Source organism: Lissotriton helveticus, chromosome 6 (genome assembly GCF_964261635.1).
Source record: "Lissotriton helveticus chromosome 6, aLisHel1.1, whole genome shotgun sequence".
Taxonomy (NCBI): domain Eukaryota; kingdom Metazoa; phylum Chordata; class Amphibia; order Caudata; family Salamandridae; genus Lissotriton; species Lissotriton helveticus.
In genome coordinates this window covers 1,796,315,112-1,796,387,200 of record NC_136067.1, presented here as the reverse complement: position 1 = coordinate 1,796,387,200, position 72,089 = coordinate 1,796,315,112, and positions in this window count along the sequence as shown.

Below are 72,089 nucleotides of genomic sequence, written 5' to 3'. Positions count from 1 at the left end.
TCCCTGGGGAGTAGGTGCTTCTTTGGCTTTCTCGGCGCCCTTGTCACCGATGGGTAAGGGTCGGTTGTCGTTCCCTTTTCCTCTGTCCGTTTTTCGTTCCTGTAGTCGGAAGTTCATTTTCACCACCATATCTATGAAAGGGCCTATGGCTTCGGGCGGATCGGGATACTGCGAGATGAGATCCTTCAGGTCGTCCCGTAACCCCCGATAGAACACGGATACCTTCTTGTCCTCTGGCCAGTGGGCTTCGATGACCAGCCGGTTGAACGTGGTGATGTAATGGAGCAAGTCCTGGTTGCCTTGCTTGATGCCGAGCAACTCGTTGTCTGCAGCCTGCACGAAGGTATGGCGAGCGAACATACGCCGCATAGATTCCTTAAACGTAGGCAGGTGGTTAAGCATGGGATCGTCGTTCTCTACCAAAGAGATGGACCACTGAGCCGCATCCCCGCCCATGTAAGATAGTATGTAGGCGACCTTGGAAGCATCATCGGGAAAGGCCGCAATTCTAGCCATGAAATGTAGTTGGCATTGATGGATGAATATCCCGTACTTAGTGCTATCTCCGTAGAACCGTTCAGGTGGAGCCAACTGCACCGGATGGGGAGTGACGACCTGGATGGCTGTGTCTTGGTTGGTGGTGGTGGAAGGCCCTCCAAAGGTGAACGTGGGTTGCCTCAACAGGCCGTCTTGTCTGGCTCTGGGGCTGGGAGTAGAACCCCAAGGACTAGAGACCCCGGCTGCCATTTGACCCTGTAGGGTCGTTATGTCCTGGCGGAGGGCGAGGTTCTCTGTTTGCATGGCAGCCAGCATGACTGCGATGTCTTGCAGGGTGACTTCCTTACTCATGTCGTCTGGGCGGAATGTATTACGTGGGCTTCGGATTCTGTCGGGTTTGCCCCACAAGACTCACCTTTGCTTGTGGCGCGATTCCGCAGAGACGACAAGAGCACCCGTCCCTGTACCCACCTAACCCTCTTGGACGACAACACCCAGCAGGGATGAGATGGACGCAGGGATGGGAGCCAGGGTGTAGGGTGAAGGATGGCGTGGAGCTGGTGGGGCGTCCCGGAGACACTGGAAACCAGAATAAGAAAGATCAGAAAGGGAAGCAGACCCGAAAGGAACCACCCCACGAACACACACAGGAACAGGTACCCCTTGAGGACTTACCAAGGCTTCCGAACGAAGAGCTCCCGATGACTGCAGCTCCGGTTGCGTAATAGCGAGGAAGGCGCTCCTGCGCGTTTTCGCCAAGTACAAACTAAAGAAAGCGCTCCTGCGCATTCACCCAAGCTAAAACAAAATGAAAGCGCTCCTGCGCGGGTTGCTGGAAACGGGAAACAACCACCCAGCTTGTGGTATCCCTGGAATGGTGAAAGGATCTGTAGACGGAGTTATTCCCTGATAGCGCTCCGGCGCGATGGGATAACAAAGTAAAACCCCAAAACACAATCTTAGATCCAATTAATACCCTTAGGGCGCTCCTGCGCACCAAGGGACTTGAAAACAAAATGACAAGGCTTTTCCTGGAACCCCCAGGTGAAGTAGGACACAAGCGTTCCTGTAAGGCGCTGTCTAGGACAAGGAGGCGCTTCAGCGCGGCTTGCTTCCTAGACGTTGAAACAATGTTGCAAAGCAGCGCGGCTCACTCCAGCGCGGCTTTCTGTCAATGCCGCTGATACAAAGTATCACTTCAGCGCGGCTCACTCCAGCGCGGCTTTCTGTGAAAGCCGCTGATACAAAGTATCACTTCAGCGCGGCTCCCGTGAAAGCCGCGGAAACAACGTAGCAATCCAGCCCGGCTTTTCTCCGGGCATGCAGGTCTCAGGAACGTGAGCTTTCAGCTGGAATCCGGAATCCGAAGCACTCAGCCGGCGGGAAACGCGCAGTTTATGCGTTTTCCCCCGGAAGTGCTTCTGTGCCTGATTTCCCCAGAGGCTAGACCGGGTACTCGACTTCCGCCGGAAGTGAGTATCCTGGCCTCCCGTGTGTGATGCGGGATGGCCGGCCGCGGCAACGCCGCGAGCCGTGACACCCAGCTGTGTTTTAAGACAGCTGGGTTAGACCAAGCCCAGGCCCACAATACCCTCAGGAGCGCCAAGAGAGTCCTCTCCCTCAAATCCTGGCGCTGGTCTCATGTTGATGAGAGCAGCACCAGATTGAATAGGGGAGTTGTTGAGGGTCCCGCGCTGGAGGCAGAGCCGGACAGAAGACAGGACTGGAGCAGGGAGGACCTTCGTTCAGGTAAGTGACTTTATATTTATTTTCTTTAACTGCCATCCACCCATTTGCACCCCCCCCCCCACTCTCCTGTGCTGCCAGCCCCTACTGAATCTTCAGGTACATGTGTTACCCTTTTCGGTCTTAGACTGAATGCACCTGAATTAGGATGTGAAAGAGTTGGATTAGTGACCAATAACTGGGCTATAGTCCTTATGAAGCTCTGAACTTTGCGAGCCATAGTGGGGCAGAAACAATCTGTATAGCTGCAATAGAGAGGCCTCATGGCAAACCAAATCATTTCTTTTAATATTGAAGAGACTGGGGACACAAAAAAAATCAACCCACCACTACACAATTCAATTGATAGATCATCTAGGAATACTTAAGCACAATAGGTACTTTTTAGCTTATCGAGGCAGGTCATCATGGCTTGAACAAGATTCATCCTGTACTAAGTGTAGAATGATAGCTGCCCAATAATAATTATCCAATCTTGTTTGTGAGAAGGCTTTGCATATTTTTTCAGCTGGCTGTTTAACAGCAAATTTGCAATAAAATAAGGCCCAGAATTATGAAAAATTAATGCAATGAAGTGGTAGCAACTAAAGTTGTTGTGCTGCGTTTCACCAAAGGGACAGTGCAGGAAAGTGTTGAATCTAAAAAAATATGATGCAGTTTTCCTCTCAGCATTTGCTGTCATTAGCCAACACACACATCGTTGTGCAATATCCAATCCAATCCAATTGTATTTCTAGAGCGCTCGGCTACCCCCAACGGTGGTGTCCCGGCAATAGGACAGCGGAAATACAGAGAGAGGAAACGGGGGGAACAGACTAAGGAAGATCAAACAGCCAGGTTTTCAGAGTCTTCCTGAAATTAAGTTCCGTCTCAGCTTTGCGAAGATAGTCTGGCATGGAATTCCAAAGGACAGCTGTTCTTTCAGAGAAAACTCGCCCGCCAATCCTGGCCTTGGAGAAGCGGGGAATCCAAAGCAGTTCCTGATGATTTGATTGCTAGGACCTAGACCTACAATATTTCTGGAGTCTCTTATTCAGATATCAAGGGACATTTTCTCTTGATGCTCTATAAGCCAGGGACAGTGTCTTAAACTCTATTCTCATTTTAACTGGAAGCCAGTGGAAGCTGCGCAGGTGAGGGAGATGTGGTGACGGAGTGGCACATTTCTAATGAGCCTGGCTGCCGCATTCTGGATAATCTGCAACTTCCAAAGCAGATATACTGGAAGACCCAAGTATAAGCTGTTGTCATAATCCAGCTGAGATGTGATAAGAGCATGGACCTACATTTCCCGGCAGTCCATCGGCAGGAGATGAAGAAATCTCTGCAAGGCTTCAGTTTCCAAAAACAGGAGGCAGAAACTTGACCAATCTGGGCCTTGCCCGAGAGTTTGGAATCAAATTTAACACGTAGATTTCTAGGTGAGGTGACAGGAACGGGTGCGGAGTTGTGCTCCACCAGCCACCAGAGATCGGATCGTGGAGGAGAAGGTTGATTAAAAAACAGTACCTCCGTTTTATCAGCATTTAGTTTTAGGCAACTGTCTGTCATCCAGGAAGAGATGTTGATCAGACATTGCCTAAAACTATCAAATGCAACCTCTGCGTGATCTTTAAAGGAGAACACCAATTGAGTATTGTCAGCATATGAGACTACTCTCACCCCACAATGCTCAACTACTGATGCTAGGGGGCACGGTAAACATTGACCAAAGTAGGGCTCAACACCGAACCCTGGGGGACTCCGCACACAAGAAGACTAGAAGAGGAAACACGAGGGCGGAGAAACACTTGCTTTCAAAGTAGGATCATTTGAAAAAATGAGCTCCAGCATATGACCAGCCAGATGTGTTGGAGCAGAAACCATTTGGGTCAGATTCAACCTCCGAGCGTGTCGGTTAGCTGTAAAGCCAAGGAGCAGTGGCCATTGTCCATGTGGACATTAAAGTCACCAAGGACTGTGAAGTTGGCATGCCTTAGTGCAAGATCAGCGATAATGTCGCAAAGCTCCAGAAGGTGGGCAGACACCAAGTCCAGAGGTCTATAGACCAAAATTCCCGCAATAAAAAACCTAGAGGACGCTCTAATAGAAAAGGAGACCGCCTAAATCAACCCTAAGTTCTCAATTCTCTTGCAGGAAATGTCCCAATCATCTTTCAAAATAATCGCAAGCCCTCCCCCTAACCGGTTATCAGCTCGGTTAACCGTGGAGCTCTTAAAACCTTCTGGTATGGCTAGCAAAATATCTGGGTTGGAAGTCTCTCTTAACCAGGTTTCGGTCAGGAACATAAGGTCCCACGAGTCAGACTCAAGAGTGGGCCAGATATCATCCGCGTGTTTAGGGAGACACCTGCAATTAACTAAACACGCCCTAATATATATATTTTTTTAGACCTTTATTATCAGTTCAACAAGAACACAGCCGATGGCCTACAACCCAAACCGGGCCAGCCGCAAATCGTTTCATACATATATCTCAATTGCACGAAGTTGTAAAAGACATTACCAAGTTACAATGTAATACCGATTCATGTGCCAATTTTCATACACATTGTGAGCAGTCTCATTTCAAAACACAAAACACCAAACAGCTCCCCCCCACCCAACATCCCCGGGTTCAGATCTTGGCAACAAAGAACTACAATAAAGTGTAGGAGTAGAAGGATCCATGGCGTAAACCTCGTATCGCCCCCCCCTGACTGGTATGCAATTCGGGTGTACTCGGCCAATATAAGTAGGCACCTGGAGGAGTCAGCAATAAGGCACAACTCGCGTAAATGGCTAGGTAAGCTAGTGGGCCTATTTATGTCACATTAGGTAGACACCTAGGTAGGAGATTCCCCCTCCTCACATCTATAGCTCAGACAATGTAACCTGCAGAGGAGAGCCAGTTAAGGACCCTCCTCATCCGTTAGTTTCGACAGCACATAGGCAGTATAGGGGCCCCATATATCTCGTGGTCTGGAAGCTTCCGGTAGGTCCTCATAATAACAGAGCAATTGATCCCTACAGTACGCCATATCGTTGAGCCATAGTTTAACAGCCGGCGCCCGCTTCCCTCCCCATGTCACAGCTACTCTTCTCTTGGCAATCTGCAGGGCAATCACCACCAGGCGTCTCATCCCAGCTGGCACTCCAGAAGCAATCCCTAATAGGCAAAGTCGCGGGTCAGTATGAATTTCAGTCGATGTCATTTCAGAAAGCGCTGCAGTCACATCCACCCAAAACGCATGCACTCTAGCACAGCCCCATGCTAAATGAATAAAGTCAGCCCCCTCCATTCCGCATCGCACACAACCGGACTGGTCCCGCAAGCCATATCTCGCCAACTGGGCAGGCGTATAGTACCATTGTTGTACAAATTTATAGTGGATGAGGCGAAAATTACCATTAGCTGCAAATCCCCCAGTCATGGAGCAGCATTCAGCCCATTCATCCTCAGTCAGCGGATCCTGCAAGCATGCATCCCATCTAGCTTTGGCAGACACAGCTCCCCCTCCCTCATCCTCCTGCGAGGCCTTATATAATCGTGAAATCAATTTGACTCTACTGGTCGATGTATATAAGAGCTGCAAGGCGCCCAAGGTTCGTCCGGGTATGAGGGATATAAGGCCCGTACCGCAGCCCGAAGTCTAACATACAAGAATGTAGCCATCGTGCAGTTATTTGTCTGATCCAGCAAAGTCTGCAGGGAAAGGAAAGTAGCAGTGGGGAATACGTCACCCATAGTCACCACACCGGCATTTTGGAATAACTGCAAAGCTCCTAGTTCACCTGAAACCGAAATCTCAGCATGATGCAACAACGGCATATTTGGCGCATACAGCGGTAGTCTATGTGATCTACGTCCCAGCTCCTGCCAAGCACTATATGTACTGTGTACCGTGTCCACTTCCCCCTTATCAAAGATGGAGCAAGAGTTCACTATCATTGCCCTGAGGGGCAACGGAAGAACTGCGCTGGCCTCCAGTGCCACATGGGGCGTGTACGGTGGAGCCGACAACCAGTAAGTGGCAAAGTGTGCACGCGCGCAAAGATAATATAGCTTCAGGTACAACAAACCCTCCCATCTCGTATGGTTTTGTTAAGACATCCCACCTCACTCTCGGCTTCTTACCAGCCCAGGCCAATGTAATTAATAAGGATTGTAACTGCGCAAAAAAATGGGACGTTAGGGTGATCGGCACATTAACAAAGTAATACAAAAATTTGGGCAGTACCACCATCTTAATGAGGGAAACCCTATCAGCAAACGATAACGGTAGTCTGACCCAGCGGGCAACTTGGTCCTCCAATTTTGAAATAGCCACCCCGTAATTGGCCCGGATCGTTTCCTTACTGTCCCTGTGGACCCATATTCCCAAATATCGCACCGGTTCCAGTGCCCACTCCAACGGAAGTTCAGATGGGAAAGGTAGAGTAGCGTCCGTCAGGGGTAATAATATGGACTTATCCCAATTGATGGATAGTCCAGAAAATCGCCCGAACCTGATAAATTCCCGAAGCACTTTGTCCAACTTCTGTACAGGGTCTCTTATATACAGGACCATGTCATCAGCATACATGGATACCGCCAGAGACCTGAGAGGGAATCGTAGCGCCGTATCCGCGTATCTCTGCCGCAAGATACAGGCCAAGGGCTCTAACACTATAGCAAAAAGTAAGGGCGATAAGGGACACCCCTGCCTCGTGCCCCTCTGTATAGGGAACGGAGCCGACAAATGTCCATTCACCCTCACTCGAGCCACCGGGTTGGTATATAGTAGCGTAACCAAGGAGGTGAAAAAAAACGGTACTCCCATGCGATGCAGTACTGCTATCATGTAGCGCCATGCCACGGAATCGAAGGCCTTTGCGGCGTCAAGCAAAACCGCCACCACCGCCAAGTCAGGTTTAAGGAGATGGAGGACCGCAAACAGATCTCTCAGATTATGAGTGGTAGAGCGGAGGGGTACAAATCCAGATTGATCTGGCAACACCATAACCGGCAATATCAATCGTAATCGCGTGGACAGCACTTTAGCAATGATCTTTACATTAGTATTCATTAGAGATAGAGGACGGTACGACTCGCAGCTGTTTAGCGGTTTGCCCGGCTTTGGCAGTGCAACCAGCAGTGCCTCCCTCATTGTCGCCGGCAGTTGCCCCTGTTCTAACGCCTCCTCCAGTACCATCGCCAATCGGGGCACCAAAAGATCTATATATTCTTTGTAAAATTCGGATGGCAAACCATCGGTACCACCCGCCTTGCCATTAGGCAGGGATGCTATTGCATCTCGAATCTCTCCTTCAGTTATATGGTGCATCAAGAAATCCTGCTGTCCCTTCGATAGCCAGACCAATGCTATATCATCTAAATACCGCGCCAACTCGTCCTCCTCCGCTGTCTCCCTGTACTCATACATCTTCCCATAATACCGTACAAAGCAATCCAGAATGTCAGTAGCATTAGTCACGGTAGTGTCCTCAGTAACTATTTCCTGTATACTGCAATGCCTGGCCCAGGGTTCTCTAATTCTATCCGCTAGCCCTCGTCCTGCTCGTCCCCCTTCACTATAATACCTCGCCCTAGCACGTTTGGATAAACATTTAACCTCCTGCTCTGCCAGATCATTGTATTCAGTAACTTTCGTCCGGATCTCCGCTAGCCTAGTTGCTTCCGGTTGCAGCTCCTGCATTCGTTCTAGTGTCAGCAGCTCTCCTTCTAGTTTGGACATGGAGGTCCGCAGTGATTTTAGCACACCCGACTGTAGACCCACACATTCTCCCCGTACGGTTACCTTAAATGCCTCCCACACTGTGCACATACTTTCAACAGACCCTACATTCGTGTAAAAAAACTCCTCTACAAACGTCCTCAGACTCTCGCGTATCACTAGATCCGTTAGTATGCCAGGGGATAAACGCCACGAAAAGGGGGCCGGAAAGTGTGTCGGTAACTCCACCTCCATCAGCACAGGAGCATGATCAGAAAGAGTCCTGGGCAAGTGTCTCATCCCCTTAACCCATCCACTAACATCTCTCGTCACCAGCCAATAGTCGAGTCTCGGCCACGTATCGTGTGCAGACGTATAGCAAGTACCTTCACGTGTACCCGGATTCCCTAACCTCCAAACATCCACCAGGCCTAGTCCATTCATACCATCACACACAGCATCAGTCGCCTTTCGATGCACATACGGCCTCACATCCTTTCTGTCTAGCCCACCGTCTAGAGTCACATTCCAGTCTCTTCCACATACAATCGCCAAAGGTGGTAGGGCATATACCCTATTCCAAAGCGCGATATAGAACTCTGGGTCATCAATATTTGGACCATAAACATTGACCATCGTTACAAGTGTGCCACACAGCTTCCCATGCAGTATGATGAATCTACCTCCTTTGTCAATTTCCTCATGCATAGTGACAAACTGCACATTTCGTTTGATTAAAATCAGGACTCCACGGGCATATGAAGAGTAAGTAGGCGCAACTCTAGTGCCCGCCCATTGCTTAGCCACGACCTCCACCACCTTACCCTGAAGATGTGTCTCCTGTAGAAAGACCACCTGCGCACCATGTTTGTTAAGGAAGGCCAACATTTGTCTAGTTTTCTGGGGACGGTTCAATCCCCGTACATTCCAAGTAATCCAGTTAATGTTCCCACCCTCAGCCATTACATCCGCTCACCCAACATCCTGAATCAGCGAAACAGTGTGTACCCCCCCAGAACTGAGCACTCAAGCGTGAATAAAGAATCATAGTACAAACCGTAGCAATCATCCAACAACAGATCAGAAAGACCATCCAGGTGATCTGAACCATCACGCCCACATCCCTCTTCCACCCACCCACGGTAGAAAATACTGAACCAGATCTGAAACCCCCGAAAGCAGCCATCCCCCCCCCACCCACTTCAGCTCCCAAAACCTGCCAAAGCCGTCCCCAACCCCCCAACCTCCCAACTAGGAACATTGCACCAAACATTTTGTGGGGAATTCCCATACGTGGGGGCGTAGAGGTGCCCAACTCCCGCTAGTGAGCTAAGCAGGAGAGGATCGGGTAAACGATCTCAACATCCGCCCCTACCGTCCCATTGCTGCGGCATATCTCAGACCACACCATCTATGCACAACCAACAAGGCAATATGGCAACCTTCCCCCTGCCCCTCAATGTACTTCGTCCAGCAGTCATGTATCATCATTTCCGTGAAAAGCATAGTCTGCGATCATCAAGACCCCGGTCTACATCCTCAGGTCAGTTCCATCGCGTTATAGCAGAGTATTCAAAAGATCCATACGCCATCCCTAGCCTATATGCAGCAAGGTCACAAGGGGAAAGGAACAGACACTCATCAGAAGGCACTCCGGCGGGTCCCACGGAGCGCTGGAAATGGCTTAGCGTTCGTAATATTCACAGTTCCAAAAAGCTATTTCATCCCAGTTAGTCTTGAACCAGAAATGAGGATTAATGAGGAATAGCACTCCAGCAGAGGCAGTGAAATGCAATGTCAGTATCGTCAAAGTGTACTCTCTCATGCAACGTCGTCCTGTAAGTCATCTTCTCTGTCCTGTGCTGCATTAGCGTCGCGTTTTCTTTTTTTCTGCTTCTTGGCAAAATCCATAGCTGCCTTAGGAGAGGTGAATATTTTATTCTCTGATTGGGCTCCAATCCGGAGGCGCGCCGGGTACAGCATAGCATACGGAATATCCTCGCCCCTGAGAAGTTGCTTTACCGCATTGAACTCTTTCCTTGCCGTTTGCACCACCACCGTAAAGTCAGGGTAAAATTCAAGCTTGTTGCCCTGGTAATCTATTACTTCCTTCTCTCGTGCTAGGCGCAGGATCACATCCCTGTCTTTATAATTTAGTATGCGGGCGATAATGGGGCGCGGAGGCGCTCCGGTCGCCGGCCGTTTAGCTAAGGATCGATGTGCTCGCTCCACAATAAACACCCTGGACAATTGTTCCGCCCCGAAGATATCAATGATCATGCGTTCCATAAAGTCCTCCATGCGGCCTACATTGGTAGTTTCGGGCAGCCCCGTGACGCGGATGTTATTGCGTCTCGACCTCCCTTCCAACTCCTCGTTCTTCGCCTGGATAACCGCCAAGACCCGTTCCATGTTGAAGACTTTTGTAGTCACGGTGGCCAAGCCGTCTTCAGTAGCAGATACCCGCTGTTCTACCTCTCCCATCCTTTCATTCTGCCTGTCAAACTGCGTAGCCATATGATCAAGTCTGTGATTTACAGCTTCCATGGTGCCCTCTATAGATTGCAAAGTTTTTTGCATAGCCACGAGCACGACCTCTAAATTCGGCGTCCCTCCGGACGCTCCAGCAGTCTCTGAGTCCGGCGGCGGTTGTGAGGCCGACATGGTGGACTTTTTTGCGTCGAATGTTAATTTGGGCTGGTTGCGCTCAGGTCTGCCCATATTACCAGAATCTCAGCTCGCCTTTTCGCCCCTATTGCAGCGCTCCAAAGACCCAGATGAAGCAGAAACAGCAGTGCAGTGAAGTATCCACAATTAGCAGTTTGAATAGTGTCAGCAGGCACGCAACTCTATCCCCCAGAGTCCACTTAGGCCTCACCACGAGCCTAGTTCGCAATCAGGAGAAATCCGGTACAAGCCCCCAAGGCGACACTGTCCTCCCAAGAGAATATAGGCTCATGCAGTATCGGGGCACACGGAGCCTCAAAAGTGTCGTTATGGAGAAGGTCCGGGTCGTGCAGTCAGCGCAGCCGCTCCTGTTTTCACTCTCAGACAACCTCGGGCGAGAAGCTGCAGGCGTCTCAGTCCCTGCGTGTAATAGCAAGCAGGCGGCGGGAAGGCCTCAACACAAGTAGCCCGGCAATCGTGACCCAAAGTACAGTCACCAGCTAGGCTCCAGCAGTGTCGGGTCGCCTCCCGTCAACCACCGCTCAGCCCTCTTCCGTCAGTCGCACCCGAGCGTTCCCCGCCCCCGCCAGCCGCAGCTCGTACGGAGCGGCCCAGTACGGCCCAGCACCACCTCCGCAGCCCCGGGCTTTCCTGCACCACAACCCCACTCACCGCCGCCGGCAGAGACCGGTTCCAGCCCAGGCGTTGCTCGCTGTCTTTCTCACGCCGCCCAGATCCCGTCGTTGGCTCCGCAGGCCCTTTCCGCCGCTCTAGCCGTCCCCTGCAGCCGCTCCGTTGCTCCTCCGTCAGGTCTCAGGCTCGGCAGCTCCTCCCAGGCACCGCGTCGTCAGACACCGGCGAGCAGGCCCCAGCGCTGTGCACGTCGTTGGAGGCGGTATAATCAGCCAAAAACGGCGCCTGTGCATGCAACCTCGTTAAGCTCACACAAGACCGCAGCTCTGGTCCAGCAATCAGGGCAGGACGTGCAGGATATTGGAAGGATTTTGTCCCGATCTGGCGGAGCCTCACATGCGTGCGGCCATCTTGCCCGGCGCCCTCTAGCGCCCCAACACGCCCTAATATTAGATTTGAAAACCTTGGTGCAGGCTGACACGGCTTTAGCCGGCGGCATCCCAGCACTGCATTTTCCCTCTAACCCCCTTGAGGCAAGGGAGCATGTGCTGCAATATGGCTCCTGGTCCTGACTCCCCAAACAAAAGTCAAAGCAGGTTCGATTTGGGCAACTCACAGTGTTCAGATCGCAAAGTTACTTCCTGGACAAAGTAATTCTAGCACGGGGTCTAGAGGGGGCAGCGTGGCTAGCACTGGGCGCGATCCGGATGTGGACAGGACAGACAGGCTTGCCTTTGGCGCGCCCGCTGCGTGCCTCCGCGTTGTGGTTAAGTAAGTAGGGAATTATTAGGTCAGACGGCCAACTAGACCGCAGACAAAAATGGCACCCATTTGAGTGCCAACACGGGGAGTATAAATGTCCTTCAAGCATGGAGGAGAAACAAGGAAGGGATAGGAGAGCACTGATTCCCCACCAGAGGCAAGTCCACAGCAAAATTCAATGTTAGCAGCAGTTAATTTTTAAAATCAAATAATTTGTAAAAGCAGATTTAAGAGCAGAATTAAAACAGTAAAACAAATCTTCAAAATTAGCACCCAAAAGTGAAAGGCAGGAGCAAGCGCAGAGAGCAAAGCGTGTGCCTCCGAACCTTTACCTTTACTATAGACCACCACCAATAGTGCAGGGGCATGTCAGTTCTTTAAGGGATAGTTTTTGTAGTGAACGGCACTCTTCCAGTACAAAAACTATAACAGATTTCCTGCTTTGTATGTGTGCTGTACAATGTAGCACACATGCAAAGTAGGAGAAAAATGAAGAGACATGGTTTAATGAGGAGAAATCAAACCATATTTCCTCATTATACCTGCCTCAAAGAGGCACACAATTTTTGAGCAAATCCCTCTCTACTAATGTTTCTAAATAGAGATTTGCGTCAAAACCCATGGGTGGTTGCATGGGAACACCCATGTACCACTCATGGAACGCCCACTTGATGCAAAGTCAAGCAAAACAGGGCATAGCTCAACTTTGCATTACTTTGGGAGTCTCAAAACTATCCCCCACAATCAGGATGAGTTGGATAGTAAATCTCAGCATAACACAATACATTCATAAACCTGGGCCTTGGAACCTAACGTTGATTCCTTTACAAATTTAAAACAACTGAAACACCAAGTGGTTTGTTTCTCTCAATAAAAAATCCTTAACCGCTATAAAAATATTTTTGCCTGTAATTCAACTTTTCAAACTGGTTTGAACAGCATATTGTTCAAACCATACTGTTTCATTTTATTCTTAAACTCAATTGTTTTATTGCTATATATTTCCATGGCGATCGGCATCAAGAAATTTAGGGACATACTTACAATGAAGTGACGGAGTGTGGTGTAAGCCTTCCTGGCTTAACGCTGCAGTCCGCCACTTCAGAAACGCAGGGCTACACCATATTTAGAACAATATGGTGCAGCCCTGAGTTTCCCCCTGCGCTGGCGCTAAACTTAGCAGCCTAGCGCCAACACAGGCACCCTTGCACTATAGTGCAAGGGTGTGTCTGTGTTGAGAGGAAGATTGTTTATGTGCAGGAAGGTCTTCCTGCACATAAACAATCTTTGAATGACGTTTTGGAACTTTTATGTGTACTGCTTAATGCAGCATACATAGAAGTTGCAAAATGTCATTACCTTTTTTAATTTTTGTGTGCAGGAACAGACACCTTCCTGCACATAAACAATCAATGGCAATTTGCTGTTTCTATGTGGCTGCACAACGCAGCACACATGGACACAGCAAAACTGAGGAGAAATAAAGCATTTCTCCTAGTTATGCCTGTTTAAGACCTGATTTTCCCTTGTCTTATTTTTGGCACTGCCTCTTATTTAAGCCACCCTTGTAAATAGGGGGACACCATCAAAATCAATGAGTGTTGGGGTGGAAAGCCCACCACAACAACCATTGCCCTTCCTTTTAACGTTATGTACAGTGTGAAAGGGTGCCTTATTACAACGCTGTCTTGTAAATAAGGCGAAGCCCCATTGCCACCACAATGTCACTGATAGGGGATGTAAGTGCACTAGATGTGGATGCACTGGAGCTGGGCAAAGAGAAGTTTAGACGTTCAGCTGCGACATTGTTAAAGCAAAGTTGCTAATCACCCGGACCTGATTGGCCTATTTGTGAGAATTTTGGATCCCTCTACAGCTCTCAGCATCAGCAAGTACTGGTGTATCCTTGTTTTTGCCATTTGTCGCCTTGATTGATTGTGAAAGTGAAAGAAAAATGTAACTCTTCTTCTCTAGACCTTGGGAAATCTGCAAGAACACCACTATCTTTTAATGTGATAGACACAACATTGGGTACTGTTTAACATATGTCAAGAATAAAGTTTTAAAGTTGTTGAGTCTGCAACCATCGTGAGTAAACACACCAACATATATATTTAGAACTGCACACAGTGCTTCCATAGGGCACACATCCTCCAGCACTTCTTTTACTGGAACACCAGACTGCTAACCTTCCATGTGGAAGGCGAGCAAGACACCATCCTGTTGCGTTTAACGACATGCAAAAAATGTGCTGCCATCTTGAGTGCATCGAATCGACTGTGGTCTGTGTCCTCAGGGACAACGCGGCACCTCTACAGTGCATCTGAAGATGCTGAGCTGTATAAAAGAAGAACTATCCTAAGCATATTGGCAGTGAGGTGACAAGCGGGATCTCTGGGACTTGTTAAGATCTTGCAGGCCAGTGCTGAAATAAAACATTGCTGTTCTTTGGTTAAGGTCTAAGACCAAAGGCTTGGAAGCTGAAAACAATAAGTAGAGAGGAGTAATGTTGAAAATACTTTATCAGTTGTCTATAGTGAAATACATACAAATATAACAAAGTTCCAGAATCTGCAGGGAACTAAACATTTCTTAGCATCTCATAAGAACCATACAAGGTATACAACCCCGGAATTTCCTGGGTGTCTAACTTGTTAAGTTTCCATGGGTGGCGGCAGAGCACAGCACCAAAAACTGCAGCAAGTCTCTCCAAGTAGGGCTTCCTTTTGTATCACTGTCTATTGGCCCACCTGCATAAGTGAGGTACCATTTTTATTGGAAGACTTGGGGGAATGCTGACTGGAAGGTATTTAGGGCTCCCCACAGATTCCAGAACTTTCTGTCATGGAAAAGTGAGGGAAATGTGTGCTTTCTTTTACCAAAGTTTGAGGTGTGCAAGGGTTTCTGAGCAGACTTATCTAGTGAAAGCCACACAAGTCATGCCATCCTGGACTGTCCTAGGTGTCTAATTTTAAAAAATGTGCATGTTTGGTAGGTTATCCTTGGTGATGGCAGAGCTAGGGCCCAGAATCCACTGCTACCAAATTTGAAAAAAAAGGTCGTTTTTCAATGATAAAAGGTGGCAGGTACATTTTACATATTGGGGCTTTTCCTGTTGTGGTTGCTAGTGCTAGAGCCACCCACACAAGTAAGGTACCATGTTTATAAGGATACTTGGGGGAATGCAGGGTAGTACGAAATGTGTGGATCCCTGCAGAATACAGAACTTTCCTTCACAGAAATATGAGGGATATGTGGGTTTTCACCCAAAGCTTGAGGTTTGCAAGTGCTTCTGGGTAAAATTATCTGGTAAGAGCCATACAGGTCATGCTACACTAGACTTTCCCAGGTGACTAATTTAAAAAAATGTGCAGGTTTTGTAGGTTTCCCTAAGTGCCAGCTGAGCCCGTGCCAAAAATCCACAGCTACGCTACCCGAATTGCAAAAAAAGGGTCTATTTTCTGTGGAAAATGGTGGCCTGTCTGCGTTTTGGGTCCTTTCCTCTCAAGTGGGACCCACACACACGAGAGGTACCATTTTTATCAAGAGCATTGGGGAAACACTGATTGGTAGGAAATGTGTGACTCCTCTCAGATTCCAGAACATTCCATTACAGAAATGTGAGGTACCCCTGGAATCTCCTGGGTGTCTATTTTTCCGAAATGTATGGGTTTGGTAGGTTATCCTGGGTGCGGCTGAGCAAGCGCCCAAAATCCACAGCTATCCACGCTGCATAAAAATAGATTCTGCTGGGTAAAATATGATACCTTCTGGTCACATTTCGGGATGTATTGTTTCATAGCTGCTAGACCCAACCACACAAGTAGGGTATAATTTTTTATTGGCAGGCATGTGGCACTACAAAAAACTAAAACATTTATTATTATCTATATGATTTCTTTGCATTGTGTCTTCCAAATGAAAATCAATGTGTAAGAAAGAAGACATTTTACAAAATGTCCTCTGAATCACATGCTAGTATTGGTACCCTCAAATTCAGTGATGTACAAATAACGATGGCTCCACAATTCTATTCTTCATCTGGTATTAATTTAAAAAATGCATAAATATCCTCCTTACCCATTTTTCACTCTTTACATTACACATGAATTACTCTATACTATGTACACAGTGAAAAACCATTGAAAGATGCAGCTCCTATGTTGGCTCTGGGTACCTCTGGTACTTGGAGAACCTACTAACCATATATATCCACGCAACCAGAAGAGTCTAGCAGACATGCTGGTGTATTGTTTTGTAAATTGGCCATCTTGAAAAGAAGTTACAGTGGCCAAAATTGTCACAACTGTTTGTTTTTCCAATCAATTATGCACAATTTTTAAATTCAATTCAAATAATTTTTATTCGGATATGAGTATCCATAAAAGCACAATTCATCACCACCAGCAGGAAAAATACAGTATGAATTAAGGAACATATAGATCCACATTAAAGTCCAATGCAAATACAGTGCTACAGCAATTAGTTTACAAATAAAACAATAAAAAGAACGTTTAAAAACAGTTGGACGGGTGTGCAAAATCAGTAACGTATTGTTAATAAAGAGCAATGAATGTAGCAACATTAATAGCATAGTGCAAATATGATTGATTGTAGCCACCCATTGCTGACCATGCCTTCAGTAACAGCAGCATAATGAAATACAGTGCTTTGTTTATGGGCAGTATCACAAATGAAGCAAAAAATTACATTTACAAAACAGTTAGACGGGAATACAGAATCAGCAACGTATTGTAAATAAAGTGCAATAAGTGTAGCAACATTAACAACATAGTGCAAATATAATTGATTGTAGCCGCCCTTTCCTGGTCATGCCAATAGTAACAGCCGCATAATTGAATAAAGTGCTTTGTTTATGGGCAGTGTTAGCAGCATTGACGTAGGATTAATTTATATGTAGACTGTCATCCCTATAGATAATAAACAAAAGAAAACAAGCATTTGCAATGCAATAGGTCTCGCATTAGGAACGTTTGAGCTATTGGTATTGTAAATGAAAAAAATTGTATTTATGTTTTGTTTTTGAAAATAGCGAAATTAGTAGCTTTGTCATTTACAATGCCATTAGTTATAACTTTCGCAAAAGTAACACCTATAGCATTTGTAATGCAATATGTGTTGTATTTACGTGACTCACATGTATTGATATTACAAATAACAATGGCTTTTTTTTAATAATTGATACTTAAATAAAAGTTATTGTAATTTATAATGGCAATAGCTTAAACTTTTGTAAATAACTTTTGTGAAGATTATGTTCAGCGTATTTTATTGTGACGAAAATCCAAGAACAGAAGTCAAATATTAACATCTTTTTGTGACATTTGTAATAAAGCTTGAAACATTGAGAGAACATATTTGAACCAGTTGTTGTTGAATGGTTGCACAGATTGATGCTGTGATGGCGCTGAGTGATGTTGTGATGGCAAACAAGTGATGCTGTGGCATTCAGTAATGCTGTGGTAGCGCATAGTGATGTTGTGGTGCCCCTGAGTGATGCTGAGGTGGTGCTGATGTTTTGTTTTGCTATCCTATGTTTTTTTGTTATGCTATGCTATGTTTTGCTATCCTATGTTTTGTTTTGTTATGCTATGCTATGTTTTGCTATCCTATGCTTTGATTTGTTATGCTATGCTGTGTTTTGTTATGCTATGCTATGTTTTGTTATGCTATATGTTTTGCTATGCAATGCTTTGGTATGCTATGCTATGGTTTGTTATGATATGCTATTTTTTGTTGTGTTTTATTATGCTATGCTTTGTTTTGCTATGCTATGTTTCTTATGCTATGCTCTGCTATGTTTTGTTCTGTTTGGTATGCTATGCTATGTTTTGCTATGCTAGTATATGTTTTGTTTTGCTATGCTATGTTTTGTTGTGTTTTGTTAAGCTATGCTATGTTTTGTTGTGTTTTGCTATGTTTTGTTATGCTATGTGTTGTGTTTTGTTATGCTATGTTTTGTTATGTTATGTTTTGTTATGCTATGCTACGTTTTGTTTTGATATCCTATGCTTTGTTTTGTTATGCTATGCTATGTTTAGTTTTGCTATCCTATGCTGTGTTTTGTTATGCTATGCTATGTTTTGTTATGCTATGCTATGTTTTGCTAGGCTATGCTTTGGTATGCTATGCTATGTTTTGTTATGATATGCTATGTTTTGTTGTGTTTTATTATGCTATGCTTTGTTTTGCTATGCTATGTTTTGTTATGCTATGCAAGTTTTGTTGTGTTTGGTATGCTATGCTATGCTATGTTTTGCTATGCTATTATATGTTTTGTTAAGCTATGCTATGTTTTGTTGTGTTAGGCTATGTTTTGTTATGCTATGCTATGTTTTGTTTTGCTATCCTATGCTTTGTTTTGTTATGCTATGCTATGTTTTGTTGTGTTTTGTTATGCTATGCTGTTTTGTTGTGTTTTGCTATGCTGTGCTTTGCTTTGCTATGGTATGTTTTGTTATGTATGCTATGTTTTGTTGTATTTTGTTATGCTATGCTATGTTTTTTTGTGCTTTGCTATGTTTTGTTATCCTGTGTTTTGTTATGCTATGTTTTGTTTTGCTATGTTTTGTTGTGTTTTGTTATGATATGCTATGTTTTGTTATACTATGCTATGTTTTGTTTTGCTATGCTTTGTTATGTTATGCTATGCTTTGTTTTGTTATGCTATGTTTTGTTTTGCTATCCTATGCTTTGTTTTGTTATGCTAGGCTATGTTTTGCTATCCTATGCTTTTTTTGTTATGCTTTGCTGTGTTTTGTTATGCTATGCTATGTTTTGTTATGCTATGCTTGTGAGGGTGTGTGAGGGTGAGTGAGGGTGAGGGTGTGTGAGGGTGAGGGTGTGTGAGGGTGAGGGGGTGTGAGGGTGAGAGGGTGTGAGGGTGAGGGGGGTGAGGGTGAGGGTGTGTGAGGGCGAGGGGGTTGTGAGGGTGAGGGTGTGCGGCTGTGAGGGTGTGAGGGTGAGGGTGTGAGGGTGAGTATGGGTGTGTGAGGGTGAGAGTGTGAGGGTGAGTATGGGTGTGTGAGGGTGAGAGTGTGAGGGTGTGTGAGGGTGAGAGGGTGTGTGAGGGTGAGGGGGTCTGAGGGTGAGGGGGAGAGAGGGTGTGCGAGGGTGTATGAGGGTGAGGGTGATGGTGAGTGAGGGTGTGTGAGGGTGAGAGGGTGTGAGGGTGTGTGAGTAGGTGTGAGGGTGAGAGGGTGTGTGAGGGTGAGATGGTGTGTGAGGGTGAGAGGGTGTGTGAGGGTGAGAGGGTGGGTGAGGGAGGTGAAAGGGTGAGTAAGGGTGAGGGGGTGTGTGAGGGTGAGGGGGTGTGTGAGGGTGAGGGGGTGTGACGGTGTGACAGTGAGTGAGGGTGAGGGGGGTGAGGGGGGAGGGTGGTTGAGGGTGTGAGGGGACGTGAGGGTGAGTGAGGGTGTGTGAAGGTGGGTGATGGTGAGGGTGTGAGGGTGAGCGAGGGTGTGTGAGGGTGAGGGTGTGAGGGTGTGTGAGGGTGAGGAGGTGTGAGGGTGAGGGTGTGTGAGGGTGGTGGGTGGGAGGGTGAGGGTGTGTGAGGGTGAGGGTGAGAGGGTTGTCAGTGTGAAGAGGGTGGTGGGTGTGAGGGTGTGTGAGGAGGTGTGAGGGTGAGGGTGAGAGTGGAGGGTGAGTGAGGGTGTGTGAGGGTGAGAGGGTGTGAGGGTGTGTGAGGGTGAGGAGGTGTGATAGTGAGGGTGGGGGGTGGGAGTGTGAGGGTGTGTGAGGTTGAGGGTGTGTGAGGGTGAGAGGGTTTTGAGTGTGAGGGGGTGAGGGTGTGAGGGTGAGTGAGGGTGAGAGGGTGTGTGAGGGTGTGTGATGGGGTCAGGGTGAAAAGTGAAAATAAGAGCGCGAGTGGTGATGTATAACAATGACACCATTAACAGCGCCGCGCTCATAAGAGGGGCGCTGTGATGATTATGTATGCATGTGTCTGCACAGCCAGCAATGAAGTAAAGGTGGCCATCGCCTTGCTTTTCTATTTATTATGCAAAGAAGGGGGAAAAGGAAACAAGCTCTTGGCATTGCTGTGGGAGGGGGAAGGAGGAATGCGAGTCACGGCCGCCACGCCGTGAAGTGCGAAGCATGCACAGCCGTGTAACTATAAACAAACAAAAGCGGACTGCAGCTATCTTCAGAAAAGTGAAAATAAGAGCACGAGTGGTGGGTGGTGATGTATAACAATGACACCATTAACAGCGCCGCGCTCGTAAGAGGGGCGCTGTGCTGATTATGTATGCATGTGTCTGCACAGCCAGCAATGAAGTAAAGGTGCCATCGCCTTTCTTTTCTATTTATTATGCAAAGAAGGGGGAAAAGGAAACAAGCTCTTGGCATTGCTGTGGGAGGGGGAAGGAGAAATGCGAGTCACGGCCGCCAGGCCATGAAGTGGGAAGCAGTGGGCGGGAAAGAAGATCCCTTTGAAGCTGCTGGGCAGAAATGCGAGCTCACGGCCTGGCAGCCGTGAAGTGTGAACCAGTGGGCGGGGAGGCAGGAGCAAATGGTAAGGGGAGCCTTTGAAGAGCAAGGCAGGGGGAGAGAAGCGCGTTCACGAGCACGTGCACTTCTACAAATCCTCAGCTTTCTGGATTGACTGCATTAGGTCTCTCTACGAGACCTAAAAAAATAATCAGACTTTTGACAATGACATCATGTGAAAATTTTATGTCAAAAGTTGTAAACAGTAACCATGTTCATCAAAAAGGCGATAATAGATATATTTCACTGAACATTATTAAGTGCATTTGTCACGTTAAAAGTCACTCATAAATTCAACAGTTCCTTTGGGGAAACCTAAGGGATCTACACAAATTACCTTTGCTGAAATCGTAATTTTGCCTACTTTTCAGAAATGCATTGCTTTCCGCAACACCCTTGGGTTTCACACCTGTTGCTACCACAAACTGGAAGTAGGTTGAAAGTACAAAGATTCGGACACATGAGCTACCTCTTAGAATAATGGAAAAAGTATGGTAAAAAATAGTTTTTACACAGCTCTGCATGCTTCTGAAAGCTGGAAGGATGGTGATTTTAGCAATGCAATTATTTCGTCGATGCCATGTTTAGGAAACAAACCAGACAGGTTTTTGCAGAGCACTTTTTCCCATTCCCCCAACCTCCAAACAAATCAACATTTAATATATTTTGCCTATTATCTTAGCCCCCTCCAGGGGAATCCACCAACCCTTGGTACCTTTAGCATGCCCATGATGTTGAGGAAAAAAGGGTGCATATATGGCATGGCTAACTTATGTGAAGCAAAGTTACGGAGGAATAAGCACAAACTAGCCCGAATACCCAAAAAAGGGCTCAGCACTGGAGTGAAAGGGCCTCATCAGTTAAGGGGTTTAGAAACTTCAATAGCATGGAAAACTGGAATTGGACCTGTAAACAAAAAGAATAATATGGAGAATTCCCTACTCACCAAATTCTTAAGACACTTATCACACTTTGCGGTCAGATAAGGCCCTTAAATACAAATAAGATGAACCTACCTTAATAAAGTGGGCCTCCAGTTAGCACATCTGCAAATACTGCAACAAGAAAAGAAAAAGCCTCTGCCAAAGAAATTGTCCATGATGATTGCTCTAGAGTAGTCAACGAGGAGGGTAAGTTGGCAGCCTTCCACTCCTTTTATTCTCACATATACACTGTGGAGTTTCTGTTAGGCAGTCTCCAAAATGATTCCTTAGAATCTTGCCAGCCCTCAGCCACGAGAGGAGCCGATATCTGGGGGAGAGATTCAGCACGCAATTAAAGCCGTTAAGCTAAGTAAGGCCCTAATGCCTTCACTGGAATCTTTTGCAGGCACTTTGGGTCTCAATTGACTCTTATTACGACTCTACAACTCTGTGCAACACCAAAACGGTCACCCCATCGATGAATGAGGCAACCATGTCTCTCTTACATAAGCAAGGCAAAAACCCAGACAGCTGCATGTCTTATATGCTCCCGAATGTAGACGTCAAGATCTTTACCAAGATCTTACCACCCGTCTTGAAACAATCCTGCCATTCCTCATACACCCTAACCTGTCGGGCTTTATTACACATTGACAAACACATGACAGCATTAGAAGAGTTATCTACTTAGTTGACAGCGGTGGTCTGTGCAGGTAAGCGCAGTGGGGCGGAGGAGGGGCGAAGTTGACAGACGATGTAATAGAGAAAATTAATTATATAAATCCTATTCCATTTTCTATCGATATCCCCTCCTGCCCCGCCCCGCCCTACCGCCCTACCGCGCTTACCTGCATGGAACGCTAATGCTAGTTGAAAAAGCAAATTACAAAGCTATCCCCATGTTTATGGTTTCCCTTGACACAGAAAAAGCTTTTTACTGAGGTTTCTTGACACTGGTATTAGAAAAAGTAGACACTGTTTCATCATCATCATCATCCTCAAATATCTTTATTTTGGTTGAACAAAACCATAAAAGATTCACAAACATTTTTAAAAAAAAGTTAGGGCCCAAAAATCCAGAACTACGCCCATTTTACACAGTTCATTATTCCTGGTTGAAAATCCGTCAGAGGCAATTGCAATATTAAAACAATAAATACACATTTTTAAGTTTAAGAGAGTGTTTGCCATTCGTTAAAGTTAATACAGTCAAGTGTCTGTTTCACTGTAGACACTGTTTCAATCCATGGCCTTACCGGGATAACAGTCACCAAAAACACATAGCCTCCTGAATGGCAACATGTCTGTACCTTTCCCACAGGGCAGAGGTACACGCGAAGGCTGTCCTCTGCCACCCTTACTTTTTGTGTTCATTATATGTGTTCATCATAGAACCCCTTGCGTCTCACATCGGGGGAGATAGAGAGGTGTCAGGCCTACATTTTAGAAAGGATGAACATAAACTCATTTGGATCGCAAATGACATTGGGGTCCATTAGGATGGCGGACGGACAGAGTTCGTCCGCCATCCTGTCGGGGGCAGGTACCCTCCGCCAAAAGGGTGGAGGAACTGTGCCCCCAATTAGGATGCACCCACCACAGTGGCGGGAGCATCCCGCATTTTTAACATTGCGGTGGACGGTGCTTAAAGCACCGGTCGCCGCAATGTGAAAAATGCTTGTTGTGCGTTTCATAGCACAACATGACAGGCACCGCGCGGTGCCTGCCATGTTGTGCTGTGAAACGCAGGGGGGTACCATAGGTACCCCCCATGTGCACCCCCCTTTCACCCTGGGGACCCGCAACGGGCCCCCAAAGCAGGAACCGTATGCCTTTTTGTGGCGGCATTGCCGCCACGGAAAGGCATTCCTCCCAGGCCATCCTAATATGGCTGGCGGTGTCTGATAGACACCGCCACCATATCAGGCCTTTTCCACCGCGGTCGCAAGGCGACCGTGGGGGAAAAGCGGCGGACGGTATTTCCCTCCACCACGGTCCCCCCGCCATTGTAATACGGCGGGGGGAAGAAAGGTGGCAGACGGGCAAGGATGGCGGACATTGATACCAAAACTGCAGACCCATTTAGAGATCCAGGAAAGGTTATCGGTTTTCACAATAAATACAGCTAAATCTATGTTTCTCAATCTTATGCTCCCACAAATAACTCTAGCGACAACACAAGGAGCCACTGTGTTTTGGTGGGTTGAAAAATATATCACATATCTGGGAGGCAAAATCTCATCAGGCCTGTCTGATCCATTTAGGCACAACTTACTACTTCTATTTTCCGAGATTTGAGAAGTACCCAAGTGGTAGCCAACCCTACAGGTCTCTTGTCTGGGCCGAATTAATGCTTTAAAAATGAACATTCTGCCAAGACATCTCTACTTGTTCCAGGCCCTGCCAATAGCATTACCCAAGATTTGTTTTCACCAAACTAAAAAGGCCTTTTCTAAAATATATACGGGATGGGGGAGGGCTTGAATCGCTTATAAGATCCTTTGTAGAGCAAGGGAAACGGAAGACCTGCCCTTGCCATATTTTATACTTATTATGTAGCATCCCAGCTGGATGGATAGAGCCTTGTAAGGTCCATCCCTATGGACTTAATCTGGAAGCCAAAAAGCGATAGACCCCCAAGCTCATTGCTATAGCCCTACAAACTTGAGAAGAGATCAACAATAAATTGCAACTGACCACATGTCCTTCCCCTCACACATCTATTAATTGTAAACAATCTTTCACACTAGTACTCACTCCAGGGCCTTTTGAAGCTTGGCCTAGAGACGACTGTCTCAAGGTGATCAAAATGAACTTCAAAGGCTATGTCAATCCTTTTCTTGAATGTAAAAAGAAGTTGAAGCTAAGCTAATATGAAAGATTACATTATGCTAAATTGAGACACTGGGTGTTACACCCAACTATTAAAGAAGCAATGACGCAAGATCCGACACCAATGGAACAACTTATCAAATATATCACAGCCCCCAAAGGGATCATTTCTTCTCGTTACAAGTTAATAATCACAGAGACACTATCACTTGTACACCCTTATGAGATTAATTGGCGTACAGAAGTAAACTCATAGGGCCACAATGGGCATGAATATGGCACCATTTAAATACAATTTCACACAGTATTCTAGGCAAAGAAGCTTATTATAAATTAGTATACAACTGGAACATGCACCTGGCTAAATTACCCAAGTTTTGTCCCAGGGTGAGCCTGTTGTGCTGAAGAGAGTGCAGTAAAATGGGAGATTTAATCCCTTTCGGAGAAAGATCTTGCACAGACTCAGAGCAATATTGGCTATCCCCATCCCAGAGGAACCGTCTTTTACAGAGGGGGCGTGGCTTGGATGGAGAGGGAATGGCTGCCTAGTCGAGCAACTCTGTGCCTCCGGGGTTCTTTAATTCACTTTACAGTGTAATTGGGAGTCTCTCCTGACTTGTATATTTACAACACTGTCCAAGAAGGGTCAAGGCATAATTTGAATGTGCTTCCCTGAGCAATACATCAATAACAAGGAGTTTCTCTGTCGGAGTGCTCCTTACACAGAAGACTTCAAAAGGGCGATGCCCAGAATGGACGAAGGGTTTGATTGCGGCCTTTCGATTACTCCTACGGCAGACCAACACAGTGCAGTACTCTGCTACTTTACTTTTTAATATTAGTGCCTGCTGTTATATATTTATTGAGCTCTTGCAAAACTGGATGAGCTCATTATAATATTGGCACAAACGAAGAGCCCATCATTTCTTAGGTAGCTCCTCGTTTTGTATCAATGTGATTCTCGCAGTACATAGAGCAATTCGGTTTTGACAATTCAGAGCTAAATACTGGAGGGCCACGCCTAATTAGATGTAGTGAAGGGGTACGACACTGAAATCTTGAAGGCACACTTAAGCCTACAGTACATGAAGGAGTTACCTGTTTCTACATATTATATATACGTTTTGGCAGAGACAACAAATGCATGGCTTAGTTCCTGTTAATTGGCAGTCGGGCAAACCAGAATGTTTATTATGCCATTGTGATTGAAAGACAACCACACTATGATTGTGGCAGACAGTTCTCTCTCAAAAATAGTAATGCAACGCAGCATTGATCCAATAAACATTGTCACAATTACAAAACTTTCCGCAGAGTTTGTTCGGAACAACAATACAGTACTGGAGTTGCTGTGTAATTGTGCTATCTAATGGTTGGATTATACTCGCATGCATTGAAGCTCACCTACTTTCTGGGGACATTGTCTACTACACATAACACACATAACATGGAAGAGATGGAAAACAAAATGAACTTGAAGCATATCAAGGCTGATCCTCCCAATCCGGATTCACCCATTAAGGGGGAAATAGAAATAAACCACACTATGGACATTGTATTAAAAAAAACTAGAAGAAGTTCACAACTTAGCGAAATAGCTACCATCAGAATGGACAGGAAACAAATAAATACTAGAACAGCTGAGGCAGAGAAAAGAATTAGCATACTGGAGGACCGTGAAACTGGAGTAAAAAAAGGAATTCATTGCATTAAAATTGAAAACATCTATTATTCAAAAAGAGATGGCTGTATTCGAAGACAGAAACAGAAGGGGGAACTTGAGGTTTTTTGGAATCCCAGAAGGTTCAGAGGACTTTGTCTGGCTCGTGCATCACCTTCCTGAAACAAAGAATACCCCAAATGACAGGCATAAACTTGACAAAATCCTTCGAAATGGAAAGAGTGCATAGAGTTCCAACACACAGAATTGCAGGCAAAGCTTCTCCAAGACCGATTGTCTGTGTACCACTGAGATTCCAGCATTCAGAGAGAATTTTAGATCACATAAGTAAAAGAAATAATATCGAATAGAATGGTGCTAAAATTATATTTCCTAAGACTATTGAACATGAACTGTAGAAATTAGGAAAGATTTCTTAGCCCTATGCCAAAGGCTGTGTTGAAGAAGTATACAACGTTCTCCATGTGTAATGTAGCATACTTGCTATCAGTTTAATCACAGTGTGGTCTTTATTCCACACCACACATATTTTGGGTTTCCATTACTATATTGCAAGAAGGAGTGATATTATTTCTTTATTCTGCTCTTTGATGATACAAAGTCCTGACCCCATGGAGTGATTGTCTCTTACTCTCTTCACCGCCATACCACTACAGTACAATAGTCTGGAGTTGGGTGGTGGGTTAGGGGGTAGGAGGTTGGGTCAGTGCTTCTGGAGGTTTTGGTTATGTTTCACTTTTTTTCTCTATTGTTATTCTTGGCTCTGCTTAATAATTCTGTTGTGGACAGTACATGACATCTACATCACAGTATTTAGTCTTAAATACCATTACCAGGCAAAACATAAGTGTAAACAAATAAGTGAGATAAATCATGTGTAATCTACATAAGAGTATTGACTGTCATAACTATATCTAACCATCTAACCTATTAATGATAGAACTCACAATAAGAAATCTCAGTTGTAACTAACTTTAAAATTATTTCTCTTTACTAGAAGTGCCTGAATTGCCTGATTTAAAGACGTCAAATCTCTGACTACCTATATAAATTAAAAGGAGACATTATACTGCTCCAATAGACCAAACTTGGAGACAAGGAGGCTGTTTCCTAGAAGAATATTTGTGTGGAAGGTGTTCTTGGAGAATCATTCCCTACTGCATACTTCCCAAACAGGCTTCAGACCAAAACATGGGACTGAAACCACCTTGCTAGCAGTCACAGAAGAATCTCGAAGGATACTGGATCAAGGAGGATCAGTGGCAGTGATCCTCCTTGATCTAAGTGCCGCCTTCGATACGGTCAGCCATGCCACTCTGCTGAACCGTCTCCATGACATCGGAATCTCGGGAGATGCACTAAGGTGGTTCAGTTCCTTTTTGGCTGATAGATCTTTTCAGATCTTCGATGGCAATACAACATCTTCCATCAGGCCTCTTAGCTGTGGAGTACCGCAGGGCTCATCACTGAGCCCTGTACTGTTCAATGTATACATGAAACCACTGGCTGGGGTAGTCGAACCGTACGGCATTAAAATCATATCGTACGCTGACGACACCCAGCTAGTGGTTTCATTGGCCCAAGAGAACAGCAGGCAATCTTTGGCCGGCCTGTTGAATTGCTTGGAAAATGTGAGGGAGTGGATGACCAACTCCTCCCTCAAACTGAACGGAGGAAAAACAGAACTCATGCTCCTAGGTCCAGTTTCACCAGTACCCTTTTCCTCCTTATGGCCCAGTGGCTTAGGTGTACCCCCTACCCCCAAGGACAGTGTTAAGAGCCTGGGAGTATGGTTAGACAACAAGCTCTCCTTCTCCACTCAGGCGACCAAGCTGTCTGCCACCTGTTTTGGCCTACTAAGAATACTGAGGAAGGTCCTCCCACTTTTGCCTCTAGACGCCAAGAAGGTGGCGATTCAAGGCCTCATCCAGTCCCGCTTGGACTCGAACAACGCACTTTACTTGGGGGCCCCCGAGATGACCCTCCGGAAGCTGCAGGTGGTACAAAACTGCGCAGCACGTACCATACTCCAGATTCCGCGATCCCAGTCCGTCAGACAGGGACTGAAAAGCCTACACTGGCTGCCCGTGAAACAGAGAGTGGCATTCAAGGCTCTGCATCTTGCACCGTGCTTTTTGGAAGACCGGATCGGCAATTAATAACAGCCTTGTCACCCCCTACCACCCTAACAGGAACCTCCGGTCTACGGGTGCTTTTCTGGCAGTGGTACCCAGAGTGAAGAGAGCCAGGTCCGGGGGTAGGCTTTTCTCACTGAACGCCGCCAAGCTTTGAAATGCCCTCCCCCTCGCTCTTCGATCCACACCCGACCTGCTTACTTTTCGTAAGAAATTGAAAACAACACTTTTTGTTAAACCCCTCTAGTTCTTCCCTCTGCTCCGTCACGTCTCTATCTGAACTCAGCGCTTGGACGCCCCTGGGCAGCAACTGCGCTTAACAAATCGATAAATAATAATAATAATAATAATAATATATGCCCTCCGTCAACAAATTAAAGAAATGGAATTGTCATGCTTATAGCAAAAAAAGCCAATATCACAGTACATTCCAATTTATTTGATGAGGAGGGAAGGTGGATTATCTTTAAACTATACAAGGACAGGAAAACAATTTATCTGATAAATATCTATGCACCAAGTAATGACGGCTCTCTATTTTCGCAAGAACTAACTTATAGAACAAAGATCTCAGGGTGATGATATGGTCATTGTTGGGGTGACCTTAATCTGCAGATTGAGAGTTATTCAGATGGGAACACCTAGTGCAGCCATCATCCTCCTAAATCTCACAAAGCAATGAAAAATGTTTGTGCCAAACTTGATTTAGAGGATAGCCAGATTCCGCAATACCCAAACACTAATGACAATACCTTCTACTCTGTGCCCTATAATTCTTACTCAAGGATTAACTACATACTAATTCCCAGTAATTATTTACACATGAAAGCTCAAACATAAAGCTTATTGCCAGATCACTTGTATTTTACCTTCTCCCTATCTTAACAATTTACCAAATCTGAAAATAAATCTTGGAGATTAAAAGATCTTATTGAACAATGAAAATGTGAAGCTTTTAATAGAGCATTCTCAAACTATCTAAAAGAGAATTCAAGTCATGATAGATCCTAAACCCTTAGATGGGAAGCCTTTAATGTGATAGTTAGAGGCAAATTAATAATGATACGGGCAAACATGAATAAAGAAAATAACAGACGTTTGTTAGAACTAAGGAACAAAATAAAAAATCAGGAATTTCAACACATTAACTTAAAGACAACTCATTACTGCACACTCTTTTAAAAAAATACATTTGAATATAATAAGATTCTTAGTTCCAGAACCGGGATCCTGGCTAATAAAAAAAGGAGATTTAAACTTTGTGATGCTAACAAGGTGGGTAAGATGCTAACATCTTACTTGAAATTTGAGCAAAACAAATATTCCATTACATATCTTAAAGACAATCAAGGCAATCTACAAAAAAAAATCTAAAAAAATAGCAGATATATTTAAATCTTTCTATGAAGAGCTTTACATGAATAATGTGTTTATTAATCGGAGTGTGAAGATTATCTAAATGGTCTGAACCTTCTGACAGTATTGGATACAGATAAGGCTGCCATAAATTAACTTATTCTCATTGATGGAAGTCTCGAACTCCATAAACTAACTGAAATTGGGAAAAGCGCCTGACCAAATTGGTTCTCAGAATAATCTTTCAAGACCTTTTCTGAGCAATTTCAGAACCTCTTAAAGATCTCTTTAACCAATTTAAGGGCTTTGGGGGTTATTAAGGGCACTTATGCTGATGTTACAATTGGGGTTCTATCCAAAGAGGGGAAAGATCTAAATTATGCAAAATACTACAAAAGGATATATATTTTATATCTTGATGGCAAATGATATAAAACAAGTTATGGCAAAAAGATTTGAATCAATTTTTCCACAGTTAATTGACCCCACTTAGACGTGTTTTATGAAAAAAAACAGACATCTAGCAACAACACAAGACTCTTCTGTCATATAATAGAAAAGGTCAAAATGACCCATATTCCAACAGCAATCACCCTTGCTGTAGAAAATGCTTTTGATAAAGTATCTTGGACATTCCTTAAAGCCAGTTCTACACAAATTTGTCCTAGGTTTTGACTTTATTAAAATGGTATTGGATTTATATGCAAATACCTAAGCTAGAATCAAAGTGGGCAGAATCATCTCTGAACTATTTACTCTTTGTCTACTCAAGGTTGTCCGCACTCACCTACAATTTCTCTTCTTGCATTAGAACCATTGATGTATAATATTAAAAATAATGAAAAGATTTCAGGACTACACTTTAAGGATTTTACTAGGAAAATCTCAGTCTATGCTGATGATATTCCTATTGTAACAGAAGATGGGGCTCTCTTGATTAGAGACTTAATGGATACAATAAAGGCATGTTCTACTATTTCAGGGTATAAACTCAATAATGACAAATCTGAGGTTAACATTTTAAAAGCACTGCCTTCTAAAGAATACTGGGCACTGAAAGATTATACTGGCAATCCATTACTTAAAATATTTAGGATAAGAATTTGGAAATAATCTTACTGAGAACATTAAACATACCGAAATAGTAACACTTCAAAAAATATCTGATCACCTAGATGGGTGGTCACACAAATCTATAAATTGGTGGAGCTGGATTGAAACTATAGATATGATGATCACACCAATAGTAAGCTATCCTATAAATAGGGCTCCCAGTTTTATGGTATTTTTTTGTTTGTAGTTTTTTGCTCAATTCATTTGTATTTATTTTGTGTTTAATGTAAAAAATAAAGGTGCAACAGGTATATTTATTTAACCAACAAATATTTACTCATCTTTGAATGTCAAATGAGGTTTAGACATTTACAGTACAATACAGTCATCTGAAATAATTTGCATTGTAGAATAGCTTTACCAGTTTTAGTGCTTCTTTTTTAACTCCCCTACCTGTTAACCTGCACAGCTATTAACTTAGCACCCATGACTGACAGTAGTGAAAATTGTACAAAACAAAACCTATTTGCTGTATTTTTTCATATTTAAAAATACATTTATTTAAACAAATCCGTAAAACCGGATACCTGGAAACCTTACTTATAAGTATGCTCCCTTTATCCTTATCAGAGGACTTTTATAGCAAATTAGAATAATTCTACCACTAACTTCTCATGGTAGACCAAAAACAAAATGAGATTTTCAATAAAAAACGGAGCCTTCCGAAGGAACTAGAAGGTGTGATCATGGAAAACTTCAAAAACTGCCTTTTTATTTAAACAAGGTACTCATTCTCTGTCCTCTTTTGTATCTTATACTTCTTCTTGATTTAGGATAGAAAATGTGACCATGTGTGTTAAAACTAAAGATGGGTTATGGCCCTGGAAGGCCTCTGGTATTTCAGTGCATTGTGGGTGCTGGCTGAGCACATACAACTGCCAGTGTATGTGTGGCTGAGGATACATTGAATAGGATGGAGGTGAGAAGGCATATGTGTACAGCAAAGTAGCCTGACAAATACACATACACTGATGTGTCTGACAGTGTCACCCTTGTATCGTAACTGTGAAGGAATGACAGAGAGGAGCCCATTGGGGCACTACATCCTGCATGTGATGTGGCCATGGGTGTAGATGTAGCACTTAGCAAGAGGGAGTCTGGAGCCAAAATGTCTCACAATGCCACATATATCAAAGTCTGAGGATGTGAAACAGGGATCAGTCAAGGTCTAGGAAGAAGTAGTTTGCCACCACAAATTCCCTTGAGTTAGAGATACTAGGAGGCTGAGCTGGATGGGCACAGTTGTCTGGTAAGCCTTGGTAGGTACATGTCGCCAATTTCAGTACTATCACTATGTGGGGTTCAAGTTGACTCAGAGCCCTAAAAAACAGGCTGGCATGTCAATCTAATGGATATGTTCACACATATTGTTGGTGTTGTAGGCACATGAGTCAGTGTAGGATTTGGATTCCATCAGTGTGTGGCAGTAAGTTATGTCCCTGGTTAAAAATAAGAATTGCCAGAGGAAACATGTACATGTACAAGTGAAGGAGCCTGAGTTAAACAATGTGTGATACTCTGTAGATAAACTACTTTTGCAATGATGACAAAGAGTGAGCGTCAGTGCCAGTAATCTACATAGTTTGACTGGGCCCATCAGCTCAGAGTTCCTACACTGTGCCCACTGCCCACTAATACGGAGCCAACTATAATAAGAACATGCACTCACACATTCCTGCAGTGTATCAAGATTGGTAGCTGCGTAGAGGTGTGTGCAGGAAATGTGTGAAATACAGACTCTCTGACCACATGAATATACCATATGCATGAAAGATAGCACAACAAGGCAGCATGTGTGGTGTACTGTGTGAATGGCAGAATGCTGGTTCATAACTAATTAATGTCCCAAGCCATATCACTTTCACAGGAGCAAAGGGCTGAGTACTGGTCACAGGGAATGCAGGCTCTCTGGAGATTAGGTGAAATGTGCATAGTAGTGGTGTCAATATGTCCAAATACATGTGGGCATATTTACAAGCCCTGTGTGCTGCCGGAACTTCACTTTTAATGACGTTGCTGCCACACACGTGGCTCACCCATATCTACAGGGCCACGTAAAGCCACTCTGCATGATTTTTCCTGGCCTTGTATGGAGTGAGGCAACGCACAGCAAGTCCCTGCATTGCCTCACAATGCAATGGGGAGCCAAGCCATGGGTATTACGATGGGTGTTCCCACGTAACACTCATGGCATTTGAAACATTCCTAGATTTACAACAAGACTGGAAACCTGGGAATGCATCAAATCTGATTCCACCCCAGGAGAGGTTTAGGGGAGGCACAAAGAGGAGAAATTACATTATTTCTCCTTGGTTTTTCCTCTTCCTACGTGTGCTGCATTCAGCAGCACACACAGAAAGAGGAAATTGCCTCCATTGATTGTTTTTTGTACAGGACTGTGCCCTTTTCTACACAGAAACATTCATCCCTACAACTCAGACACCCTTGCACCATAGTCAAACCTTTTTCTTCCTCTTCAATTCTTCTGCTATCTTTCCAAATCTAAATAACGGATTAACCTATCCACCACTTAAAATGTACTTGCATGTTTCACTATACTAATTCAACACTAATCCTCTATTGGTCCCAGAGTAGCGTGCTACTCGCCGAAATATCGCTTTGACGCCTCGTCAGGGGTAGTAAGCGCTATAAAATAGGGGGCGTGGGAACACTACCAGGAGCCAACGACGAGAAGCGGAGCGCACGAATGGCGCATGGACTAAGGCTAATAAAACTCACCGGACCACCCACCCTCCCCCTCCCTCCCCCCCACCCCCTGGGCGTTTCTTCTCTTCTTCCTTTCCTCTATCTTCTTCTTCCCATGTTTATGTAATGCTCCTTGTAAATAAAAAAAAATTCAATAAAAAATTACGGGGAAAAAAAATACATTACAATAGTGCAAGGGTGCCTGCATTGGTGCTTGGTAGATACTTGTGTCCCAGAGCTGTGGAAGAGGACAGGAATGTGCTGTATCTCATAGATATAGCACGTTCATGCCCTTTACTTTTGATGAAGGGCAATGCAGCAGGAAGGCTTGCAATGCTGCCCTCTGCCAAAAACGTGTTAATGAGGCCCTGAATGTCAATCTTTTAACTCATGTGAACAACTGACATGGATCACCATCATCATAAATCTTTTCAATTCCAGAGGATGTACCACCAACTCATGGCAAGCTGCATGTCCTGGAGGTGGAGCCTGCAGAGGATGACAAACTGCCAACCTTCGACCAAGACACCCTCCAGCAAATGCAGGACTCCGTTCAAACACCACCTCCGTTTGTGGGGTCTACAGATGATCCGCTTCTCATTCACCAAACACCACCTACCGGCCACCTCTCAGCCCAGGACTCTGAGAACTCGCAAATTGTCTTCTGACATCATGCGGTAGGAGTCCAGCAGGAGCAGATAGATGAGGTGTGGGCAGGGATGCAGACCATGACAGGCACCCTAGAGTGAGTCCATAGGTGCCTCAATCCCAATAAGGACACCTCAGAGCTTTAAGAGGCACCTACCCTCCGCTATAAGGCTTAGAGCAGGCCCCGGCTGACATCGCTGGTGTCATGAGGCTGAGGCATTAGCAAATGCCCTGCCAAAGTGGCACTAGCGTGGTTGCAGCCAGCTAGGGGCAACACGCAACATCCTGGGGTTCATGGAGTGGAAGCAGGACTCCTACATAGCAACAATGGGAACCTACCACCACGATGTTACTGCTGTGCTGGCAAACATCAGGTCCTTCTCAGTGCTTTGCTGCCTTACTTGGTGCAGGGAAATGCTGCTAAGAACAGGGGATCCACATCTTCAACCCTTGATGCCTGTGTGCCTCCATTGGCTCAAGGACCTTCAACACCACCCTAACAAGTGGCACTACACATCAGAGGAGGCAGATGTGGACTACAGGTCTTTTTTAAAAAAAGTCTGCCCAGTAGCATATTTCTGTGCCACATGGCCAGTTTCTCCAATGACCTGCGCTTAGGGCCATGCCAGGGTACTTCTCAACAGGTACTGGCCTCCATTTGCTTGCCCTTTTGTTGATGTCATCCATGTGTGGACTGTGTATGTGGACTTTCTTTCCTAATTGGCATTCAATCCTCCTCTTCACTGCAACAATAGTCTCCTCAACATGTCCCATGACATGTATCCCCCATGGACTCTGTCTGGACATCCAATTGCTCCAAACTATGTTGGGGTTGTAGTCCCAAGGACTGCCACTTGCTCCTTGGTTCATATATGAATAAAACTACTTTCTTTAATCTGCATGTTGTATTTCTGGTCATGAATGGAGTGAGTAGACCATGGTGGATGTGTTGACTCTTTAGCCACTACCTAACATCCAAAGGATAATGTGTTTCTGCAAGCCATAGGCAATTATACACAGTTCATGTTAAATGGTTTATGTTATACGTATTTGCTGCTAGACTAGCAAGTCTTTACCCAAGGTCATATGCATAAAGTGCAACAACTGGCAATCAGTCAATGGTAAGACTGAATGTTGTGTTTGCCCAGGTGGCTGATACTACAAAGCAAACAACAGTGATGATACTACAAAAAAGGTGCTAGGGAGAGTGTGTAAGTGGCTGTCATCAGTGTGGCACCAAACAAATCCTAGATTAGTCACAATGGTTTGACTCTATCATACATACAACAGGTAGCATCACAAACAAACACAGTGCTACACTAGGTTAATACCTATTTTGGGCTGTGTGTCCATTCACAGCAAGATTGCCACTTACAGTGACCAATTAAGTTTGAAGATCCCTTAAGTGACTCCATTGCTAACTTTTTAAAATGATTTACTCCTTATTTGCTCACCCTAGTAACACCCGTATATCAACACTGGCAAGTAATCCTACAGCATGTGCTTAACCCTACCTAGTGAAAGTGAACGCATTGGCTCCCATGGGAGTAACGTCCCCAAATCGGCACACCTTGTCAAGTTCTCAATAATTTATATATGTGAAAATGTTTTTGATAAGTCTTTAATTTTGTTTTTGCATTCTTTCATACTATTGTATTCATAGTATTCATGTATAAACTTGTTCCGCCCAATGCATTTCGGGCTGTCGCCCTTCGTCAGGGGACTTTAATTCTGAAAATATGAAAATAGAGCAGGTTGTACTAATAGCACAGGATGAACATCTCATGTATTAACATGGTGGACAGTGAAAGGTGAGAAAAGTGAATGTGCGCCAGAGAAATGTGCGTGGCCTTATTACCAAGTCAGTGAATTCATGAATTGCTGGGTGAAGACGTGAATAAGGGTGAATGAGGGTCAGAAGATTGTATACTACATAACAAAGAGACGATGGAATCAATGCCACATGTCGCATGCGTGGCGTGTGTTTCTATGAGAGTTAACATCGATGTGCGGTAATGATGTTGCTCGTGGTGATAACGGAAATGCCCGATACAACAGGTGTTGTGGAAGGGTTCAATCTGTGGTTTATTATGCGGAATGTGCCGAAATTGTTGCTCGCTCGGTGTGTGCAATTTTCAAAAAAAGGTGCAATGGTGGTCCGTGCAATAAAAAGGCTGCTTAATGTACAATGAGGTATGACCTTTGTAAATTATCTCTGTTTACATGAGGTTCACTCACTTCACCAGAGCGAAGCGCAAGTTCAACAAGCTGTCTCGTGGTCCTGAAAGGTAAAATTAAAATGATTGTGTGGCGTTAGGTGGCGTAATCGGTAGGAATTCATGCAGAGAAGCGCGAGGTGTCCTTACCGTTAATTCGGTGATTAAAAACACGTATAGTCTGACTGCATACCTCCTGAGGCGGAAAGCCGGGAGTAGGAACAAAGCTGCTGCTAGTTTTAAAATTGTTGTTGTATTTTTACCTGTGCATCTCCCTGCCAGTGCGCAGCGGATCCTCGTCAGAGGCAAACACCACGCCGACATTACCGGCGAGTTTGTTGGCCACGCCCACTTCTCAGGCCACGCCCCCGCCTGCCTTACTTAAAGGTTGCTGATTACAAGCGCCTTTAGACTGCATACCTCCTGAGGCGGAAAGCCGGGAGTAGGAACAAAGCTGCTGCTAGTTTTAAAATTGTTGTTGTATTTTTACCTGTGCATCTCCCTGCCAGTGCGCAGCGGATCCTCGTCAGAGGCAAACACCACGCCGACATTACCGGTGAGTTTGTTGGCCACGCCCACTTCTCAGGCCACGCCCCCCGCCCGCCTTACTTAAAGGTTGCTGATTACAAGCGCCTTTAGACTGCATACCTCCTGAGGCGGAAACCCGGGAGTAGGAACAAAGCTGCTGCTAGTTTTAAAATTGTTGTTGTATTTTTACCTGTGCATCTCCCTGCCAGTACGCAGCGGATCCTCGTCAGAGGCAAACACCACGCCGACATTACCAGCGAGTTTGTTGGCCACGCCCACTTCTCAGGCCACGCCCCCCGCCCGCCTTACTTAAAGGTTGCTGATTACAAGCGCCTTTAGACTGCATACCTCCTGAGGCGGAAAGCCGGGAGTAGGAACAAAGCTGCTGCTAGTTTTAAAATTGTTGTTGTATTTTTACCTGTGCATCTCCCTGCCAGTGCACAGCGGATCCTCGTCAGAGGCAAACACCACGCCGACATTACCGGCGAGTTTGTTGGCCACGCCCACTTCTCAGGCCACGCCCCCGCCCTGCTCTCTAGCCTATATAAAATGTGTAACCCCAGGAAGCACAGCGGACGAGCGCAGCGGGCGCGCCGAAGGCACGCCTAAGGCGAACCCGTCTGCGCCCGTCCGCGACAGGTTTGGCCAGGGGCCACAACCCCTACATCTCTCTTTACAAAGATCCGGAAATATACGTCTGGAGAGCTCCGAGCCATTAACTCTCAGGCAATTCTGCCCTGTGCTCATAAGTACCATCCGTTTGATCTACCTACCCAATGTAGGGACTGTAAGACTCACCTCAGGTCTAAACTCGATATACACAAACAACAACTGTTTAGAATGTTTCTGCTAAATTGTAGGTCACTGCCAAGACACTGTACAGAGCTATCTCTGTTAATTGACGAGAGAAAACCTGATGCTCTTTTCTTGACCGAGACATGGCTAACTCCTCACTCTGATCCTGAGTTGGTTCAAACCCTCGGACAGGGATACCAAATCGTGAGACAGGACCGTGGAAATGAAAGAGGTGGTGGCTTAGCAATTATCTTCAGAGATTGTTTCACCTGTCGTTATACCCCCAATCCCTTCTCGGAATGTGAAAGCATGTCTTTCACCTTGGAATTTTCCCCCAATATAAGTTTCTCTGGAACACTTGTATATCGCCCACCGGGATCAACCAAACAGTTCTACGACTCTCTGCCCCCGCTAGTCGCTGATTTGGCTTTATCACCCTCTAACTTTACGTTATTGGGTGATCTCAATATACATTTTGATGAACCCAATAATTCAACCGCCAATAAACTAATTGGGGATTTCTCCGCTTTGCAGCTGCTTCAGCTGGTCTCATCACCTACGCACACCAAAGGTCACTTGCTGGATCCAGTATTCAGCAACTGTCCTAATTTGAAGGCATGCGCCCCTATAGTACTTCCTTGGACAGACCATGCATTAGTCCCGCTGCTATGGATAACTGAGAAGTCTTTACCCCTCACACCTATAGTGCAAGAAACACGAACCTGGTCCAAAATCCCGCTGGCCCAGTGGACTCAAGAGTTACAAAAATCAACCCCCTTAGTTGGTCAGACCCCTTCACAGGCTAATGAAATATTTAACGAATGGATATACAATTCTTTAGAGGCCACGCTCCCCTTGAAGGAAACTGTTTTCAAAAGATTCAAGATTTCAGATCCCTGGTACTCCAATGAACTACGGGAGAAAAAGCGCTTTTGTAAGAGACTAGAACGCAAATGGCGACTAGGATATGCTGAAGCAGATAAAATTATCTATAGCGAGGCCATTAGGGCTTATAAAAAAGACATACAAAGTGAGCAATCCCTATATTACTCGCATCAAATTGCAGAGGCCAGCTCCAGCTCCAAAGAGATCTACAAAATAGTAAAAAGTCTTATCAACCTCCCCACACCTCCACTCATTAATGAAAATCCTCAGCTTCATTGTGAAGATCTGGCCAATTTTTTCTCCCAGAAAATAAATCTCATTTATTCTTCCTTCTCATCTTCAGAGCAGACTACTTTGACCAAAGTATCTTTATGTCCCCCTCAAGAAAATACATCCAACTGCCCTCCGGTGCAGGCGGAGTTTCCCCGGTTAGAGGTGGATCATCTTACCTCCCTTATGCATCAAATAAAGTCAGGCTCCCCTAGAGACCCAGCACCTCCACATATTCTCGTCTCTGCTTCACAGACCATTCTTCCCATACTGCTTGGAGTACTTAACACCTCGACCTCTACCAGCACAGTCCCAGTGGCTTGGAAACAGGCTATGGTGAGGGCTTTAGTCAAAAAACCTAATCTGGATACCAAGAATCTCAACAACTTTCGTCCGATCTCCTTGCTGCCTTGGGCAGCTAAAATTTTGGAGAAATATATAAATAGCCTATTAACAACTTTTCTCGAGCAAAACCAGCTGCTCGATCCTTCCCAGACTGGCTTTCGCCCCAAGCACGGGACCGAGACGGCACTACTGGCAGTCACAGAGGAGTCCAGGAGAATCTTGGATCGGGGAGGATTGGTGGCAGTCATCCTCCTCGATCTGAGCGCGGCATTCGATACCGTTAACCACGGTATCCTTTTGCAGCGTCTCCTGGACACCGGAATATCTGACAGGGCTCTGGAGTGGTTTAGGTCCTACCTGAGTGATAGATCTTTCCAGGTGTATGAGAGTAATGTCCAGACCCTCCAGGATATCGCGATTTCGCGATTTGCCGCGAAATCGGCACTTTCGTAAAAATGCCGCGATTTTTACAAAAGTGCCCGCGAAATTGGCACTTTTGTAGGAAATCGCGGCATTTTTTCAAAAGCCGCTATATCCTGGGGGCCCACTTATGCTGTTTATTGGGGCGGGCGGGAAGGACACAAAAGAATAACTTTCCGGGCTTAATGGGGCAGCTTAATGGGGCATTAGCAGCTCACTGTGACGGGCTTTGAAGTGCCCCTCACGCGCCTGGCTCCCCGCTGGAGACCCTCCCGGTGACTGGGGCGAGGCCCCGCCCTCTCCCCTGGAGCCGAGGGTCAATATGTATGGGAAAGAAAGGCCCTGATGGGCGATCAGGGCGAATACTAACTGTGCCCCCCCCCCAGGCGCAGTGCAGCCACGTCACCGGCGCGCACACAGTCACGCTAGACCTTGTGCTGGTGCGTGTAGTGAGTGACTGAGGCCTGCGAGACGAGTGCCAGGGCCCCTTCTGGAAACGGGAAGAAAGGAAGGGAAGAGAAGGAGAGGAGAGCTGAGGAGGGGAGGGGACAGGATGGGAGGGAGGGAGGAGAAGAGAGAGAAGAGTAGAGAGAGGAGAATTGAGGGTAGGGGAGGAGAGGAGGGTAGTGGGAAGGGTAGAGAAGGGGAGGAGAGTACATGAAGGAAGTGGAGCTAAGGAGAAGAGGGGCGGGCTGGGCTGGGGAGGGTGACCAGCAGAGGAGGAGAGGGGTAGGGGATGGGAGAGGAGAGGAGAGGAAAGGAGGAAGGAAGAGAGAAAGTAGGATGGAAAGGCCAAGTACAGAAAGAAGGGCAGGTTGAGCAGAGAATGAAGGGAGAGATGGAGGTTCAGGAGGTTTTAACAAAAAGTAACCCCTAAACCAGAGCTTTACCACTACATTGTGGACATTCATTTCGTGTAACTGTCAAGCTGTAGGAAAAGGGAATTACTTAAACCCACAATCAAGAGTGTTTCTAGGGAGAAATGCTTACATTAGTATACCTACATAGCTTCATGTTGTTAAATAACGAAAAAAACGAAAATATCTGTGTTTGTTGTAGGAAAAATGACCAAATAAAATGCCGCAAAATTGCCGCTAAATTTCCATATTTGTGCCGCTAAATTTCCCTTTTTGTGCCGCTAAATTTGCTAGTCCATGCCGCTATATCCTGGGGGGTCTGAATGTCACCTCCTCTAGCAAGCCTCTGGGATGCGGAGTCCCGCAGGGATCATCATTGAGCCCGACGTTATTTAACGTCTACATGAGGCCACTGGCTGAGATCGTCCGTCCGTATGGTATTAAGATCGTTACCTACGCGGACGATACTCAGCTGGTGGTGTCTCTGGCACAGGCAGGGGGATCTCCGGCATGTGTAGATCTTGCTGGTTGCTTGGAGACGGTCAAGAGCTGGATGACCAAGTCTTGTCTCAAACTCAACGGAGACAAGACTGAGCTCATGCTCCTAGGTCACACTGCACCATCCTCCATAGACACTCTCTGGCCATCCAGCTTAGGTCCTGCCCCTGTTCCCAAAGACGCCATTAAGAGCCTTGGTGTCTGGCTGGATAGGTCCCTATCATTTGATCAACAGGCAATAAAACTATCAGCCATCTGCTTCGGCATCCTGAGAGTCATTAGGAAGATCTTACCTTTACTCCCTTTCGAAGCAAGAAAGACCGTGGTCCTGGGCCTGATCCAATCATGGTTGGATTATGGGAATGCTTTATAACTTGGAGCTCCTGATTTTACGCTGCGCAAACTGCAGTTGATACAGAACTGCGCAGCACGAACGCTTTTACAAATCCCCCGCAGATCCTCAGTAAAGTCCGGACTAAGGAAACTGCACTGGCTTCCCGTTAGGGAGAGAGTCAATTTCAAATCATTATGTATTGCTCACCAGGCCTTCTGGTCCTTAGGTCCGGCAATCAATCTCCCCCTTATCACACCCTATCTTCCCACTAGACAGCTGCGCTCTACCTCTGCTAATCTGGCCATTGTGCCGCAAATAAAGAAATCAAGATCTGGAGGTCGCTCCTTTTCTTATAACATAACCAGGCTGTGGAATGGCCTTCCCCAGCATTTAAGATCTAACCCCGACATCCTCTCTTTTCATAAACAGCTGAAAACGCTCCTGTTCATCATTTAAACAGTTCAGCTGACACTCCTCTTCCCTACTTTAGCTCCAGTTGGTATTCTTAGCGCTTGGACGCCTCAGGGCAGCTATGTGCGCTCTAGAAATCTCAATTCATTCATTCATAGTCATGTTCTAGTTCATGCAGTGCAAGTTTCACGCATATACGATTATTGAAAAAGTTCAGGTCATGTGATCGTGAAGTAGAGTAAACATGGAAAACAAGCTGTGCTGTGTGTGTCCCGCGAAACAATAAGAAGTTGAAAAAAATACTTGTGTAAAGTACGTTACTGGTGATGTTGTGTGTGCAATAAAGTTTAATAACCTTTTTTTTTTTTTTTTTTTTTTGTCCTCATTTGCCGATACCCTAGTATAAAGAAACAACCACCAACCACCACAACGCCTCCGTAACCAGCCCTCGGATATGTTAACATGGCACGGACCCAGGCGCGCAAAAGCTATTGTTGGCGGGAGAAGGGATTCTTCACACAACAGGGAGACCTAGATCTCTCCATCTAGACGTGTTAACGCCTGTTGGACCAGCCCAAACCTGGGAAGACCCTTCAACCGGTCCATGGAGTAGGAAAAAGGCATAATCATAGGACCCGGGGGGGGGGGAAAAAAAAAAAATAAAAAAAAAAAACAACCCCGGGCATTCTACCTCCATTTTACCAAAAAGTCCCAAAAAGCAAGCTTTTTCCTGCTGCAGGATCTGGCCAGGTCCACCCTAGAAACCTCGTAGAGCGATGTCAACCATCCTGAAAAAGTTGGGGGAGCTACGTCTACCCAAAACCTGCAAATCTGTCTCCTAGCCAGGAGGATTGAATAAAACAAAAAGGATCTAGCCTGCCCAATGATGCTATCATCTAATCCAAAGATAATCAGGGGAAGAGAGATATGCAATGTTGTATTAAGCATAGAAGACAGAGCCTCCAACACCTTCTCCCAAAAATAGCTGATTGCTGGGCAGTCCTTGAACATGTGAACATCCGAAGCCTCCGGCAGATTACATTTATTACAACTTTTCCCATGTTGATATTTAGATAGTTTCTGGGGAGAAAGGTATGCACGATGTAGCGTGAAAAGGTGGTTTCTTTTCAGCCAAGCTGGTTTCACAAGCTTGTTTAGCAAAGTAAATGAAATTTGCCACTTCGAATCCCACTGATCTCCCATCTCTCTTGCCCATAATTTCTCAGGGAGATTAAAATCTCCATCTATTTCTTCTAGAATCCCCCAGTACCAACATGCAACCTCCTTGCCCCCCCCTGGTCTCGTGACCAATAAACTTTCCAGTTGACTTTCTTTCCCAAGGGGGACCCTCTTCCTAAGCGTTGCCTGAGCCCAACTAGTTAGTTGTATATACTTAAAGGTAGAAAGGTGCGGTCCGACTTTCTCCCGCAGATCTTCCCAAGAAATCATGGAGCCTCCTGCCACCAACTCTCCCCAGGACAAAAAACCGGCCTCTTTGATAGGACCCGCCAAACTGTCTTTAAGACACGCTGGAGCTCCAGGTGAGTCCCACAGAGGTGCCGCGTTGGAGAAATAGCCGAGCCCCAACCTCTTCCTAATTATAGACCAGCTCCTCGCCAGTGATTGAAGAGTCTTTAATTTAACTTTTTTGAAAAATTTCTGGTCTCCAAACTTAAAAAGAAAGCCAGCTGGAGGAAGACCGGCGCCTTCTAACATGGTCAACATGATCACCAGTCATGTTGAGCAGTTTATAGACAACTGGCTACAATGATTACAATGACACTGGAGTAGTATTCCTGGTGTCATTGTGGTGTTAGTCCGCTGTTTATTTCTATTACTAACAAAGTCCGGACATACCATATCCCTCATTGGACACTGGGCTTCTTAATTTACGTGTCTACACAAACCCATTTTATATGTTCTGTAATCTGGTCACGTACTCTGTTTGTACCAACAATTTCACGTCATTGTGACGATAAATTTTTTCTAACGCATTACTCGCCTAAAATTCTTCAGACACTTAAGTAATAAGTTTATAAAGTGACTGAGCCTCTTAGTCATAATTGGGAATTGAATTCCTGAATCTTACGGCGATAGTCTCTCAAAATGCGTCGATATTCCTTGCAACTAAACTACATTTCCCATCAGACCTGCATGCGCTGACGCAGTCGCGTGGCTCCAGGGCACGCAACTGTGGCGCTTTTAATGACGACTTCCTGTCCGTCCAGGTACCTCCCACGTAAGCAGCCCAGACGCATGCCAGGAGTACCAACGGACAGGTAAGCCGCCCAGGGAACGTTTAGTGGTTCTATTGTGCAGCTACTAGCTTTTGGCGCCTTCTATTTTTGTTAGACGATCCTTGCTGTACGCTCAATGCAGGCGCACCGCTAACGAGAAATAGCTTGGCATTAGTCGGCAGCCCTTGCATCGGTTGAGGGTTTGTTCTAGATGCGGGGGGACATATTTAACGTTCCTCGACTCTAAGAACTTGAATGATACTTGACAAGAACCTCTGTCAGGTTTGAGCTCTCGAGTGTTTGCACTGCGGGTGTTTTCCAAAACAAACAAGGCAAATACCATACATACAATGGACAGTCGAGTATTATGCATAATAGAACTACCGTGCAATTACCTAAGTCCTTAAATAAAATCGAGTTACTAAATACAGCCTTATAGTCCTTCCTTTACGTTTCTTTTCCTTCTCCCCTTATAGAGCGGTGCTCCATCTATACCTGAACTGTATGCCGGGTGAGGTGGTGAGTGAATTCCCCACAATTTGGGTGAGTGGATACTATTTGATCCATTATACTTGTTCTTTTTTCCAAAAAAAGCGACAAATACATAAAGATTCTATGTTCAGTGATCAGAAATTGTCTGACTGAGTAAACTATTGTTAAACTCAATCTTCTAATTGTTGTTAATGTGGACTATGGCCATTAACTGTGTGTGTCTTTTCTGTTTGTCCGTCCACTGCTATTTCCTGACCAATTGAATCATCTACATGGCCGCACACCAGGTGATATGATTTACATTTATTATTCACCGTTTGCATACCAAGCAGTAGCATTTCGTTAAGGTCCTGATGAAGCAGGCAGAGATCTCTAGACTCTACATAAACTGCAGAAACATGTCGACCTACATTCTATCTGAGTAGTTATTTGTTGAACACTACTTTGCTCTGTTTTTTAAATTTGGGTGTGGATAGGACCACATTAAAATTAATTTCTTTCCACTTCCACAACCCAATCTTATATATTTACATTGCACTTAGCACTATTATTATTATTGTTTTGCACTGCTAGTCAGAATACCCCCTGATACCACTCATTCAGCCACTACTTCCTAGTTTCCTTCCAATAGATTAGGCTACAATCTACCTAATCTACAGTGGTTGTCTACCACCTCCTTCGGGTGAAGGTTCCCAAATGATGTAGGGCGGTACAGGATGGGTATCTGATGGGAAAAATTATTTTTTCACCACGAATCATTCTTAGTAGATCTCGTGATTGTACCCTTAGACCACACAGTTATTAGATAGTACCACCTACACTGACCCATTGCTATTTATGGACAAGGTTATTACACGTAAGGGATGATAGCAATGCTAGGTCACTAAATATTCCCTCTTGACCCTTTATTTGTTGTTTGTAATAAAGTTTATCCAGAACTGATCTTCACAGAAAAACATCTCTAGTAAATAATAAAACCTTTCTTGAGGATTATGAATGTCTCTTACGAATACTGTTTACGGAACTGCGCTTGGGTCCCTGAGTGGTCAGTCGACCGCTGTGAAAAAATACATGTTGTGCACGAGGTGCAACCATTTGATGCTGAACCATGTAATTCAGTGCAGACGTGTTAGAAAAACTGAAATTAGTGAAACACTGAAATCATAATTGTAAAACAATACAACAGAATAACAATGATCATACTAAACGTTCTAGAGCAAATAAGGCAGTTTTTACATCTATAAGAAACAACTGAGTTCCAAACGTTCATTCATGCCTCTCGGTTGTAGCGTAGAAAGGTGATTTATCCAAAAAGTTTCTCTTCTTAATAGATGCTGAGAGTTGTCTCGTCCAGGCAAATGTGGCACTTGTTCTAGAATACAAAAACGTAGTTGGCTGGGATTGGGATTGAACTGATTAAAATGTACAGCGACTGTTGATTTCGTGTTTTTAAGTCTGATGTTACACTTATGTTCAATGATTCGCGTCTTTATTTTTCTTTGAGTTTTCCCAACATAAACCAGTCCGCAGGGACATTTAAGCATGTATATTAGATTGGTGCTGTCACACGTTCCTGTGACTTTGAGTTTTACTGGGGGTCCCTTCGTTGGATGCGATATTTCATTTCCCTTGATGATGGCATTGCAATTGCCGCAGTTGTGGTATGGAAGAATACCTCAATGTCCTACTGTGGTTGTATCTATCTGTTCTTTCAGTAATTCTTTGAGATTACATGTCTGTGCATATGCGAATCTTAAACTGTTGGTAAAAATGCCTCTGAAATCTTCCTCTAATGCAAGTAATGGCCAATGTTTTAAAATGGATTTCTTAATTCTGTAACTTCTGGTGGAAAATTTAGAAATGAAGACAGATCTGTATTCCTCACTTTTGGATTGAGTGATGAGTAATTTTTTCCTTTCCAGCTTGTCAACCCTTTTTTTTGCATCATCAAGTATGTTTTCCGGATATCCTGTCGGTTTGAATTTATCGATGCGAATCTTAAACTGTTGGTAAAAATGCCTCTGAAATCTTCCTCTAATGCAAGTAATGGCCAATGTTTTAAAATGAATTTCTTAATTCTGTAACTTCTGGTGGAAAATTTAAAAATGAAGACAGATCTGTATTCCTCACTTTTGGATTGAGTGATGAGTAAATTTTTCCTTTCCAGCTTGTCAACCCTTTTTTTTGCATCATCAAGTATGTTTTCCGGATATCCTGTCGGTTTGAATTTATCGATTGTGATGATTTTGTTTTGATTGTATATTTGTTCTGTTGATGCGATTCTTTTGATACGAAGAAGTTGTGAATAAGGCAGATGTTTTTTTAAAGATGGTTGTTGAAAGCTGTTGCAGGAGATTATTTCTGTCGGTTGGTTTGGTGAAAACACTGGTTTGTAATGACCCATTATTTTTTGTAATCATAACGTCCAAAAATGATATTTGGTGTTCACTGGTGGTGGATGTGAACTGGATTCTATCATTGATCTTATTGAGATTTTGAATGGCTGTAGTGAGTGAAGTTGCTGGTCCTTTCCAAAGGATAAAAATAGCATTGAAATACCTTTTGTATATGATAAGATTTTGGTTCCAGTCCGGGTGTTAAAGTATGTGGTCTAACTCAAAGCAGTACATAAATATGTTGGCATAGGAAGGTGCCACACAATTTCCCATAGACGTACTAGATGTTTGTACAAAATAATGCTTATCCCATCACTAGGATTACACCGATCACCCAGGAGTGCGACAGTCCACATTCCAATTGAATTCTATTGCTTAACCCAACCTAATCAGATGTCACAACTGTCAAGCAGGAAATAAGTAAGTAATCAGTTGTGAAAATGTAAAACAGCATTTATTTAGCATACTACTAATCTTAACATCTAAAAACTACAACCCACACTAATTTAACCTATCTAAACTATGCCCAAACTAACCTAACCTAATCTAACTTTCCTACACTACCCTAACATAAAACTAACCTAACTAACCTAACCTTAACTTATCCGTCCTACGCTACACTTATATCACAACAGACAGCTTTAATATAAACCCCACCAACCCCTTATAAAACATCCTGCACATGAGACTAACATAAACTACAGCTATTCACAAAATACCCAAACATTAAAACCTAAACAAATATATATATATTTTTTTAATCTTTTGAATTTTTTAAACACATGCTAAACATTAACCCCCACCCACATAACAACCTGCCCACCCATATCCCTACTTAAAAACAGATAAATACTAAAATCTATAAAACACTAAAACTCTCCTAACCTACTACTATGCTAACAACTCCCCTAACCTATGCTAAAAGTCTATACTATAAAAACTATTGAGAAGAACTAGGGTGGGCATGAAAGTTGGAGGGAGGGCTCACATTTTATACTGAATGCTGTCCATAGTCTGCTGTAAAGTCTTGACAATTTGCATGAGGGTTGTCACCTGCTATTGGAGTCCTGCCAACTTCAAATTAGTCTCTCGCTGGCACTTCAGCAACTGCCTTTCTATTTCTGTTGGCTGCTGTTAGTTAGTGGCGACCGGCTGTGGTGCCATTCCTGGTGGGGCTGTGGAGGATCATGAAACTGGTCCTGGAACCCCACCATGGGAATTCTCCACTTGACGCCTGCTGCTTGCCCTGTCAGTAGCTTCCTGTCCCTGAGGTGGCGACTTCCACGCTCCTGCTGCTCTTGCACAATGTGGCATATGTGCCTGTATCTCTCCAGGCGGATCGAAGAAGCCTTTTCCTGCTCTGTGGTCATGTTGGCTGGGGGAGAGGAAGGACACATGAATCTGACAAAGCTTATTTGTCGTAATTATCAAAAATGTTCATGAATTATCCCCTTGGGTGCCATGGACATAATGGTTAGGTCCTTGACTACGATGCTGCTGTGCTGAGGATGTGACAATTACATCCAGGCACGCAACCACAGGGAAAGTGCTGGCGCTCCCCTCATGGGTCCCCACACCTATATGCCCCTGAGGGTGGCAGCAGGAGCGCAGTGCACGCACGGCACGCCGACATCATCAAAGCAGGCCGGGTACACACTGGAATTAATGGCTTCCAGCACATAGGAGGAAAAAGCACGTTTTCCCTCCGGGGCGGGGGGGAAAGCAAAGAGGCAAAGGGAGGGTAGGAAAGAGTATTTTCCTTCCTCCTGGTGTCCAATGCACCCACTAGGTTAGCAGGGATTCTTTGGGGCATTGGGAGCAGCCCCGTGGGCAAGGACCGCTCCCTTTTACATTTTGGAAAACTTTGGGGGCAGATCGCCATATTTTTAGGTCGATCTGCTCCCAAAGGGGGAAAAAAACTCACTAGACACCAGGGATTAAATTTATTGATATGCTGGGGAGCGGCCTCTTGGGCAAGGGTCAATTCCCATTATGGGGGCAATATTTTGGCCATTTTCTGCCCTCCCTGGGGGCAGATTGGCCTTATTGTTAGGCCCATCTTTATCCAAGGAGGGGGTGGAAAGCCAAAAGACAGCAACAAATTTTCTTTATATATATGCCGCGTAGCGGGTCCTCGGGAAAGGGTCGCTCCCTATTATGGGACAATATGATGGCTGTTTTCTGACTCCCCCCCCCACCCCGAGGGCAGATCAGCCTATTTTTAGGCCCATCTGACCCCAAAGGAGGCAGAAAGGCACTAGAAACCAGGGTAAGATTATGTGTGTGTGAATTTGAGTTCGACTGATGGTCTGCATGTATTGGCGTTTGCCTGGTGTTGTGTGTACACAGCCGCATGGCTGGCGGTGTGTATGGACTAACGATTGGCTGGCGGTGCATATGGAGTGGCACTTGATTGATGGTGCGTGTGCACTGGCGTTTGGCTAGCGGTGCGTGTGGACTAGCATTTAGCTGGCGGTGTGTGTAGACGGCCACTTGGCTGGCGGTGTGTGTAGGCTGGCGCTTACTTGGTGAACTGTATATGTAGACTGACGCTTGGCTGGCAATGTGTGCACTGGTGGTGTGTTGTTGGCTGATAGCCGGTATGTGTATGGACTTGCTTGAGGTGTGTTTGTCAGTTGTTTGATGGTTGGGGGCTTGGTGGTGAGATTGGTGTGTTAATCATGTTGGTGTATGAGAGAGGGCCCTTAAATGGTGCTGTTTGTAAATATAAGTGTTGTATTGTGTCGGGTCCGCAGCTGGCAGTGTGAAAGATTTACTGTGTCTGATGCATGAAAGGTGTGTGACTGGACTGTAAAGTGGTTGGTACTTTGGCATAAAGATGGCCGCGAGGAGGGAGTAAGAGGGGCGATCTACGGGTCAAGGGATCACTGTTGGTGTAAATCCCGACCAGAGCGACCCCAGTACAACCCCCCCCCGCGTACATTGAAGCCGGCTGCCCCCGGTACACTGAAAAACTGGAGGACGGGGCAACCTGACCCGCCGAGAAGGATCGACGTGAAGGACGTTAGAGTTCTCTCGATCTCCTGGTCGGTACATGCTCCAGACGCTGCCCCGCACCCCCACCCCGCAAGCAGCGAATCCCCCCCCGCTCTTACCTGGGGGTGAGGCAGCGACGAGGAGGCGGCTAGAGACGGCTCCACCGGGACACCTGGGAGCGGTGCAAAACCGCAAGGGAAAGTGCCCGCAAGCAGTGTAAACCTAGCGACGCCTCAGCAACATTGAGGTGCCGCAGCTGGGCATAGGCGAGAGGCGGCAGACCTCATGCTCAAAGACGGACCTCGCGCCGGTCCCGACGACCATCACCGGCTGGGCTGCCTGGCCCCAAAATGACCGACCGCCAATAACCACAACCCCTTCAAAAGTCACAGGTGAGCCTAAAACAGCCTAAAACAGGAAAAAAGCCCCACGCTCCATGGTGCCTCAGCGAACGATCCCTAGAGGCACCTCACAGGGGCGCCTCCCCATGCCCCCAACGCTAATACATATCACTCGCTCTCATACAGGGCTGCCTGACCTTAAGATGGCCGCCATCCGGGACATCTCTGTACCAAAGAAAAGGGTCCTGATTCTCCAGTTCTAACACTACTCTTGGACCTGACTCAACCTCAATATTTGAGCAGGCCTCATGGACCTGCTCTACCCATTTCAGACTCTTTTACCAGCTCAAAGACTTTAACTCTGGGAAGATAAGCCCACTCAGGTCAGCTAACTGACCAGGGAAACCGGGCTGACAAAGACACTGACATCAGCGTATCTATCTCTCCCAGCCTAGGAACCTCAGAGGCTCCAAGTGACAGTGCCTCCCCAGTACTCGCAGTAGACCACCCACCTACTAGATTCAACGGGCCTCTTCCTCCAGGGACCTGTCCCCCACCTTACCCAACAACACGCCCGTCTTCCTATTACACAGCTCGCCCCAGGGCATGCTGACCACCGTTCTCTGACTCCTAATATCCCCAGGACCGCGGCGCTAACCCCCTACTCCACTGGACAGCCCTCCCCTACCCCCTCGTGTACACCGACCACACCCGCAACCATCCCCGTGATACTATTCCCCCTGCGCAACCCCGCTACCTCTACCACGCTCCTACCTCTACACCGATCCTACCCCTCTCCTACCCCGGAGGTTTCGCCTCCCCCTCAGCCCAGCTAAGATGCCACCGACCGCACAACCAGACACGCATCTCTGCCCTTCCTCTAATCACCTCTCTCCCCAAGAGCAGACCACCTTCGCTATAACATTCCCACGCAGCCTCTCCTTCAAAGCAAAAAAACACTTCAAAAAGAATATAATTAGGCTACACCCCGAAACGCTAGTTGTTGACACTTACCACTGCACAACCAGAGGACAGAGGAAAATGGACCTCATTTTCCACACCAACAGACCTGACGTTTGGGCAACCACCTTTTACTCATCCCTCCCCGTCTCCAAAACCACCTTCACCGAACATAATCGCAAACTAACCATCGCCCCTCTGATCCAACAATCTCTGACCGGAGACATCTCCATCACCATCTATGAGAATGGCACCATTCTAATTCAGGCGAAAGACGAGAACCTAGAGTTCTTCGACTCTCTCTTCCCCATTCTCAAGATGGCTACTATCCATTACCCCCACAAAATCACCCCCTCCCCACCTATTAGCTCCGTACTAACTCCCAGTCCACAGAGCATGTCCCCACCACCCCGACAGGCCCTCACTACTCTACTTAGTCACTCCACCAATCAGACGTCACCATCAGCCCCAGCCCCCCCTATTTCCCAACTCCCGTCCTCCACCCCACACTCCCAACCTCTCACTATCCAGCCATCCTCTCATCCCAAAGGACCTCCAACCCCCCTCTCCCCAGCTCCCAAAACACCTCTAGCTACCAATCCGCCGCCCTTAAATATCCACCCCAGTTTCCCCAACCTTCCTTGCTCTCCAACTCTACCAAACCTGCATCCTCTCCCTCCCCAGCTCCCCCTTTCCCCCTACCCCCGTCCTCCTCCCATCACTCCCTAACTTCAAGTACTCAGCCCCCCACTCATCCCCAAAGGAACCACACCCCCCTCACCCCAGTTCCCAAACCACAACTAGCACTCAGCCCCTTCCCCGTAGAGATCCTCCCCCCCACAGAGATCCTCCCCTCCCCTCCTCTCCCCCTCACCCGAGATGGCGCATCGCCTCAACCTTATTGAGGCGCAGATCGTGACCCTGATCCTAGGCCAGAAAGAAACCCTATCTGCCCTAGGGAATCTCCAGATGCCCTCCTCTCCGTCCCCTCCACTCCACATCCCTCCTCCTCCCCCCAGGAATGGCTATCCCAACATCATCCGGGTTCACCCACACCCAGGTTCCCTGCATCCTCGCATTAAGGGCCTGACGGAACCACGAACAATCATTCCCAGAAGAACTACTAACTCCCTCTCTCCCCAGGAAGTGAGCGCACTCGTCGCCTCGTACGAACTCCCCCCGAACCAGTCAGCCCAGGCCCCACTCACTAACTCGACTCTCACCTCTTCGATACAAGTCATCACTGGAGTAGGTAGAAACCCCCCCCAGTAGAGCAACGAGACCTCCACCGTTTCTTTCCTCCATACCCAGAGCCAAACCCGACAAGATGAAAGCAAAAGAAGACCCCCCATGAACTGTATGCTTATCAACAGCCGGTCCGCAGTCAAACATGCAACGGAAATAGCCAAAGCCATCCTCTCCCATGACCTGGATGTAGCCTTCATCACGGAAACATGGCTAAACACCCTATCTCTCCCTATTCTGGACATGCTGGTCCCACCCGGTTTCTCAATTATCCGTAAAGACAGACCCCTACACAAAGGTGGGGGCATAGCAATTATCAACAAAAATGACCTCTCCATCTCCGATGCTCCCTCCGGCCTGTACAGTTCCTTTGAATGCCTGTCGGTCAACATCAAATCTCAATGTCAGAGCTCACGTCAATGCCATCTCCTATACCATCCCCCAGGCAACTCCAACAAATTTAGAACTCAACTGTCGGATCTCATCACCCAATCAGCTCTTAACAGCGACGACAATCTAATTCTAGGTGACCTCAACCTCAGATGGAACGAATCCAATAACCCGCTGATTCAATATCTCAACTCCCTTCTGCAAGCCAACGATCTGATCCAACACTGCTCAGAGGAAACGCACTACAGAGGAGCGACCCTGGATGCCATCATTGGGAACAAAAATGCAATCTCGATTGATCACATCATCCCGGTGGACTGGTCAGACCACCACATCATTCTCTTTCATATTACTCAGCCGGCCCTATCCCTCCCACCCACCCAAGCCCCCCCTAAGTGGGTCAGGAACACTTCCAGAATCCCCCGAGACAAGCTAGAAGAAGGTCTCAGCTCACTCCTCCCGAACACGAAGGAGTCCCTCTCAACCTCAGATCTCACCTCGCTCTAATATTCCAACCTCGAGCTCGCCCTGGATCAGCTGGCACCTCTGAAACTAAAAAAAACCCAGAAGCATCCCCTCCAGGTCTTGGTTCTCGACTGACATTAATGAGGAAAGAAGACATCTAAGATCCTTGGAAAGAACCTGGAGGACCAACCCTACCGCCCTCCATCGGGACCAACTCAAGACAGCTCGCAAAAACTATTATACCCACATCAAAAGCAAAAAGTCATCCTTCTTCTGCTCCGCCCTAGATAACGCCAAAAACCGCCCCAAAGAACTCTTCGACATCATCAGGAACCAAACTTCCATCCCTAAGGCAGCCAACCTAGTAGCATCCAAGACCCTGTGCAAAAACTTTGCTAGTTTCTTCAATGAAAAAATCGCCAAAATTGATCGCTCATTCAGCACGAATCCTACACCCAACCTCAACCCCCCAGTAACCCCGTCTATCCGCTGGTCATCCTTCCAGCCGATTAAGGAAGAATTGATAAGCAATCTTATCGCTGCCGCTAAACCCTCATCTCATTCCCTCGATCAACTGCCCTCGAGACTGACAAAGGATATAAAGCTCACTCTAGCTCCTATCTGGGCCAAGATCATCAACAGCTCCTTGAAAGAGGGCTTCATCCCCGACTTCCTCAAACTAGGGCAAGTCAAATCAAATCAAATCATCTTTATTCGGTTTTCCATTATTTTTGAAAGACCATAAAAGTTCATAAAAAGAACACATTTAAAAAAAATAAAAAATTCACATTTTTAAATTTCAAGTATTAAAAACTATTTTCACCAATATTCATTTACACGTAAAACAATTCAATCCACTTCTCACAGATTTGTTCGATGCCTAACGCAAAATTTAAGAAAATGTACTATAGATTTTGCCATAGGTTCATTTTCCAGAAACTGTAAGGCCAGATAAGCTGGGCGGCATTGACGCATCTTCAGAACCTTCAAAAGTGGTACTATCCACCGCCTACGTGGTAAATCATAAAATTTGCAGAAAAAAGTACATGAATGGTAGATTGTAAAGAAATTAGATCACAAGGACAGGGGGGGAGATTAGGAGACCAGTCGTTTTGGGAACGAAAGGAAATCATACGATGAAACATGTTGAACCTAAAACGGGTCAACAAAAATTTTCCATAATAATTTAAATTAAATTGTAGGTATGGTTGGATAGTAGGAACAAATTGTATTAACAAACATTGCTGCACAGTTGGTTTCCCTATTTCACTTAGCAAACGCATTTTGGACAAACGAGACAAACATACTGTTTTTAGATCTTTTTTTGAGAGGTCTATTATTGAAGGGGGGTCATCAAAGAATCTTGCATATCCAATATCCGTGAGAAATGTTTTAACGTAAACCAGCCATCTAATCTTTCCCAGGTTGTCAAGTTTCATGCAGTCTTGGACAATTGTTCTCGTAAGATAACATTGTTCCGTTGCCCATATCCTTCGCCACAGCATGACTGGTTGGATTTTAATAATGTCTGAAACATAATCCAAACCGAGTTCAAGATGACAACCATATGTTGTGGTACTTTTTGGGACTGCCAACAAGAACCTTAGGAAAGAATTTTCAATTTTTTTAAGCTGGTCTACGTTTGCCCCACCCCAGACCCCTGCTCCATAGGTCGCGATACTGAGACATTTTGCATTATATATTTTAAGCATTTCGGTCGGAGGTCTTTTGCCTAACCGAAGTGCAAAAGCCTTCAGTGCGCCAACGGCCCTTAAAAAAGCCAATTTGCGGGAATTGACTGCTTCCCTCCACTTAAAAGCCTCGTCAATTAAAATCCCTAAATAGGGATATGTCTCTGTTCTTTCAAGGGGGGATTTATCCACGTAAATTTTCTTGGTTTTTTTACGCTTTGTGCCAGCGTGCATCACGTACGTCTTTTTTTATATTTATTCTGAGATTCAAGCTGGCCATAAACGAACAATACTTGTTCAAAATCCGTTGGAGCTGGACTGGGGTTCGGGCTAGAATCACTGCGTCGTCGGCATATAATACAGCTGGTATCTGCCGACGACCGGCTGCTGGAAGATCTTCTGCGCCCTCTAACATGGTAGCCTCTAACCCATTAGTGTACAAAGTGAATAAGAAAGGGGCCAGCACACACCCTTGTCTGACCCCCTTCTCTATTAGAAAGCTATCAGTTAGCTGGCCACCAGTCCCAAATCTCACTCTTCCCGTTGCCCCTGTATATAGTTCATGAAGGAAATCGACTATTGGTGGGTCAATTCCCATTTGCAGCATAATTTTGAATGTTCAACGCAGTCGAATGCTGCTGTAAGGTCCACGTATACCATGTGTAAAGAAGAGCATTTTGCATCTACATACTTTCCGGCCAGTAAAGTCAAGTTTAGGGCCTGGTCCACCGTACTCAGTCCTGCCCTGAACCCATATTGCAGGTCCGAGATTGCCCCATGGTCGATCGTCCACTCCTGGAGACGGTCGAGAAGGATGCGCCCTGCCATCTTCCCGAGCGAGTCCAGGAGTGAGATGGGACGGTAACAGGCAGGACTGTCTCTATCTCCCTTCTTAAATATGGGAACCAGTATCGAAGTCGACCAGGAATCGAGCAAGCCAATCTCCTTTGCCGCATTCAATACGTTGGTAAGTAGTGGGGACCACAAATCTGGGATATATTTAAAAAGGTCCATGGGGACTGAATCCGGTCCTGGTGCTTTTCCAGGTTTTGCAGTTTTTATTGCCTTCTCCGTCTCGTTCAGTGTAAAGTGGAGGGCTAATGGGTATTTCACTGGTATCAGGGAGTCCGGATGTTCTGATTCAGGAACTTTTTTCCCACTAAAAACCTCAGAAAAGTATTGCACCCATTCCCCTGCGTTGATTGCGACGTCTAGAGATGGTACGTCTACTTTTTCTATTAGAAAAGGAGATTTTACTATCTGCCAGAAGGCTGTACTGTCCTTTAGGATGCTACTTCTCTGCAGTTGGGCCCATAATTTAACTTGTAATTCCTTTTTTCTGGTTCGGATTGCGAGCGCATAAGCCTTCCTTAATTTTATGACCTCCTCTCTATCTGCTTTGGCTAGTGCCTTCTTTAGGTTAGTATGAGCTTTCGTACATTCTGTACTAAACCAACCCTTTCTAGTGGACTTATTTTGTTTACAGGACCTAGTTAGTACTTTCCTAATGTTTTCCACAATATCACCATAGCTGGCCAAAATCTCAGTTGGAGTTGTAGAGGGGTCTAAACATCTTTCTATCTCATTTCTGCAAGATTTTACTATCTTTATGGTTGTGGCATCCTGATCTAGTTTGCCCCATTTTAATGCGAAACCATTTAGCCTATCCAATATTAGTGACTGCTGATGTAACAAGCTTAACTGGACCATGTCTCCTCTATTCTGCAGTTTAGGTTCCTGCAGTGTCATGCTAATGGGGGAGTGGTCACTGAGTGCATTGTTAAGTACTTCAAAAGTCTTAATGCTTGAAGCTTTATTGGCAGACACTAGAACGTAATCTATCAAGCTTTTAAAGCCCCTGCCATGAAAGGTTGGTACAAATTCAGTTATAGGTGTTTTTAGTTTATTGGTGAACCCCATATCCAGTCCAGTCATCAACGTCTGCATGTTGTTACCCTCAGATGTATGAGTAAAGTGGGTTAGGCAGTTTCCGTCTTCATCAATGATCCCGCAGTTGGGGGTATCGCTTTTGTTACATAGATGGAGATTAAAATCTCCTCCCCAGATTACTGTATGCGAATCCTTTACATATTTTATTGCGAGATCGTGTACCAGATGGAAAATCTCGCTTAAAACCCTAGTTGATTCAAGTAAGGTCATGTTGTTATAAAAGTTAATAATTGTATAGACCTCTTGACTAGTTCCACGCAGATTAATAAACTGATAGTTCTGCTCTAACTTTAAGGGGATTATTTCACAGCAGGGCCAGAGATTCGAGACGTATGTTATTAGCCCTCCTTTACTCCTACCTGCGTTAGATCTTATAGCTGCTGAGAAGTATGTTTTATAGCCCATGAGGTGGATAGGGTCATTGAGCCAAGTTTCCTGAAGGCAAATTACATTGCTTAAATTTGCCAAATAGAGGAAACTGTTTTCAGAGTATTTAGTGGCTAGACCCGCCACGTTCCAAAATAATAGCCTAAGTTCAGAATTGAGACTTGTGGTGATTGATGCCCTGCTCTGGGTGCTGTTTTCTTTAGGGTAACTTGGCTGTAGTTCGCCATTCAAATTTAGAACGCTTCCCCGCACCTCTGGGCTATCTTGTATAGGAAAGAGAGTACCAGTAAAATCCTCAGGAGAGAGAAGGAGCTCATGTATTGGATCTACCGTGGTTAGGTATACAATTGTCTTATTTAATCCATTTGACCCTTTAGCTGATATAGGGGAACCCTCATTGAAGCAGATGTTTGTAGGGTGTTCTGATATATTTATAGTTGTGTCTCTGATGTTTGTTGGGCTAATCATATCATACTCCCTTTGTGATGATGGTCAATCAACCATCTCTAGACAGCTGTAACTATTGAAATTTGGTATTCCACCCCAAGGTTCCCTGTGTGATTGTTGTTGTACTCTCCTACCATTGGTTTTCCAATCGGCCCAATCTCTATTTTCATACCCCCATTCTCCCTGATTCCAGCCCCTTTGTCCGTTCTCTGGCTGATTCCAAGACCAATTTGAGGACCAATTTGAGCTTTCAGGTAATGGCATATCGGGGGATAAAAAAAGGATAGACGTTTAATGTTTATACCTCCATTCCTATCCACTGTATCCCAGGAACAAATATAGTCCACTGCCCGAGGGTTTTCAAAATTAACTATAACACAATCACCTGGGATTGTTTTTTGTTGATGTCCTATCCATGAAACCCTTCTTGCTGTGGTGATTCTGGTAGCATGATTTTGCGGGTTTGGTCTGTTGATATTCAACCAATAGCGAACTTTATTTAATAAGGACCAGGTTGGTTCATCTGTATCGTGACTCAGTTCAGGGACCCCTGTTAGAATAGCTACAAACGGGGTTGCCTCAGGGGGGAGGTTTATGGATTTAGTCCATCTCTTCTTTATCCGTTCTGCCTGAGTGTTATACCTCTGTGGCTGTTCATGATGTGGAGTATTTATTAGAAGTGGCCTGGGGGGGATATTTGTTGGGGGAGGGTTTTGCTGTAAGTCTGAAACTTTCCCAGGGAGCTTTTGGGGGGACTTAGTTTTTAGAGTAGCAGAGGACTTAGTTGAATTATTGACATTTTCTCCTACCTTAGTGGTAAGGGTGTTAGTTGCAGTCATGACGTTATTGGAAGATTGTCCTGGCTTGGTGTTAACAGTTATATTTTTTGGTCCTCCCATATTTGTCGGCCCTTGGTTTCTTAAATTTGCAGGGGTTTTTGAAGTAGCAACTAATACTGCCATTTGCTTCTCTATAACTTCCAGACTCCTTTGGATAGGCTGTAGCTGATGTTTTATTATATCAGCTATCCGTACCATCAGATGCTGGTCTATTTCGGTTATTCTATTTCCCTTGTCTGAATGGCGTTCTAGATCTTCCTTGTGGGCACTGTTGTTATTACTTTCATTCACGCTATGGTCCACAGCAATGTGATGAGAATTAATGGCACTATTGTCTGCTGTTGCTTCTTTAGGGATGTTGTTTTTCTGCCTTTCCTCATTTAATTTATTTCTCTCTCTCTGGTTCTTGGGACGTGGCTTGTGCTGTAACTTATTTGTTTTTGAAGTTTTAATGTCTATGGTGTTTTTTTTACTTGTGGTCTTCTGTTTCGGAATTGCTCCCTCCCTTAAACCCCTATGTTCATTCTGGACAGGATCGTTGTCCAGCAAGGGTGGACTCGCAAAAATATCAGGCGTTTGTTCGAGCGCCTGGGTCAGTTGTGAGCCCAGCAATGACAGAGACGCGGACAGATCGACTAGATTTGGGATGCCGTGAATGTCGGCGCATGTTTCCGGGGCAACTGCCTTCTCCTGATGAGTTATAGGTGTTTGCGCTAATGTCAGGGGTCCCAATGACGAGCGTCTTGCTTGTTCCAGTTCATAGGATACTCGACGGTCTAATAACATTATAGTTTGATCAATGGTTTGGTTGGCTTTAGTAATAAATTGATCAATGGAGCCAACAGATTTAGCCATGTTTTGAAGCGTTTTACTTCTGGAGCCCCTCGGTGACATTTAATATGGAGGGAGGATGATCCAACAGTTGTAGAAAAGCAAGGATTGGCCGACTCCAATGGTATGTATTTTTATTGTATGATAGCAAGCTATCTAGGCACCATGAGTACAGTAAGATGATATCGGGCAGCATGAGGGAGTTACCTTGTATGCACTGTTGGAGGGGGGGCCCAGTCCAGTCTCCTCCGGTCTGTGACGGGCTAGGACGGGCCCACCCTTGGCCCGGGCTTCGCCCGGCGTTCCGCGAGATGGGTCTGATGCAGTTTTAAAGCGCCGCCTGGCGCTCCCAGTGACACGGATCACCGCAAGGGCTTCTGGGGGATGTAGTTCGCCCCTCGCCGGTCTCCTCTCGGCGGCCCCGCTCTAGCTGGAAAAAGAGCAGCCGGGCAGCGGGAGACAGGCGGGCGGGTCCGTGGTGTCAGCTAGGGGTCAGCAAAAGGTTCAGCAAACAGTTCGTGGCCACAGTAGAGCAGCAGCAACAGAGCGGTAAGAGTTCCCGCCTCTTCTAAAAAAACCTGGCCTTGATCTCACTGACCTGAACAACTTCCGCCCGGTCTCAAACCTTCCGTTCCTAGCCAAAATTCTTGAAAGATGCGTGCTTGCACAATTAACCCAACATCTAGAGATTTCCAATCTATTGGACCCGCACCAGTCAGGGTTCAGGAAGGGCTGCAGTACTGAAACCGCAATCCTAAATGTCCTAGATGATCTGCACATGTCACTCGACTCCAACCAATGCAGCCTTCTCATCCTCCTTGACCTCTCGGCTGCGTTCAACACTGTGTATCATTCCCTCCTACTTAATGCCTTCCGAGAGAGAGTGGGCATCAAAAAGACAGTCTTAAAATGGTTCTCCTCTTTTCTTAACAACCGCACCCAAAAAATAAAGATGAACAGCTTCGAATCTGACCCCCTCCCCGTCAGCAGAGGAGTCCCCCAAGGGTCAGTACTCTCACCACAACTCTTCAACATCTACATGGAACCCCTCACCTCACTTCTAAGGAACTCCAACATTCCCTTCCACCTCTACGCAGATGACACACAACTATATTTGAAAACCACCTCGATAGCAGACATTCACAGACTAAATGCGACACTCATGGAGGTCCAACAGTGGCTCACAGCCAACCACCTCAAACTGAATGAAGAAAAAAACAGAAGTTCTCGTAATATCGAACAAAGATGTAAACCCACAAATAGTGGAAAGGCTCAAAGCCTTAAATGCTCTCTATGTCTCTCTGACACCAACAAACTCCACAAAATCCCTAGGAATCACCCTCGACTCCAAACTGGACATGAACAAACACATCTCTAAAACCGCCAAAAGCGCGTTCCTGAACCTGACACTTCTATACAAAATTAAACCCTTCCTCCCCCCCCAAAGACCTGAAACAGGCCACCCAGGCACTTGTGCTTTCCAGAATAGACTATGGCATCGCAGTGCTGACAGGAACTGCCAAGGTGCACCTGGGACCTCTCACCTCCACCCTCAACGCAGCAGCAAGAATGGTCACAGGAACAAAGAAATTTGACCACATCTCCCCAGCACTCAAACAACTGAAATGGCTCCCGATTGCCCAACGAGCCAACTTCCGCACAGCTTGCCTCACTCATAAAGCCCTGCATACAGGCAAACCGGAATACCTGGCTTCCAAACTCAAAAGGGCGGGTCAGTCCAGGAACCTCAGAAGCTCCAACACACTTTTACTCATCCCTCTGAAATCACAGAAACGAAAAACCTCAAATAAATCCTTTGCGGGGAATGCCCCCAGGATCTGTAACTCCATCCCCCCCCCCATTTCAGAATGACTGCCTCCTTCCGAGAATTCAAATCGCTACTCAAAGCCTTCTTCCTTGAACACTCTGGTGCCTGAGGAGAACCTCATACGTGACGGTGGATGTCCGCTTTCTATCGGAACCCAGAACCGGTTGATTCACTCCAGATCACCATCCCTTATTCCGCTCAAGTTACTGTCGCACAGACTCTATTTCCTGCTTGTTGTTGTTTTATCTGTATTTGCTGTGAAGCGCTCTGATACCTCCAGGTCCAGCTAGCGCTATACAAAACTTCAATAAATAAATTTAAAAAAATAAAAAACATGGCTTTACAGCTCAAGGGCTGTAAGTAAGTGGTTCTTTGATCTAATGTTGATGTTATTACCAATGGCTTTTGCAGATTGCATTTCACAAAGCCATTTGTAAATAAAGTTTTTTTTTAATTAACCATTTACTTTCTGTGATACAAAATCCAACCAGAAAGCCTGGGATTGACTAGTGAATGGGTGTACAGTAATGTTTTGGTGGTTTTTCTTTTTACATTTTACAGTCAGTGCATGCTTTCTATGTAGTGAACACCTTTTGCCCTCACATGTTTTTGGAAATTGGTCACCAAGGGAGTAATATGTGATATGTTTTGTGTAGATCCCACAAGGTTTACTTACCCAGAAGCCCTTGATTAATTGACTAAAATATATTGTTTCCTCACATTTCTGTTTGGGAAAGTTGTGGGATCACAGGGCAGGCACAAGTTTCCTACCACTCCCCCACTCAGGTCACCCTATACAAATGTTACCTTACTTGTGTGGGTGGGCCAAGTACCTGTGCAGGAAAGGACACAAAACATATTGTAGAGGCATAATAAAGGATCAATCACAAAACGCAGGGGGGTTAAGTGTATTTTTGGTCCCGGGTTTGGCAACCATCTAGGGAAACCTACCAAACACAGACATTCATACAAACTAGACATCTAGGGGAGTCCAGGGAGGTGTGGCTTGCATGGATCCCCAACGTTTTCTTACCCAGAATCCCGAGTGTCCTCACATTTATCTAAAAGAATCAAGTTTTCCTCACATTTTTGTGTGGGGAAGTTGTGGAATTACTGGGCCGGCACAAATTTCCTACCACCCAGCATTCCCCCAGGTAGTCATAGAACATTTTTACCTCACTTGTAAGGGTGGGCCTAGTGCCTGGGACAGGGAAAGGCCCAAATGTATTGTGAAGACATCAAAGTTATTGATCACAAAACGTCCTGGTTTTGCAAGGGGGTCACATGCGTTTGTGGACCCGGGCTCGGCGGCCATCTAGGGAACCTACCAAACCAGACATTTCTTAAAACTAGACATCAAGGGGGTCCAGGGATGTATGGCTTACATGGATCCCCCAAGGATTTCTTACCCAGTGTCTCCGGCAAACCTTAAATATAGCTACAAAAATCACATTTATCTCACATTTCTCGATCACTGTATCTGCACAAATTTCCTACCATCCAGTGTTCTCCGAGGTCTCCCGAGGCATCCACATTATCAATATCGATCACAAAACAACCTGCTTTTGCACAGGGGTCACCTGCGTTTTTGGTCCCGGGCTCTGCGGCCATCTAGGAAAACCTACCAAACTCCGACATTCCTTAAAACTAGACTGGGGACTCCAGGGAGGTATGGTTTGCATGTATCCCTCAACAATGTCTTACCCTGATTCCCCTGCAAACGATACATGCAGCAGCAACGAGTGCCAGGTAGTTGAAACATAGCCAGAATGTGGCTAGCTACCTGCCATTCAATAAACTTGTTGGATACTTTCCAACAATGACAAATGGACATACCTGGGACACTATAACAGAAAACATCTAATAAAAATCAGACAAGAGTATATGCTCCTTGACATACCCAGTAGTCTGCCCCAACCTTCCTGTATGGATTGTTACCTAGAAGCAAGTTAGACCTGGTATTATTAGTGGGTTTACCCCCAGACTTATCCTTTTTTACCTAGATTTTGTTGGCTTTAGCACTCTGGGCACTTCGCCACTAATGATCAGTGCTAAAGTGCATATGCTCGCCATGTAAATTGTGTTGCTTATTGGTATATCCATGATTGCCATATTTTATTTACTATTGAGTCCCTAGTAATATGCACAGATGTGCCCAGGGCCTGTAAATCAAATTCTACCAGTGGGTCTGCAGCACTGGTTGTGCCACCCACACAAGTAGCCTTTCAATGTGCATTCACAGTTGTTAACTGCCATGTTGACTTGGCAAGTGCACCCACTTGCCAGGCCCTAACCTTCCCTTTTTCTACATGTAAGGCACCCTAATGTAGGCCCAAGGTACCCCCATGGGCAGGGTGCAGTGTATGTGAGGGGTAAGACGAGTACTGGTGTGTTTTACAAGTCCTGACATTGAAATACTGCCAATTTTGTTTTCAATAATGCAAGGACTAGCTCTCCCATAGGCTAATATTGGAGCTGCCTTGTAACACTTTACAATTGGGAACAATTGGAGATTTTGGAGTTTAGGCTTTCTAAACTCAGAATTTAATAGCTCACCTTTTTCTAGAGGTTGTTTTCAAATTGTGTGTTTAAAAATACCACGTTTAGAAAGTGGGCATTTCTTGCTTAACCATCCTCTGTGCCTCTACCTGCTTGTGGATTCACTGCCTGGTTTTAGATTGGCAGGGGCTGTTTGTGCATTCACTCCAGACACTCACACAAAGACAGATGAGGTGTTCCCTGCATATGCTGATGGGCCATCCTGGGCTAGAGTGGTGGGAGGACACCTGAATAGTCGGTGGTTGCTCTGCACAATGCTGTCTCCACCTTCTGTAGTGAAGCTGGGCCAGGGAGGACATAACTGATTTTGACTGAGCAAAAGAGGCTTCCTGACAAAGACTTTAAAGTGAAAAGTAGTATAAATGTTGAGGACCTGACCCCAGAACTTTAGAAAACTTTTGGACCCAGGACCCAGCCAAGAAGAAGAGCTGGTAGAGATGCCAGGAGGAGTACTACTGCTTTGCTGTTTGCTGCTTTGTTGGGTTGGCTTGCTTCGGTGTTGGGCAGTGAAAGGTCTGGACTGAATTTTCTTGAATCCAGCTGTTAAAGTTTCTTAAGGACTTGAAGTAGAGCTTGCCTCCTGTTGGAAGTCTCAGGCACACCAAAGACTTCACCATCCATTACACTTCTTGTGTCACAATTTCAGCACAGGTTTATTCCTTCACGTGACACAGCTGATCATGTCCGCCGCCTAATCACCTTTGTGGATTGGGCCCAAGAAACAAGCTCCACTATCGGTCTAGCCCTGTTGGATGCTGAAAAAACATTCGACAGGGTTTCTTGGGCATATATGTGGGAGTCTTTAGCCCGAAAAGGATTCGGCCCATGTACCCGGACAGCTTTAAAGAATATGTACCATCTCCCCACGGCTTCTATACGTTTGGGTGGACAAACCTCTTCTCCGTTTCTAATCTCCCGTGGGACTCGGCAAGGGTGCCCGTGCTCCCCATTATTATTTGCTCTCTACATAGACCCCTTCTTGAACAGGCTATATCTTGTTGAAAATATTAAACCTATCCGTCTAGCTCATATAGATTACCGTGCCCTTGCTTATGCGGACGATATAGTTGTAGTGACATCGGATATAGGTACTACACTTCCCGCTATTAATGAACTAGCTGCTCAGTTTGGTTCATTTTCAGGTTATAAACTGAATGCATCCAAAACTCAGATCCTATATGTAGGAGGGGATCCGCCAGCAAATATATCTACTGTACCTGAAGTCACCTATTTAGGAGTTAAAATTTCACTTCCAGTGTCTAACATTCCAGAATTAAACATTAACACTGTTTTGGCTAAAACAAATGCGACATTAGAGGGATTGGATCACCTCCACTTATCCTTATTTGGCAGAGCCAATGTTTTAAAAATGTTGATTCTGGCAAAATTTTTGTACATGTTTCGTACAATTCCCATTGAATTACCTGCTGACTGTTTTAAAAAACTTGAGATAGCGTCCTCTAGATTCTTGTGGGGTTATAAGCGACAATGCAGAGCTCATAAAAAGATGGTCCTTCCTAAAGAACGGGGTGGATGGGGCATCCCTTGTGTTTTATTTTATTACGTTGCTTCAGTTTTAAAATTCATTAGCCCACTCGTAGTTGGGGATAGAGCGCAAATTCCTTTGTGTAGTACACCATCTATTTATAAGCTAGTGATGGGTGAGGAGATAAAAGAGTTTCTGGTTAAAATAGTTGAACCTAGCTATTTTAAAAAGACCAAATTTAAGATCTTAAAAGCTGCTTACACAGTTTGGAAATTGGTTAAGCGCCAAATCGGAATCTTAAAATTAAATGCTTATACACCATTCACCTCATCTGACCTACTACCGTTCATTTTTCGCGATAATATTGTAACTAGGTGGAATACTAGAGTCATCCGATGTTTAGGGGACTTATTTCAGGAAGGACATTTGGTGTCTTTTCTTGATCTGCAGAATAAATGCGGTTACCCTAAGAATGGTTTTTTAAATTTTTTACAAATACGCAGTTTTATACAGACGCTAGGACCTGACCTAGAGCATCGAATGAATAAAATCCCACTTATTGAGAGTATGGCGGAAAAAATATCAGTTGGCCAATTCTACTCCTATTTGATCCATGAACTCTCAGACGATCTTGAAAGCTGCCAAATGCAATGGGTAACCAAGCTGGGGGTACCTAAAATCAATATCGCTGAATCTCTCATATTGGCTAATCGGGTGCTTATTACAGGAATGATGCGGTCCCAGCATTTTATGGCCTTACATGATCTTTATTACACTCCTAGGAAGATCTCCAAATGGAGTCTGACCACAGGGTATAAATGTAACCGGTGTGGACTATTTGCGGCTGATGCCGTACATATGTGTTTTGCTTGCCCCAAACTCCAAATTCTTTTCTCGTATTGAACAGTTCTTGTTTATAATTATGGGGCGCCCGATTAGCATAACTGGCGAATTAGTTGTAACCGGCTGTGGCTTGGGAACGTCCGGTCTGATAAGACCAAAGGCTTCTGTATGCTTTATTTTCATCTGTATAGCTGTAATACGGGCATGTATCACAAAAAATTGGATCAATTCAGATCCACTCTCTTTTTTCATATGGCGTGAAAGATTACTGATGATGTATAACTTTGAACTTGCTATTTATAAAACCAAAGGAAGCAGGAAGAGTATTATGAGAGCTAAGATATGGGCACCTATCATGAGTTGGCTATAGTGAATGATATAGATACAGATGTGATGTGCATTTATGTTGTCGCCCTTTCTCTGATGAATGGACTATTTTGCTTCTGTTTGTAAAGTAACAACAATATTTATTTTTGTATACTCTGTTTTCCTCGCATAAAATTGGTTAAAAAGCAATAAAAAAAAGTTAAAAAAGACTTCACCATCCTCTGGGTACCTGCATCTGGAACTGTGTGTTTCAGCTGCCACAGAGGAAAAAGCAACCCAACACCAACAACAATGCTGCTGCCGGCTCCGTGACCTGTTGGCACAGCAACGAGCACTGTCGTCCTTCACACCACAACCCTGGTCTCACCGATAGTTACTGAGCCGCTGCTTGCACCATGACCTGTGGGCACAGCACGCCGTACCACCTCGCTTCACATCACCACTCTGGCATCACCGACGCTCCAAGCTGACATTGATGCAGCTGCATTCACCGTGGCCTTGGGCACTACTCGTAAAGTATACGAACCACCACCCCGTCCCACTCCGCAGCCTTGGTCCTCTGATGCTTGCGTCATCGACTTCGGATTGTCAACTGTCACCGCTGCCTGCCCCACAACCTGTGGGCCCACGCGCCACTTTGCCCCCCTTCACATTGCAGCTTTGGGTCTATCGACGACAGCTCTTTAGAAACTATGACACTGCTGCTTGCCTCATGACCTGTGAGCAACGCAGCTAGAACTTCCCCACTTTGCACCTCAGCCCTGGTCGCACCCACGCCACTTGATGCCGACACTGAGACGCTACCTGCACCGTGACCTGGGGGCACCGTAGACTGCACTGCTCCACTTCACACCGCAGCCCTGATGCCTGCAGACGCCAGCGCAACCTTACGGAGTTTGATCTGCAACGCGTGTAACTTCAAGGGCCCGACGACTCCTAAACTGACCTCCAGAACCAATACCTACCGACGCCAGCGACGCTGCCCCTTCAGAGCTCATCGCAAGGCCCACTATGCCTTGCATTTCAAAGGTACTGTTTGGGGGTCTTCACGACACCGTAGATGGCATGCAACCTTGTGGTCGGCCTGAACTGTTGGATTTGTTTCTTTCACAACACAGTGATAGTGCTGGACAGAGATACTGAGTACAAGGAACTGTATTTTAAGTCTATTTTTGCAAAATATATAACTATCATGTGCTTCCTTCTCCTGCGTTGCCTTTGTGGTGATGAGGGGGCTGGGGTGGGTGTCTGGGGTGGAGGGAATGGTGGTCATCTCCTTGCGACTCCTAGCTACAAAATAGGCACCTCCATGGTGTAGTTGTAACACTGTCCTGTCCAGCTTCACTTTATGTGGCAGTGTGAATGCATCATTTCCTATGCATGGGTTTCACAGGTGCAGGATTTTTGACATTATATTATTCACTGATTCACCTTGGTAAAATTTCGTAAATAACCATGCATCAGTTTTATGTTGGAAGTTACGACAAAACGACTACGTGCATATTTTAAAACTTACCTGACGCAGGCGGTTCGGGTGCAGGTTCCTTTTGACACAGGACTTCGAAAAGTGACGCATCCACCAAGAAACGTCATGAGACCCTTACTCTTTACATAAGCATCAGTTACATTACACTGGGACACACAGGGGAGAATAAGTGATTTCCTCAGAATCACAAAATATTGAGCCAACACAGAGACCTGATCCCTGTTCCCCAGTTCAGAAGTCGCCATCTCTGGCCATTACGCCACATCTTATCCCTGTTGCCATGGTTCCCATTTCTCACAGGCCTGGGACCCAGGCAGCTATGCTTTCACTAGTAACCACTATGCAGTCTTTCTTTACTAGACTCTTTGCAACTTCTCATGCCTCAAACGCTAACACCTTGCTCAGCCTTCCGGAACATGGGACTCATTATGATGGCGGGTGGACAGCAGTCCGCCCGCCAACACAACTGCGATGGAACGGGGATGGAACCGACCGCCAGACGTGCGGCGGTCCCACCGGCCCAATTAAGCATCCTACCCTTTTACCATTGTGGACGTTGCTGCTGGCTGCAGCAATGGTAAAAGGGCATGCACAGCATTTCCCTGCACCAGGTGGCAGGCCCCACACGGAGCCTGCCACCTGGTGCAGATAACTGCAGGAGGGTACCATGGGTACCACCCAAGTGCACCCCTCACACCCCCAAATCCCCAGGGGCCCACAATAGGCCCGCAAAGCCAATCCCAACCAGCCTTGTAACCACCCACAACATAATATGGCTGGCGGCCGCCACAATATTTCTGACCCAGCTCCGCCCGGCCAGCAGTCATAACGATTGCCGACCGGTGGAAGAGCGGTGAATGGACTTTGCGTCAGCCACTATACCCACCGCCATCATAATATGGCGGGTGATATTTCTCGTTACGATGGCGTAGCGGTCGCAACCGCCAGCTCGTTGGTGGTGATCGTTACGGCATCGCAATGAGCCCCATAGTTCCTTTTCCTAGGGCCTCAACTGTGTACCATTTGGCCTATAATATTAGGATGAGCAACATAAAGGGAAGAGTTATGTTGTGCTGCAGATCATACTTGTTAAGTACAATTGTAACTATAATGTTCCTTCCGCTACATTTCTTGCACTTTTGGGATTTGTTCCTGAAAAACAAAATACCGACTGTGTTACCATGACAAGGGTTGCCGGTGGGCATTTGATGAAAGCGCTAGCTGTTTTAAAAGGAGCACGTTAGGTGAAAAATCCTCGCTATACGGGTGAGGGTGTTTAACTATATGAGGACAGCCTCTTCTGAATCTGCAGAGGTGAGGCCTCTGCCACGCCAGTCACTCTGCTGCCACCCACTACTGCCTAAATGAGAACCCCAGCGTTATCCAACACCAGCCAAGTTTTCTAAATGTTGTAATCACTTTACCTTCATGATTACACGTTTCTCTTATCTACATACTAGCTGGCGCCTCTGTAATTACATTTTGATGCATACACAGTTTTGCTCCATTTCACCCATTGTATCTAATAAAGAAATTCATTTTCAAAAGGTAATTTGTTAAACACATAGTTGGAACTAACTGCACAACATCACGAACAAATTACTGACGATTCAATTGGAGTTTTGAAAACCTTGCAGGCAGCAATTGTTAGCTTTGAGTGGGGAGTTAATGCATCCTAATCGTCGGGGATTGATTTGTTTTTCACTCAGTAGCTATAAATAATGTATGGAATAAATGTATCTCTACCCACGAGTCCGCGATAAGATAACTATGATGTCAAATTAATGGCTAATTCATGTTTGAACTGTGCAGTTTAGGCTGCTCTTGGGCAGTATGTGCCTGATTGTGCCTTGGATATTTATACTAAAATGCTTCCAGTTCTATAAATACTGTCCGGAGCCAATACTTTCAGTATGGGTAAACACTTATGGGTTGGATACATTGTCAACGTTGAATTTTGTTGCCCTCCATGTTTCTCAACGTGGATGGCATTAATGAAGATGCTGCATATATGCTGCACTTGGCACTGGTCAAGTGGATGGACTAATGCTAACATTATTCATCCAGACCCCAATAAGCTAGAATTTAGGGGCATATCTACAAGGAAATGGTGCAACGCAGCAGCAAATGTTGCAGCGCAGCGTTATTTTAAAAACTCAGAAATGTGCCAACTTTACAACAATACGGTGCACCCCTGTGTTTTGCCTTGTGCATTCTGCATGCACATAGAAGTAGCAAATCAACATTATTTAATAATTATTTATTATTTATGTGGAGGAAGGGACACCTTCCTGCACATAAACAATAATTAAATAATGGTGATTTGCTCTTTCTATGTGTACTGCAGAATGAGTATTTCTCATCGTTCGCCAATCTACACTTGCTTTTGCAAGGCATTAGTTTTTGGCACAGCCTCAGATTTAAAAGTCCTTATAAATCTGAGGCAGCATCAAAAAGCAATGTGTGTTGTGGTGGAACGCTCACAGAAACACCCATTGCACGTCCCATTCATACAGAAAACTATGTGAAAAGGTACTATATTTCCAAAGCGGTGTTAATCCACGTAAAGTGATTTAAGGCCACTTTGTAAATATGGTGCAGGGCAGTGCACCACCGGAACGTCGTAAGAAGTGATGTTCTGATGGTGCAATCTCCTTGTAATATGCCCCATAGTAGCACAAAATTAAAGTACAAAAAGAGACCTTGTGTCAAAAATCAGTTCTTTGTGCACCTTGCGATTCATGCAGTTCCCGTATAACTAGGCAAACTGATCCAACTTCAGGCTGCTTTGTATCATACACAGAGCAATACATGGCAAAGGACCACTCTTCATCAGGAAGATAATCAAGAAATTCCCACCTATCTGGGTCACAAAGTAGAATTATCGGGGGTTGTCGTCCATCTATAAGTGCAAACTCAGTACTCCTGAAACCACAGTTCTTCCACAAAAAAGAGAACGAGTAACAGAATTTTCTCCTTCATGGCCCGAAGATTTGGAACTCCCTTCAGCCGAAAGTATGTTGAATCACTTTCACGCTTTTTTTAAAAAAGAAGTGAAAAAAATCTTAGTGCTGAAGTTCCTGCCCCAAAGTCCTTGACTCAGCTGCTACAATACTGCCCTCCTTCCTGTTGCTAGGACTGTCTATTACACAATTGTACTCCTGGGATTAACAATGGTAGCAGGCCATTACACATATTTGTATAGCATTTATAGAATGTTTTTCTCGCTTTACCTGATCGTTATTCTTTACATGTGTGCAATCTGGTAATTAATAGTGTTTGCAGGATACGATTGTACTGTTACTATTTACATTGTCTTTTTTTCTCAATGAATGGTTCCGTCCAGACTTGTTCTCAAGTGCTCTGAATCACACCGTTATATTGCTCACGTCTTGAGCCTATGTGTATTGATTGCTCATGGCCCACTTTTTGTACTAATCCTACCCCAACTGTGAAGCGCTCTGATACCCTCCTGGGCATGTTTGTGGTATACAAAACTTTATAAATTAAATAAATAAGTTTTGTATACAGAAAGTGCCAAGAGGGACTCTTAGCCCCAAAGGTCCCTCAGCATCCAAGAGGTCTTCATTACCGAACCAGTAGTGCACCAGGAGATTGTTTGCAGGAATATATGATGTTACTCTGCAAACCATTATAACGCATACCATTTCAACACATTTTTTACAACCCAAAAATGTCTTTACAACATAATTTTTTACCACGCATCATTTACAACATATATTAATACAGTTTTATTAAAAGCACCTTTAAAACACTTAGGGGCTCATTAGGATTGCAGATTTCCCGCATCCTCCGGGCCGGCGGAAGCCACCGCCGGCCCGGAGGATGCAGGAAATCCGCTGCGGACTGAAAAAGACCCCCCGCCAGATTAGGATGGCTGGGGGATCGTTTTTCAGTCCGCAGCTTTTCCGCCGCGGTCGCCTTCCGACCGCGGCGGAAAAGCAATAACATGGCTGGCGATGTCTATCAGACACCGCCAGCCATATTATGATCGCGTAGAAAGTATGCTTTTGCACGGCGGCTTTTCTGCCGTGGAAAAGCATACGGAGATTGCCTTCGGGGGCCCGTTGCGGGCCCCCTGAGTGAAGGGGGGTGCACATGGGGGGTACCTATGGTACCCCCTGCATTTGCGTGAACAAAGCAGCAGGCACCACGGGATGCCTGCCGCTTTGTGCACGCAAATGCTGTGCATGCATTTTTAACATTGCGGCGGGTGCAGCTTGAAGCTCCACCCGCCGCAATGTTAAAAATAGAGGATGTGACCGCCACCCTGGCAGTCACATCCTAATCTGTATGGAGGGACCGCCGCTGCCCCTGCGGACGGTCCCTCCTACTCTATGGTGGCGGACGGACTCAGGTCCGTCCGCCATCATAATCGGACCCATAATTTCACAACGCATACATTA